General features: G+C 41.5%; 1 pseudogene across 1 annotated transcript; it reads right to left on the bottom strand.

Annotated features, from left to right (window-relative positions):
- Positions 1-20,724: 20,724 nt before the first annotated feature.
- LOC146796834 (metalloproteinase inhibitor 1-like) lies at positions 20,725-59,420 on the bottom strand (annotated as a pseudogene). Its single transcript, XR_014969958.1, has 5 exons — positions 59,255-59,420; positions 48,047-48,135; positions 26,131-26,245; positions 22,624-22,745; positions 20,725-21,336 (listed from the first exon to the last, which is right to left on the bottom strand). The product of XR_014969958.1 is annotated as a metalloproteinase inhibitor 1-like (transcript).
- Between the last annotated feature and the right edge of the window lie 12,669 nt (positions 59,421-72,089).

Raw genomic sequence — 72,089 nt, 5'->3', positions numbered from 1 at the left:
ACTTACTATTCTAAATCCAGGAAGGTGCATCAGTAGGGAAAGTGTGGGATAGTGTAGGGGTATTAATTTACTATTCTCACTCCAGGAAGGTGCATCAGTAGGGAAAGTGTGGGATAGTGTAGGGGTATCAATTTAGTATTCTAACTCCAGGAAGGTGCATCAGTAGGGAAAGTTGTGGATAGTGTAGGTGTATCAATGTACTATTCTAACTCCAGGAAGCTGCAGCAGTTGGGTAAGTGTTGTATAGTGTAGGGGTAACAATGTGCTATTCTTACTCTATGAAGATGCATCAGTAGGCAAAAGAAAGCATTGAGTACATGTTATGTTTTGTATACAACTATTATTAAATATCAAGCTAAATGTTTTTTCTTTTTTTTTTTTTTTCAGATAATGTCTAGCCTTGGAGCAGCCAACTTCATTAAATCTAGGAAGGGAAAAAATCTGTTAAACCATGGTGGATACATATATAGTAAGGAAAGAATAAGTTTAACTAGAAATCATTGGAGGTGCGTGCAATACTACACTACCCATTGCAGTGGCAGAGCGGTTACTGTTGATAATTTGGTTGTGAAAACCACAGAACATAACCACTCTGCCTCTGCAATGGATGTAGAAATCAGAGAGACAATTAATGAAATGAAAGCTATTGCAAGCACCTCCAATGATTCTACAGGATCCATTTTAAGGGAGGTTGCACAGCATGTCCCCAGTCATGTTGCTAGCAACATGCCTATAATACCCAATTTGAGAAGAATTATTCAGAGACAAAAGCAGGCAAGTAATATTCAATTGTCTACACCACATACATTTTCTGACATTAGAATTCCTCATGATCTTTCTATTTCTTTTTCTGATGAACCTTTCCTTCTGCATGACAACGAAAACCCTCAGAAACGTATTTTAATTTTTAGTACCCCCCGTAACCTTGCTAAGTTAGAAAGTAGTGAAATTTGGATGATGGATGGGACGTTTAAAAGTACACCCCATCCTTTCACTCAAATTTACACTATACATGCTAAGATTAACAATAGTGTAATTCCTTTAGTGTATAGTTTGCTACCTGATAAGACTTCTGCAACATACACTGAACTTTTATCAGTGATTAAAAGCAAAACATCTGCAAGTCCTCGAAAAATAATAATCGATTTTGAATTGAGCATGATCAATGTGATCACCAAAACGTACACGGATACCCAAATTCAGGGATGTTTTTTCCATTTTTCGCAGGCATTTTGGCGTAAACTACAAAAAACATCCCTAGTTGCAGAATATTCTCGGGATAGCAAATTACAGTTTGAACTAAAAAAATTAACTGCACTTTGTTTTGTTCCTCCCGAAAGTGTGGACGAGTACTACACTGCAATTATAGAATCTGTTTATTATACGAGTAACGAGGAAAAATTGGCACCCATTCTAAATTATTTTGAGGACACATGGATTGGACACCTAAGCAGATCGGGTCGCAGGAGGAAGCCACGATTCCATGTGGAGTGGTGGAACTGCTACACGAGTTGTTTAGAGGGAGAGGCCAAAACAAACAATGCCATTGAGGGGTGGCATAACTCCTTCAATCATACAATAGGAAAACCTCATCCGAACTTCTACTCATTTTTGGAAACTTTGAAGAAGGAGCAAAGTTTCCAAGAAATGAGATTAGCACAAACACTCGCAGGTAGTCTAAACCCACGAGTTACAGTCAAAACAAGGGAAATGTCAGAGAGACTATTGGCAATTCTACAACAGTTTTCGTTGTGTGTGGCTATAGACTACCTCGAAAATCTTTCTAACATTCTTTCTTTTTAAAACAATGAATTTGCTTACTTTCCTGCTTTGCTAAAAATTACAGTAATTACAATGATTTAATTGGCATACAAAGATTTTTTTTTTAAAAATTTTTTCCAAATTAACAAGTCGGGTTTTTTTTCCATTTTTTCAAACAAATCTTCATTTCATCCAACCTAAACCAATGTTGAAAAATTTACTGTTCCATAGTCTTCGAACCTTTTATCATTATCGGTACGCCATTTTCCAAATTATAGAAAAAATCAAAATTAAATTCCGTCAAAACCAATCTCCAAAACTCAATCCGAACTATAAAATAGAAAATCAACCATATTCCTTAATACACATTGCAGCTGAATTTTCATTTGTATTTCAAACTAAGATTGACAAAATAGTAAAGTACGCACAATTTTTGTAACAAGAAATGAAGATCGACAGTACATCTTTATCTTCGGAACCAGAGAAATCCACTGTCTAAACCGTAACTTTTTATTTAGAATGAGTTACATACTTTTTTAAAATAACTAACTTACTTTCAGCGACCCGACATAGGCATGTATTAATGACATTAATGTGGACATGTTTGACAACTTTTATAACATCTATTAGTTTTCCAGCAACCTCCCCTTATTCTTTCCTTACTATATATGTATCCCTTAAATAGGTTTATTCTATAATATAAACATAAAATATTTCCTACCTGGACGCAGATCAGCTTCCTGCTGCTTCCTCCTCCGATGCTCTGCAAAATGGCGTATTACGTCGACGCACACGTCCTTACGTCATCGCGTGCTTCTGTATTTATGGCGGACTACTTTTTTACATTCAACTGTAAATAAATGTTAATATATGTAAATAAAATATTTATTTTTTGTTTAAAAAATAAAACTTACTTTGAAAAATTTATGAAAAATATGTTTATTTTTTTCATGTTTTTTAAATGTAATAAAAATGTGAAATAAATAATTGTTTCCTGTCATTATTTTTAATTAAGTTTTTAAATCTCCAATATTGTAATTTAATAAAGGTAAAATTACTTAATATGTTCCTTACCTTGGCTCTATTGTCTTTTCCTTTCAAAACTTCCTCTTACTGCACTTTCTGTACTTTCTTTTCTTGTTCCGCGGGCTGTATATGCTGAGGCTGCCAAAATAAATAAAGGACAAACACGCTCATAGACTTCAATGCAAAACCGTGGGAAAGAAATTCAAAAAGTAAGTTATAATTGTTATTTCTGATTTCTAAATTTTCCTTTATGTCCTTTATTAATTTTATAAATGTTAAATTTGTATAATTATTACTATAAATATTTTTAAATATTGATATTAATTTTTTAAATATATTATTAATTTATTTTTATAATAAATTAATCAAAAATACACTTCCATTTATTTTTAAAAGGACACTTTCTTTTAAACATATAAATACTCTTGTATTTTCATATGTGATAAAAATACTCTAGTATTTAAAAATAGGTACTCAATCATTTTTCTTTATTTTTAAATATTATATACTCTTTATTGTTTAAGAAAACTTATTTTTAAGTAGATAAATACTCAACATTTAAAATAAGTTTTTAGTAAGTATCTATTTCTTATATTTTAAAACACTAAACTAAATGTTCAAGTATTAAAATTTAAAATACTCAAGTATTACTCATTTCTACTTAATAAAATACACATGCATTAATATTTTGATTATCTACTCACTTTTTTGAAAATACTAAACTATTATTTTATCACCAAACAAACCAAACTTTTATACCAGTCACAATACTCAAGTATTATTATTTTTATAAACTACTCACTTATTTCAAATAAATATTGCTTTTTTTTTAAATTTTTAAATACTCAAGTATTTTTTTTACTACTAACCAACCAAACTTTTCTACCAGAAAAAAAAAACAAGTATTATTTTATTTATTAACTACTGCCCTTTTTTTAATTAGAAATGCTATATAAAAAAAAAATACTCAAGTATTAATTTTAATTAAACATTTCTACCAGAAAAAATACACAAGTATTATTTTTTTGATTAACTACTGCCCTTTTTTTAATTAGAATTGCTATAATAAAAAAAAACCTCAAGTATTAATTTTAATTTTAATGCTACCCAAGTAATAATATTTAGATAAATATTTTGCAAAAAAAAATGCGTTGTAATAGTATATGCGTTGTAAAAGTACTTACAATATAACATCTTGCGTTGTAAACACATGCATTGTAAATACATGCGTTGTAAAAGCATTTCCACAAAATGCGTTGTAAAGGTATATGCGTTGTAAAGGTACTTACCATATAATAGAACGCGTTGTAAAAGCATGCGTTGTAAAAGTTTTAGCGTTGTAAAAAATGCGTTGTAATAGCACAGCGTTATAAAAGTTGCGTTGTAAAGGTAGTTCCCCACTGTTTACATATGAGGATGCCGAAGGTGAAGACGAAACCCAGCTGCAATACAGGTTTCAGCGTCGTCATCAGGTGTCCCAGCTTTCACTCTGCAGGAACTAATGTTGCATCAGAGCTGGCGCCTGCCTCATTCTGCTTTGTCAGACTACCGCCCCTTAGCATGGTTCCATCCTCCGAGGGCGTTCATTGGTTCTTGTGTGCCCAACAATGGCAGCAAACATGCGTCTTCCACAATTTTGCCTACAGCAGGACTCCACTTCCATTCTGCCAAGACCTGAGTATATATCCACAGACATAACTTAATGCACCCACTTCAGCACCGTCTCTCTTATAGGCAGGGCCACTCGAATTATGCGGCAGAGAAGGACCAAATTATGTTGCAGGGTTAAAGAAATTATACGAGAAGAAAAAGCGAATTATATTGATGGCAGTTTTATTTCATTAGTTTGTCAATTTTACACCTGGTAATAGTGTCTAGAAAAAGAGGACACCATATTAATAACCATTAAACACCCAAATATAGCAATAAGTAACCTAAAGATGGCCAGCCAAACGTTCAGGTGCGCAGCAACCCGACTCTCCATGGGGCTTATTTGCAAGCCCCTCGCGACATCCGAACGTCACTTTTCTCATGTTAAAAGTGACGCAAAAGTGGCGCAATAGGCTTGTAAATAAGCCCAAATATTTTTTGGAACCTTTGATGTGTCTGAGCTAGAAACAAAAGGGCAGATTTACAACCCGCTTGCGCCGCTTTTGCGTCTCTTTTCCCATGTTAAAAGTGACTCAAAAGTGGTGCAAGGGTTTGTAAATCTGCCCCAAACTTTTTTTGTTTAAATCTGCAGAATATGCAGCAGATGATGGATTACCTGGCAAATGCGGCAAATAAATAATTATGCGGTCTGATTGTGAATTTTACGGACGGAATAGAAGACGTCAGGGTGATGGAGGACATTGCCTCCACCCTGGAACACTGCATTCTGCCAAAATTAGGGATGAATGCTGTCCCTGCGGTCATTACTGTGCCTTGAAGGGAAGCGCCATCACAACGGTCCCTTTTAGTGTATATAGGGGCAGATTTACAAGCCGTTTGCGCCACCTTTGCGTCACTGTTCCCATGTTAAAAGTGACGCAAAAAGTGGCGCAAGGGGCTTGTACATCTGCTAGACAGCCGTCGTCGGATTTCACGCCCGTTCACCACCATTTTTGACATTTTCCCGTTTTTCAGAAATAAACTTCGAAACCCGGAGTTCGTTCCGAAAAAAACAAAAAAACTAACGATTCCCACACCTGATTCACCATCACCTTTGTGACGTCCCGCTAGTGAGATAACTGATGGGACTTAAAGGACGCACCCATGTTAGGGTGACCAACTGGCATGGGTGCGAATTCAGGGCAGTGAGTGTAAAAATTCAGGACAGAAGTTCAAAATTCAGGACAAAAAATCAGGACAGAAGTTCAAAATTCAGGACAAAACTTCGGGACAAAAGGTACGTTTTACAGACATATCAGAGGAAGTGGCGCGATAGTATTAAAGTAAGTAAATAGACAATCACCTACATACAAGTCAAATAAGTTTTGGATTAGGTTGAGACAATCGTTTTTCGGAATGCGTGCAGCTTTGAGCAACTGCGCAGGACTTTTTGTGGTATTTCATTTGATAATTATCTATTTATATGGTTACTACACTGGGTTGTCCAGACTGATGAAAGAAGGGGTCAGGAAGATCTGCTCGGATAGACTTACTACTAGCATCTCATATCTGAGTGCCATTGTGAGATGTAAAGCGGCACTCATAGGTGAACTAAATGGAGGATTGCTGTAATGAACCAACTATAGGGAACGCATTATGGGTGTTTCAGCAAGTGGAACTTAAAATATGGAACCTTGCTTTGCCAATGGTGGCTTCGCAGAGAGTTGCACTAGCTGACGGAAGTTACAAAGGTGCTTTTCCCTGCAACTTTCTTAAAGAATCTACTGTCAATACACTATTACATCGTTTATTTTTGACGCCATGCCTATTGCTACAATTACTATATACATGTCAAACACAGCTCATGGCACTATGAAGCTCTCCTTAAAACCTTACACCTCAAACAAAACATGCAAAAATTTACAATTACTAGTGTAACATTCAAGTAGCAGTTGGGTGTCACTCAAAATGCCATATGCATGATGTATAGATCCCACACGTAAGCACACAACAAATACAGAATAGTAACATATAGGCAAGGGAGTAGCCAGAAAATGTAAACACCTCCCACTTTGAACTAAAGCTCTTATGGCAGCAATAAAGCAAAGCAAATCATCACAATCCTCCCCGGAAGAGCTCTGTTGTCCAAGGATCTAGCCATTCATCCTTCCATCAAACCTGTGATGTCCACCATTTCAAATTCACATTCTGTCATCCATTCATTCTTTCATCCATCATTCAGTCTTTCACCATTCATTCTGGCCTTCCATCTGTGTGCCCATCTATATCCAAACCTTTTCAACCATATCAAAACATATCCATTGTCTATCCTTCCATCCATCATTTCACTCATCCATCCACTCATCCATCCTACCATTTCACCCAATCATCCTTTCACTCATCCATCCACTCTTCCACCCATCCTTCCATTCACTCATCCATGCAACCATTTACCCTTTCACCCATCCAGCCTGTAAAACAATAGGAATGTATATTTGTCAGGTTTCAAACTCTGTGAAATGTGCATAATGGGTGCGCGTGTGAACTAGGACGACCCCAGTACATCATTCACTGAAAAAAACATAAACGACATAAAATGCACTTGAAAGCGGACATTCATTCCAAAAGGTTAGTTGGCGCAGTATACCCGTTATGTTAGACTCCTTACACAAATTAATTATCATAAATGTATCGATATAGTGAAGATAGAAGGCTGAAACAGCACAATGAGATTAGGGCACCTAACACTTTTATACGCGTTCCCTGAAAAACGATTGCATCCTGTTATGTTGAATAAACCGAAGTGCACAAACATGCGTAACACTTCAGACACAACTGAAACACATCCGGAGTGTTTGTGGATTCTTGTGCAAGAGCTAGTAATCCCAAAAGTTACAGTGGAGTGGGGCGTCCCTGCATGCTTCACAGCGCCAGTCACCGCACCTTTCAATAACTACAACATTAAATATAAAATGTTCTTGCTGGTTTAGTGACATAGCAACTGGCGCGGGAATCTGCTGCTAGTCTCGAATACAACTGGGGGAATTTCATTGTTTTTTTACGAGTGAAATGTCCAGCTAACTATAACATGTGTGAAACCTATGGTTTTTTTATATATATATATATATATATATATATATTAAGCACAAACACATCTGAGAGCAGTATAAATCCACAGATTCAATAATACACAGATGATTAGTCTTCTTGTTCATTCATGTAATGATGTTTTTATTCTTGTTTCTTTAGAAGTCAGGTTCACAAAAAGTATCACAAAAAGTGCCAACACATGTTTCGCGCCAACTGCGCTTCTTCAGGGCTGTCAAATAAACAGAATAATACACTTAGAATTCATGTATACATACTTATTTCTTTACAAATATACATACATTCTTTAATATTCTTAACTTGAGTTAGTGAACTCTAGCAATATACTCCCCAACAAGTCATAATGTGCTTTAAAAGCAAACAAAAAGGGGGAGAAAAAAGGAAAAATATAATAAAAAATATAAAGAAGGAAATGAAAGAGAAAAGGAAAACTTGGCTGACACACTATTAAACTACCTTCAATCTTTAGTTTACCAATCTATGCATCTAATATCCATATACATTTATAGTAAGATTAGCGCCGGAGCAAAGTTTACCTCATCTTCCATTATTAGTCACTTTTCTAAGAAGCTCGAAAGAATCTTCCATAATGATATGGGCTCCCTATATTTTGAAGCAGTTCCTAAATGAAATTAATTAATTATTTATTACTTTTCAATTTTTAACCCTAATAACTTCAATCTTCTATCTTTATTAGCACCAAAATGCCTAAGAAAGTAATCTCACCTTATTCATGGATCTATTCACACAGAAATCTTGGCATTTAAATCTTGTTTATTGATGAATTTATTAGCGTTCCATGATACGTTCTACAAAAATAACAATTAAAAATCTGCTTAGTCCCACTATGCTCACAGATATAATAGAAATGTATTGCGTTAATCAAATGTCTTACAGAATCCATTTAAGCACTATACTATCTTTTAAACTTAAATGGCAAGATATAATTAAAATGTATTGCGTTAATCAAATGTCTTACAGAATCCATTTAAGCACTATACTATCTTTTAAACTTAAATGGCAAGGTGAGAGAGGGATTAGAATTCTAGGACGAATAATACTCTTAAAATCTTGATATTATTCAAAGCGGTTCGACTAGTATCTAATTCCAGTGTGAGAGCCTCCTTCTTACCGTTAAGTAGAAAAGCGTCCTGTATTCGGAGTGTCCGTCTATTTCTGCGGGTGAAACACCGTTGGTGCCCTTCAGATATATTTACTCCTCCCCTAATTGGCAAATTCAAAAAACGGCGGGAAAATGTGAACGTTAACTACCAACTATGTACTGTTCTTATACTGTCTAATCTGCTGCGACCAACCAAAAACTTATTTGAAAAGAATTAAAAGTCCCAACATTTGTTATAAATTATAAGAACTAACCCGAGTCTTTGTTAGTTACATACAAAAATATATATATATATACTGCCTGTTTAGGTGCAAAATTACCAACATCTCTAAATTGGAATCGAACCCCTGACGCGACCTCCATGAAAGTACTCTATTTTAACATGGTGAGCTATCTTTTTCACTGGTCAGCAAATATAGTCCTACTTAGTAGTTTGCTAGAACGATCTCAAACGTTATTTGTTACTGGATTTATAGATCACGTTATTTAAAGTAAAATACAAAGATATTATTTGCGAGTGAAAATAAAATCACTGTTTGGGTAATCAGTCCCAAAGTCTCATGATTGGAAATGAACCCCAGGCTAACTCAAGATTATAGTATCGAGTTTTAACATAGTGAGCTATCTAGTTTGTCACTCGGGAAACTTCGTTATAATTAGGGCTCCCGGTTTTATGGTATTTATTTTTTTGCCATTTCCATCTGTATTTATCCATATATATTTTTGGGGCATTTTTTCTGTATATATCTACATTTATTTTTGCCACAAGCAAAAGACGACGCTACAGCTAGAAATTTTGTTCGTTTTCTAATACAATATAGGCTATATTTTACTAGAAAACGAATAAAAATAGGGTTTAAAAAAAGGGCAGGAAGTGTAGGGTGGAGAGAGAAGTAGGGCTAGCTGACCCACAACAAGGCTGTAAACACCTGCTCAAACTCTTGTTGCAAAAGGCCAGGAAAAAAAGCGGAAGCTAGTACGTACATGGCAGCTGAAGCTAGAGCACCTAAAAATAAGACTTGCTTGATCACACTTTGCCTTCCAACGCATCTGTGAATTAGGGTCATTCTTGCTCCGTCACCGTTTCCGGAAGGTCCAGCGCCAATGTAAGCGAACAGACTATCTAAGAGGAGCTGCTGGCACGGAAAGGAACACAGCAGTGATGTGCATGCATTTATCGTAACAGGTACACTTTGGTTAAACAGCCATTTGAAGCAGTGTCGTCACTAGGTGGCACAGTGCTCAAGCTGAGAACAGTGCAACACTGGAAGTTCCAAACACTACAAATTTGCAAGTCCTAAAACTGCGCTTGCTGAACTCACATAGTTACCACCACCTTTCTTGGATTTAACTTACATTTTGAATTTCTTAAGTAAAACATGTTGACTTCTGCATTGACCATCATCGCATGAAAAAAAAGAAAGTCGAAAAGCCTGTCCAGATACTAAATTTTAACCACTGTTCTCAGAAAAGGTTTGCTTCACTTATACCAGCAACTATAAAAGATGTGTCGCCGTTGCTGGGTCACAACCAGTGTCGCAAAACAAGTTTGCGAACTCAATGACCTCAGAAACGATGCCCATCTTTTTAATGAGCAGAGCGTACATGATACGTAGTCTCACAACCCATACTGCCGATCGAATGAATACCATTATCCGACTTTACGTGACCAACGAGAGGCAACATTCCAGCGAGGTGGGCAATCAAGCAATGTGTATTTGAAAAGCATACATGTAACTTACTGGAATCATCAGTCCGTCCTTTCAGCATATATAGTACGGAAGAGACGTGCGGGCGAAGCTGATGCATCTGTTAGCGTTCTCTCGCGCTCCTTACAGAAGCGAAGGGCCTCGTAGTTACAAGGAGATGAATGCTGCTAATGGGTGGTGTGGTATTGTGGGCCCGGGGCCCACATGCTGATCACTACAGGTGGTAACCATAGCAACAAGACGACGCCAGTGGAAGTATGGTGAGGACGAGGGAGGTGAGTAGTGAAACAGTCCGCATTTTGAGGGCTTGTTTTGCAAACGTGGCTCCTGTCCCTTTGCCAGCACAAAGGCGATGCGGTACGACGGTTGTCTTTCATTTTGGTTCCATGCCTCTCTTAACCATCTCACAGTCACTGGACGGGCAAAGATCTCTCTTTTAGGCCTTCACTAGCTGTAAAATGTGCCTGTGGGGATCTACGTGTGCGGGGTTGTGTACAATATAGCTTCAGGAGCACTTTCAGCCAAAAAGACACACATTTAACCACATGCCGATAAACGGATCTCAAAGTGTGATTGACCGCCAGCCGCACCCGAGTACTTAACAGGTCTTTAAAAAGACCATTCACTAGTTAACGAGGCTTTGTTGTTTTTTTTCACCCCTTCTTACCAGACTGCGGGCAGTGTCTACAGGACCCCCTGTGCTCAGTAGCTCAAACACCAAAACGAAACGTAAAGAGCTGCCTTTTACACGGGACAGCAGAATTGTTTATTTGGAACTTCGGTAGCAAAATACCTGAGGGCAGCGGGGCAAAATTTGCTAGTATTTTGCCATTTCTAAATATAAATACAGACAAAGGAAATATAGATTTCCGTCTGTATTTATAGGTAAAAATCAGTAAAAACGGAAAACCGGGAGCCCTAGTTATAATCTAATGAAAAACATTAATAGGACGGATTGAGTTAGCATCCGTTTAGCTTTAAACATTCGAAACCCAACGAAATATGTTGTTTTCAGACCAATCTCACAAATTGTAAAGTATAAACGGACTAATTAGATAAATTTGTAAAAATTATCTGATCCAAACAGCATTAAAGCGTGAGCTCTATTTACATACTAGTATAACCGAACCTAGAATTCACCTCCGTGAAGTGTAATAGCATTAGTACGATGCGCTATCATTAAAGGAAGTGATTATTTAAGCAAAATAAAACTTAGGTTGCATAATTAATATGGTGAACCTAAGAAATAATAATCACTATTCCAATTGCACAGTAGGTAAGGGATCTGTAAACAGTTTTAAATAGGATTACCAAATTATATACCAAAGATCTATAGTACATATTATTTGTCAAGAGACGTTAAGAATCTAACTTAACTTAACAAAGTATATATCTCTCGATCTACGTTTAATCCAAACTGTACCGCCTGTAGTTTATTGATCCAATACGTTTCTCTAGATCTTTGTTTCGCTTCTAAGTCACCCCCTCTTCTATCAATGGTAACTTGTTCAATACCCATAAACTGGATATCACCTAATTCGTTCCGTTTATGTTGTTCTTTGAAATGAACTGCCATTGGATATTTAGGGTCACAAATTTTAATTGCTCTAAGATGTTCCATCCATCTTGTTTTGAGCTTTCTCATTGACGAACCAACATATATCTTTTTGCATATACATGTCATTATGTATATGCAGTGACTAGTGTTGCAATTTATAAAGGACTTGATTTTATAAATATTCCTGTTGGTATGGTCACTGAAAATTGTTGTTTTATCTGTAACATGTTTACAACAGATACATTGGCTACATCTATATGATCCTGGTGTTAATAGATTATTAATCCGTATCTGTTTGTCACAATCAGTATTGTGTAAAGGATATGATCGTGTGTCACTAGGACTAAGAATGTTCCTCAGTGTGGGGGCTTTTTTGTACACCATATTGGGTTTGTCAGCCAGAAATTCAGAAATGTCTTTATCGATAGTTAGCACGTCCCAATGTTTACAAAGGGATCTGAAGACCCTATTATTACCTTCGCTATAGGTCGTGATATATCTAATTACTTCTTTTTTGTCTCTTTCTAATCTAGGTCTATCATTTAGTAGTGTATCTCTTTTCACTTTTTGTGCTTTGATTCTGACTTTATCTACAATACTTTTCTCATATCCTCTTTTAAGGAATCTTTCAGTTATATCTTGACTAATGTTTTGGTACTCACTGTCATCACTACAATTTCTTTTGGCTCTCAAAAATTCCCCATATGGGATGTTGTCAATCTGTCTTTTAAGGTGTCCTGATCTAGCATGCAATATAGAGTTTGTCGAAGTAGGTTTCCGATAAAGTCTCGACTCTAAATGTCCCTGAGAAACATACATTTTAACATCTAAAAAAACTATTCTTTCAGTGTTATATTCAAGAGTAACAGTTATGTTGTGATTATTAGTATTCAAATGATTATGGAAAAGTTTCAATTTCTCTTCACTCCCTTTCCAAATCATAAAAATATTGTCTATAAATCTACCCCAGTAGATAATATTGTCATCCAAGGTTGCACTAGATTTCCAAGCAGAGAAACATAAAATTAACATATTATCTCTGGGTTTTTTCAGCCACCCTCTAATGTGAGTCTGAGAAGTAACAGAACTGAAAGAAAACACAACACATAGAATGTTGTGGTGCAAACGGATTGAGTCCCTCCCCACATTGGATGAGGTAGATTGACTAAATAAACATGTCCCACATGAAATAACCAGAATAGTAGAGGATGCAACAATAGTCCCTAACGATACTGGCCTTAACCCTAACCAGGACTCCTCAATGGATAATGGTAGAGGCAAGGACAATAGAGATTGCCCAACAGTAAACATCCCTACTACCATCGAAGTCTTGGGCAGCGCAAGTGAAAAAAGGTATATGGTGCATAGTTTCTTAGTTCTACTTTGGAATGTCGCGGGGCTACGAACTGAACTGACAAATCACCTTTGGCACGAATTTGTTGGGAAATTTAGTATACTTTGTCTCCAAGAAACATGGTTGGTGGATGCTACACATGTTAATGGCTTCAAGACTTTTCATACCCCTGCAGTTCCAGCCATGCATGGGAGGCCCGAAGGTGGTCTTAGCATACATGTGTCAAATATGGTGAATGTAATTAAGATTTCTTTAACGACCACGGAGATTTATTATCGAATTGTGACAATGTACTTGGATAACCGAAACTGTATTGTACTTATCAATTTTTATAATAATGCCCTGAAGGAACAGGTGGTGATAATTTTGAAGCTACTTAAGAGCGATCTGCACAAGATACAGAATGAAAGTGTAGAGGATGTTATCTTCGTTTGGGGCGGGGATTTTAACATTGCCTTGTGCCCATCAACCAGGAGATGTAACTTGTGACCTATTAGACGGTGACAAATGTACTTTCCCTCATTTTTCACATTCAATCTATGGGAACTTTTTAAACGAGATGCTATTTACCTTTGATTTAGGTTTTGCTAATATACTATTTTCCCCGCCAATCCCATTCACTCAGACATTTAATGGGAGAGGCTTGAGTACAATTATTGATTTGATTATTATACATTATTATACCAAATAGATATGAGTCTCGACTGTTAGGTTATAGAAAACACTAGAATGTTATGAGTGGTCATTTTCCCATAAGCGTGACTCTATCCCTCCCTATTAAGGTGCATATATCTCGAAGCAAATATGTGCATGTGGCCCAGAATAGAGAGATGGATAAAGTAAATGGCTATTCCCAAAAGTGGGACAAGGTAGATCCTGCAGAATTGACTAAGAAAGTTGTGGTAAAGAGTTATAAATCACTCGTAACCTTTCTGAACGAGACCACGCCACACGTTGGGATCCTGGAAGCTTTTGCACAAATTACAGGGGAAATAAGAAACACCCTGAAGGTGGTATCAAATAAAGTGCATAGGAAAAATAAGGGGTTGTTTGATTTCAGATGTACAAAGGCTGACGCAAAATTAAAACAGGTGCTACACAAACCAGTAAGGGATAGAACTGAAATAATATAATGCAGAAAGGAATATAATTGCATTCTGAAACAGCGAAAAGGAGAATTAAAAGCTAAACCATGGGCTAACGTACACCAAGCTAGTCTGAATAGAGATAGCATAGCTTTTTGGCGTGCGGTGAAAGCTTCTTTCCTTACAGCTCATGATACCCCAACCATAGAGGTCGCTATAGATGAAGGGCAACGAGTGGAGTATTTCTCTGAAATGTACAGATTAGAACAGGCAGAGGTGGGCACAGATTCCTATTCAACCCCACAGGCTACACCCCTAACTGTAAACTACCCTATAGCCCTAGCCTTCACCTTAGATAAGGTAAACCGTGCAATAAAATCGAGTACGGGTGGCAAGGCTCCGGGCCCCGACATATGGTACCAATAGATCTTTTTAAATTTAACCTAGAAGTAAGGGCTCCACCTTTAACGCAGGTTTTAGCAGCCTGCTGTACAACTGGATTCATAAAGACATGGTCAGATTCCATTGTGGTACCCATTTATAAAAAATGCGACGGCCAAAATCCAGAATGCTACCGCCCACTATCATTGCTGGATTCCCTGGTGAAGGTGGTGGGGCGAATAGTGCTGAACCACCTCCAGGATTGGGCAGAAGACAATAATGTCTTATCACATCTACAGTTTGGATTCCGCAAGGGCCTGGGCACGGTTGAACAAGGACTGAACCGTAACATTTTTTTGGCAAAGTACACACGGTCAAAAAATGGAAGATTATATTTGGCCTCCGTAGACCTTACGGTGGTCTTCGACTGTGTTGTTCACGAGAGACTATGGGCTATTCTAGTCGAAATGGGGGTGGAACTACTATTAATTCACTTTCTAAGACACCTGTACAATGAAACAAAAGCCAGGGTCCGGTTGGGGTCCAAGGGAGAATGCACTGCGCTGTTCAGCGTGGAGAAGGGGATTAGGCAGGGCTGTGTCCTGGAACCCTTTCTTTTCACACTATATACCATTGGTATGGAGCAAACCATGGTAGAGAAATGTCAGGCCCTGCCACAAATATACAATTGTCCTCTGCATGCTCTTCTCTAAGCGGACCATGTAGTACTAATGGCCCGGATGCAATTGGGTGTTCAACGGGCACTCAATAATTACACTGAATTTATGAAAGACTTAAGCCAGAGAGTAAACACAAAAAAACACCTTTATAATGAAATGGGGGCGAGGCAGCGCGGTGTGTAGAGATATTTTTATTGACAGTAAAAAGGTGGAAACCGACACTACAGACCCCTACCTAGGCATAATATTTGAGTGCAGGGGATCATGGTCCCAGGCACTGCCTAATTTCGCAAATAAATTAGGAAGAAGATCCCCAGCTGACATGCTACACATTTACCGGACTAAATGTGTGAGCACAGCCATATACGGTGCCCTAATTTGGGGATTTTGTGATGTAAAACCCATACAGCAGGTCGAGAACACCTTCTTCAGATTTCTTCTGGCAGCTCTGCGCAGTACCTCAATACACACCTGCCATGCCATGCAGAAATGGGGATTCCCTATATCGCGGATGTAATTAAACTTCAGCCTCTTCTTCTATGGCATCGGGTCTGGACTTCAACTGAAACCTTCTTAATCGCGACATTATAAAAGACAGTCTCAATTTAGAGCGAGATTTAGAGACCAGCTGTGTAAAATACACAAAAGTTTCCATGACTGATCTCTGCCATCCGGAATACTATGATGATCCTGTGCCTATGGGTTCTATTGCCAGAAAGGTTTTTAAGACATATTGTAAGGCGCATTTGGAGGCTATTAGATTTGCCGAGGAGGTATCAAGACCATCAGTACAAGCCAATTAACTGATATTAGAACATTGGAATGTTGGGAGCTCCATTGAAAACAATGGAGTGCTCCGGGCTTCTAATGGCTGGTATAAGCCCGGAGCTCCAACATTCCAATGTGTCTTTGTTCACAGCTCTGGCTGTGAACAAAGGGTTCAGGGAGCCTGAGGGGATTTGAATCCCCTCGCGCTCCCTGAAGGCTTTTGTTTTGTTAGAACATTCTGCCCTCTAGTGGCAGAATGTTCTAATAGCCTTATAGCCCTTCGTAGCAGGGCTATACCGGCTTTTAAAGTCCCTCTGCTTTGTTAAAGTCCCTCGCCTTCGGCTCAGGCCTTTAACGCTGCAGCGGGCCTTTAACAGACGGTATAGCCGGCTACGGCGGGCTATAAGGCTATACTAACAACTCCGGGCATGCAGCCCTACCTATTTAACACAGCAAGTGGGTATGACAGATTTGTTCTGACTCGGCTCAGAATTGGCATTCTCCATCGCTTTGTCAGCTTTCCCACAATAAATGATTGGTTGAATATATTAAGTAAATGTGCGTGTGATGAAGTATCTACACAATCGTCAATGCATGTAGTTCTATTCTGTAAATTTTACATTGCACAAGGAAAAGGTGGATCAAACCTATTTTAAAATTGTGGGGTCTGATTAAAATACAAATACTAGAAAGTGAATGTTTTTCAAGACCTTTTGCACTATTTCTTAAAAGCACAATTAAGTGCAGAAAACTAATCGTAAAAGGAACTTGCTCAATGTAACTGATTTGCACAAAGTTTGAATGGATTTTATTATACTACGCTCTGAGGATTATTGTTTTCTTAATCAAATTTTATAATACTTTGCAATATGTGTTTTGCCTTTTAAAACGGTATGCTTTTATGTTTTTTATTGAAAAATCGAATAAACCTATTTGATTTTGATTTTTTTTTACTACAGCAAGTAGTTAAACCTTTCGTGTGCTTGCAGATTGCAAACATGTCAAGGATCACATCAGGTATGAAGTGCTATCTAGTGATGTCTACTTCCCAGCATGTGACAAAGTTGCTGATATGTTGCCTGTAAAACTTCCATCTGTTCCTCAAAAGGTTTTTTCCTGAAAATGAGGAGCAAGGCAACAAAGATATTCACTGACAGCAAAACACATTCTGAATAACAAAGGTTGTGTCTTGCTTGCAGGCTGTGTGTAATTGGTTGATGATTATTGAATGTGGCCCTATTTGCAGGGTGATCCCACACATTTTGCCTTTACCCTCCGCTTTTTGCTGAAATCAGTTTTTGTTGACTCCAGGACCTGCTAACCAGTGCTAAAGTGCTTGTGATCTCTCCTTTAAACATAGAAAAAATTGACTTACACCTGATTGGCATATTTATTTTACTTATAAGTCCCTTGTAGAGTGTTATACCATATACCCAGGGCCTGTAAATAAACTGCTATCAGTGGGCCTGCAGCACTCATTGTGACACCCACTTAAGTAGCCCCTAAAACATGTTCCAGGTTTGCCTTTGCAATCTGAATGAAGCTTTAAACTGTCAGCTCGATTTGGCATTACAACCCCCTTGCCAAGCCCGTAAACGTCCCTTTTATCACTTATAATTCACCCATAAAGTAGGCCCTAGATAGCCCATAGGGCATGGTGCATAGTAACTGAAAGGTTATACATGTGCTTTTAAGACATACCTTGTCCTGGTAGTGAAAAACTATTTTATTTTTCACAACTGTGAGGACTACCTGCTCCATAGGGTTGACATATTAAATGTAATTAGTGCTAACGTTTGATTGGTAACAGCTAAACATTTCATGTTTGGTGCCTGGGAAATTGTAATTAATAATCCTCTTTAATGATAACGTCGGATTCTAAGTTGCCATTTTGAAAATGCTACTTTTAGAACGTTAACACAACAATTGACAGACAGAATGCAGCACCATGTCTAACATTCACCCCAGTACAGCGAACTGGGCCTAAATCCATTGTTCTTTTGCTCCCCATGCCATTTCAGTTCCGACCCAGCCATATGCAAATCAGGCTTGACCCTGCTCCCCATGAGAACAGTCCAGCCCAAACAACCAGCTCAGGTCCTCCCTGGACTGGAAACAAGCATCCTGGGACCGGTTTCAGGGCATCACCCCTCATCAGCCCGGCTAGCTTGACTCAAGTGACATGGAGAGCAGGAGACCCAGTCCAGGCCAAACTTAGAAAGTTGGCATTTCCTTCCCTAAATATTTGATGCTGTTTCTAGGTCACATGACCAGGTGCAGTTGGCAGTTTGACTGTTTATTCCTCCCAGACAGCCACACAATAGAGAGATTGTGTTTGCATGGATGGGCCGTCAACTGTCAGAAAGAGGGGGCAGAACTGCGCAGACTCACTTGCAACTGAACTGGCTGTGCTCTTCCTTCACACAAAGGATTTGTCATCACTGCATTGTTCATGAAGATACTTTAGAGCCAGAGCTTTGGAGGCAGGAAACAACTAAAACTTAAAAGAGAAATCTCTTGAAACTTCTTCTATTTCAAACAAGGCTCCAGGTATAAAAAAGGGTACTTAGACTCAAAATTTAGTTAATTTTCTGGACCTGTAGAAGGGCTGTCAGAGGACCACCTGCCTGCTGCTGTGGCCTGCTGTGTACTCCACAAGACTGCTTTGCTGCACCAGGAAGGACTGTTTTGCTGCCTGGAGTCTGTCTTGAGCCCCCGGTGGCATGGCCCGCTCTTTGATTCCTGTTTCACCACTTGAACCCAAGACTGCCAGAGCGACTCCAAGGGCTAGTTGGCTGGCCTCCTAATCAGAGCCTTGGTGAAAGAAAAGGCCATAACCATCTAAGCCAGCACTTGGACCCAGCCTGAGTGTCTCCAAGTGGTGCCCAATCCTGGGTCAGACAGCCAAAAACCAAAACTTGGGACTTAAAATATTTAGGCTAAAAACTGCTTTGAAAATCCAAGAGGAAGTCAAAACCATCCTGTTTATCTATCCACCCAAGATACATAGCCCGTCTGCCTGACTTTGCCGCAGGTCCCACGTAATTCTTCTCCTTGCAGCAAGTCCTGTTAAGTGGACCTTCACTAAAAGGTGATCCGGCCTGATGGAACTTTCATCAGCTACAGCATCCAGTCTTATCCCGCTGGAGATTTTGACTTCCAAAAAAGTGACTAAGTCCAATCGATGAAATCTTCATTGTGATATCGCTCAACAGCACCCCGACAATGACACTCTCTTCTCAGACAATACCTGCAACCTTGCCCTCCTGAACTTTACCTTCTCAGACCATTTTTCATCAAATTTCTTCCAAGTCTAAATGTAAGCACCGACTTGGCCAAAGCCACTTCTTGTATCCAACAGAAGCTCCATCGCGGTACACCCTATTTTTCGACTTTGACCCGCTCTCATTCAACAAGATGTCTCCAATTGGTGCTTTGATCTTTTAGGTTCTAGTTTTTTACCTTAAACTTTAAAAACTCATAAGTGTGGTTCTGCCAAATAGAGTTTTGTCATTTTGTTTAAATTATTGTTTTTAATTCACTCAGTTTTTCTAAATGGATGTGGGATTTTTCTTGTGTAATGCTCTACACATTGCCTCCCAGTTAAGCCTCATTGCTTTTTTGCCAAGCTACCAAAGGGTTAGGCACAGGTCAATTTAGAGACCTTTGTGGTTCACCTTGACAATGATTGTGCCTGACGCTTAATCAGGGTTAACACCTAACTTAACCACTGCCCCAATTTCTCACATGGATGTATTGGTTTGTTTTGTTATGTAGATTTGTAGAGAGCGCTGTTGGCCAGGAGAGTATCCTGCCTCTGGTTTAAAATGAACTGAACTGTCTCTTAAATTAATTTAGGTATTATGAAACCTTCCTTTGCTTTAATGGGGTACTGTGTATGGCCGCACAAGCCTAAATATTGGCATATGCTGTTACAATGGAGTGCTTGAGGCTGAGCAGGGAATGAGCACCTTCATATTTCTTGCTCTTTCAATTGCTGTAGAGTTATTATATTATCACACATGAACTCATTGTAAAAGGGCAATTCAGTTTGGCAAAAAATAACCAAGACAATGGACTATGCAAAAGACTCAGAGTCAGATGCATGAATGGGTTTCACCTGCTCTGTGCCTATAGGAGAAAGCCTTAGTGCATGTGGCTGTTAGGTTCTTAATAGAGATATGGCAGGCTGTTTGCCATCTGACAGGGGGGCAAATGTTATAGCCTCTCCCACCCTGACAGATTTAGAGGTTAGCCATCAAGTTTCATCCAGACTTCTATTAAAACAAAAATATGTAAATTAATAAAAACCTGTAATGACCGTTATATCCTGGACGTTTTTTCCCAGGGTGTGAAGTCAAATTTCCATTTTTCTGTTTGAGACCACTAGGCTTTTCTTGACAGTCCGGAACAGAACAAGAATACCTTAGAACACCTGCTCAAAATAGGCAGCATGTTTATATGGGCCCCCGTGTAAGTTTTCCGCTAGCAGAGCCAGTAAGGGCTCCACTGATGGAAACATGACGGTCCACCTGACTCTAAGTAGAGTGGGCGGACCGTCGGTTTGGCACACAGGGTAGTCCACTACCTTTGTGTCGGTCTATCCTGTTTGCCAAACTCTAAATGAGGCTCATCAGTCCTATGTTGATTAATTATAACGAGTGACTCTTGTGTTGGTTCCAAAAGACTGTTTTATTTTACTGGAGCATTTATGGAGTGTCGACCAGGCCCCAAAGTGCTTTATGGAACAAGATACATAGATAAAAAGTGAGACTGTGGTAACATGCAATGTGAACTGTGGACAGTAAATGTGTGCAGGTCCTTCAAGGATCAGAAAAGTAGCAAACAATCTGCAAAGTACAAAGGTATATTACTTAGGGCTTCCTGAAGAGTATTTTGTCCAATTTCTAGTGACTACTTTGCTCAGATGTAAGAGCTCTGCTTTTTTTCCTGACTATTAGTCATCTACAAGAGGGATGGTGTAAAAGGGCTTCAACCATCTATGGGTTGTTGAACATCGAGATGGCTTCTTTGGTCAGCTTCCTATTCAATATCCTTCCATACGCATTCAGCACTGGTCTTCGGGACGCAGACCTGGTTCTTTATCTGGTTCTCAGCATCGCCGCCTTCATACCGTTCAAGTATGCATGTCTTTGGTGCTGGTGTGCAGGGTTGCGAATTGCATATCACGATCTGTTGAAGATATAAAAAACAAAAGCCTGGTCACCAAACAAGCACAAAAGTAGCCACCAGCAGTGTTCAGATTTTAAAATGTACTTTATAGCAGATTGAAGAAAAAACTTCAAGCATAGTTAATACCAAAGTTGGCTTTAATTAGAATATTAAAAAATAAATCTTTTGTCTCATTAGAACATGTAACAAAATGTGTCTTCACTCTACAAAATGAGGTGATCAAAAGAGCAGGAGCTGATATTTAGTACAAGTGCCCACAAATAAAGGTATCAAGACATGACTGTTGAGATAATTTACCTAATAATCCACCTGAAAAAAAGAGCTAATTAAGTTCAAAAACTAAGACAAGTGCAATGGAGTTCTGGCTCTGAAATAATGTGATTCATTTTCAGAGTGCCAGGAGATCATGTACAGCTATGAACAATTGTTGAAAAGCTCTAGCCCATTTTTGCATGTATTCTCACTTGGAGATGAGCATTAATTCCATTCTTTCCTGTGTCTTCCTGGGCAGTTACCCACTAGATTTTCATTGTGATACCTACTGGTGGAAAGCACTGTGAGGCAGTGTTTATATATCCAATGGATGCAAAAGTTGTCATTTTTTACTCCCAGGTGTAAATGTGCTGCAAACAACAGGTACCTCCCATCACGAATATTATTTCCTCTATGGAGTTTTTTGCAGCCGTAATTTACTCCCAAGTGTAAATATTGGACAAAGAGGCACACAGTTGTGATTATGACACAGAGTTCTGTGGTGATTAAGATATTGCAGGAATATTATTCATACAGACATCAAAGCTTTGCTTTCCTCTACTAAAGCTGCATGAGGTATTACTGTGAGATTGTCCAAGTATTACAGTATCCTCTGGAAACCATATAGATACTTGACTCCTCTTGTATATACTCTTAGGGATATTCTGTAAAGTGCAGACAAATTCAGCTGACTAAAATGGATCCAGAGCCAGATTCCAGCAATGATTAAAATATTAAAAGATCCTATAGGAAAATTGTTTTGGTCAAGGGAAGAGAACCACCCTATTGATATTCGAAAAATTGTGGTAAAGAGATATGCATTTTATTCAGAACATTCTCTCGAGTGTCCCAGATCTTGTCCTCCTAGTCCATTCTCTTTCCCTGATTAGCTCTCAATCCAGGTGTTCTGTTCCCCCTCCATATTCCTTTTGCTATTCACTTTTTGTCCCCTGGTCCCTTCTCGGGTAAGACTCCATTATGCTATGCTACTTATTTTGTAGCCTGGTTAGGACCCATGACCCAGAGCACACTTACGTTACAGTTACATCCTTTGAGGTAGGCTCCATTTACACCTTGGATTTGCTTGGAAGACAGCGCACTCCAGCGCATACTGTCACTGCAGCTACTCACTGTGAGGAGGCCATTGCTGTTCTAAGCTGGTCAGAGAGAGCGGAAAAAAAACAAAAAACTACCATTAGCATTTGTTACAGTAAACCCTCTTACTAACAGTGTGTCCCCACTTGAAATCACAGTTTCTTCAATGCATTTAATTGCAGGTGGAATTCAATGTATTAAGACTACTTCAATTGAAATACCATAAAACATTGCTTCCACTGGTTAGCACAGGGCTTCTCCACTCATTGCGAACACATGACGTTTCCTACACGTGAGCAGTTGGACATCTGGATCCATGGTGCAGCTACTAACATCCTGCAGGGACGTGCACGCAGTTGCTGGCCAACATTAGCTGTGAAGAGCAATCTGGTATATTTGCCACGTTAGTAATTCATTCGCGCTCTTGTGAGGACCAATACAACCAGGGGAAAGGATTTGAATGAAATCCGGCTGTGGGCTCTACTGCTTAAGGTGAGAGGGTAAACTCCACTCCACAAGCATACAGACACTGAGCACACCAACAACAGTACCGAGCAGTCTTTTTTAAAAGGGAAGAGGTGTGGCACAGTGGCCAGGGCAGCTGACTCTGGAATCTGGGGGTTCACAGTTCGATCCCCGGCACTGGCGGCAGATCAGCCCAGCACCATGTGACTCTGGGCAATAGCTTGCTTAATCTTCCACACGGCCCACAGTGCCTTGACACCCTTGGGTAATTGTTTGCGCTTTACAAATACTGGACTTATACAAAAACAACTCATATGACAGCAGAACAATATAACTACTTCAGTTCAGTCTCCCTGTTTTTTTACCTGTAACCTCAGAAATGCTACTTGGGCGCCAACTCTAGCAATGAGGATTACATAGCTATGCGTCCAGCTGATGTCTTATATTACATCTAGTCATGTACCAGCGACACCCAATCCCCCGCCCTCCCTACCTATGATTATCAGCAGAAATAGGAACAAGTCCATGGTTATTCTGCAGATCTGATGATTTCTCCAACTAACTCCTGAACTCAGGTGAAGTTCATACCATGAGACAGACTTTTGGAAAGACATCGTAATGAATTTGCATCTCTTGTTGGCACTTTCTGCCAGCTGGCCTTTAACATTACTGGCAACACAATGCCTAACATGAGAGGGAGTAAACCCCTGGGGATTGTCACCTATGTGAGTGAACTGATTCTGTGGCCCCTTCCTAATCCAGTGAATGGGTTTTCAGAAGACTCAGATAAGACAGCCTGTGCAGGTGGCCTGAGCCAACTCATGGCTCAGAGGTGGAGATCTCATCTGTATTTCAGTGGGGTGCAGAGCTGAGGAAGAAACTCTCAATGATGGATTATGGGTGCATGCAACTCTGAAATTATTGATGCCATGATGTGGGAACTCAGAAAATGAAGTGCCATTCTCTGCCAAAAAACTGGAACTGGCATGTCTGGGAATGAATTTGGGATTAGCTAGGTCTCACTAGCAAAGACTGACTGCTTCATCACTTAATACCCAGTCCTGCGCTCCCTGAAAAGAGATAACTGGCTTCAGGACTGGTGGCACCAGTCTTCTGCTGTTGTGCGTGGCTCTACTAAATGGGGTTTAGGGATTGCAAGATACGTTTGAATGTCAATAGGGAACTTTCCTCCAGGAGCCGGTATGTATAGATCGTCCTGAGGAAGAGCATGCTACCTTCAGAGGAAGAATTCCAGTGGCTCCGTTAGAAATGGGATTTTGGACTTTTGGGAAAATGAAAGCCGAGTTGGGGGAACTCTTAAAACTGTAAGCGGTTACCAGTCCTGGACATGGAGGGCTCTTCTTCGAGAAGGCAGTGCTGCAGAACTTGGGATAAAACTATAGACGTGTTACTCCTGGAAGACTGGGTCAACCTACCAAACCTCCTGGGAAAAAATGCCCATTCGACAGCTTCAATTTGAATTTTTCCTTCTCTGATCTTTTCTGGTGGGAAACATGTGCTTCTGGGCTGCCTGGCAAATAGCCGCTTTTGCAGAGTGTTTTCACATGACAACTTGCCATGCTTAAAAAATATGACCAAGTTGAATGGTAAAACCTTCCAATGGGACCTCCCGCCAGCTCCTCCCTGACCCTGTTCACTAGCGGGTCAGTCGCAGTGGGTGTCTAGCGGGTCAGTCGCAGTGGGTGTCATGTTTTCAAAATATCCTTCATTTCCAATTTGATAACGTTGAGGGACTTTTTTCTATGTGTTCCTTTGTAGTACTTTTTTGCAATTTTTTATATATGACATCCAATTCTCTATATTTTGTGACTTTTTTCTAATTTGTTGTTGGTGTTTTTATCTAATGAGGTTTAGGTCTCTTAAGTTCTCTATTAAAGGTATCAGCATTAGGCCAATTTCCGTATTTGATTTGATTTGATTTGTACATGTACCAGTTTTAGGAATGCATTTTCTCTGGAAAAGGCATTTTCTTCCAAGCTTCCAAGGATGATTCTGGTGTTTCTCAGAGGAACCAGTTTGCAATTGTGGGTCAACATGTTTGGTCCTTGTAGAATCCTAGTCACACCACAAGTCAAGAGTTCATACTCTAGGCTCTAGCTGAGCACTGTATTGTTCCTTTGTGGCCCAGAAGGACAGGGTTAGAGCAGTCTACAGTATAAGTAAGGACTAGAAATGCAACAGCACCTTTCCCTTTGCAATAGAAGAGTTTTCTTACACACTTGAGGAGGAGGAACACATTGAAAGCCTCTGTAAATGATGCTGTTACATGAATATTGTGCCAAACATAGCCTTTGTTGGGAATATTGGGATTTGTGAATTTCGGAACAAGACTGAAATTTAAATGCAGAGATTTCAGCTTCTGCTTTTTTGCAAGCATTAGAGCACTTGCCATTTAATGCAGGCGGGGACTGAAAGTGGGCTATTTCATGTGTTCAATTCTGTGATTTTTCTCACACTAATCTTCTGAAGTTCTGACATATAGCTGTAAATAAGACGTTTACAATGCTAATATCTTAATAAAGCTGTGGATGGTGGCTAGATCCATTATTTAGCTGCAGCGACAAAGCAGTTATCTTTCCTCCCTTGTAACATAAAGCGGGAATTATCTAAATTAATGATGCACATGAGACAACTCTTGGACCACATGCCCTCTAGACTAGAGAACTGTATTGCAGCAAGACCCCTTGTGTCTCCAAATCATACACTGGTTGTCATTCAGTCCACTAATAACACTTTAGCAAGCTCTGTGTTACACATATGTTATTAGTGGTGCTGGCAAACCTTTATGCATGTTGGGTGAACGTGAGAGGTGTGTGGTCAGGGATGCACAGGGGTGTACCTGATGGGTGCAGAGGTTTCAGAGTGGCTTCTGGGGAACAACCCAATAGAACAGTTGCAGTAAGTAAAATGTACCCTGTTAAAAACGCTACATTCTTCAGCGCCCCACCAGAGATGTCTGACCTGTAATCAAGTAGTCAACGTTGAACCCCTCAGGATTGTGATAGTATTTGCAGGTGCTCCTGCTCATCGAATCCATAAACGTCTCTTTCTTCCATGCCTGATCGCCTCTCAGTACCTAGCATGAGAATTGAATAATAAGGTTGGGGTTATCTGCACATTAACTGAATACATTAACACATTGTTTGCAGACAATAAAGTCATAAATGTCTTTTGCCCAGTTTTAATGACCTTTATTCGATTATTGTGATATATGCGTTGTTCCAGTGGTTTGAGGGCAAAAGTAGTAGAACAGACAGCAACACTGACTCCTTCCTCTGGACACACCTCAACATGTCTCAATATAATTTCATAAACCCTTGCCCTGGCTATAGAGACTTAGTAGTCAACCACTCACCATCTCCAAACGTCTCCCTCAATACTCACACCTCCAAAGTGCCCCCTCCATGAGTCTCCTGTCTACCTGACATAAGTCTCCTGTCTACCTGACATAAGTCTCCTGTCTACCTGACATAAGTCTCCTGTCTACCTGACATAAGTCTCCTGTCTACCTGATTCAATTCTTGTTGCATCCAAAGCCTGATGTTCACTTCTTTCAATTGTTCATGTCATTCTCCACCAGAAGTAGGATTTATGTGGTTTTATCAATCAATCAATCTTTATCTTTATTTGGTTTCTTGCTCAAAAACCATAAATGCACACACATTAAATACAAATAAGAACTTGCTGGGATAAAACACGTGCCAATTAAAATAGTAACCAAGATCGTGTATAGAGGCCAAGATACAATGAACACCAGTCTCACACAGGCAAAGCCAGGAAAGTAAAAATAACTGAATAAACATATATTTGCAATGCAATAGGTCTCACATTTATGTGAGTTTAAGCTATGGGCATTGTAAATGACAATGCCTTTTATTTACATTTTAAAAACCAAAACATAAATACAAATCATTGTCATTTACCATGCCAACAGCTCAAACTCACATAAATACGAGTCCTGTTGCATTGCAAAAGCTTGTTATAAGTGGTTAGGTTGTTCTTGCCGATGACAGAACAATGCCAAAGTAGTTACGCATTCCATTGGTTAGTACTTGCGCTCTTTTCCCGGTAAACATAGGATGTAGCAAGTGCACTTCTGGTTGCCTTAACAGCCTATTATTGCATTTTCAGGCTGCTTGGGTTCGCGTTCCGATTTCGGTCTTAATGTGTACTGTTGTAATGCAGGGTAGTTTAGCAAAAAAACTGAATAATTATATGGCCGTCTTTCACTAACTTTAGATCCACCTAGTATAATTTCAATTACAGAATGTTTGCTGCCTCGGATCACGAGAATTAAATGGATACTCTTTTCAAGGAGGTGCACTTCAAACTCCACTCACCAAACATGGCAGCAAAGGTTTACTTTTGTGGCAAGTAGAAAATAAAGTTGTGAATCACTTCTCATCAGCATCACACAAGCTGAGTTGCACAGTATGTTAATACCGACGTAGCCAAAAAGAAAGGGGCAGATTTATGTTCCCTGGCGCATCCCTTCAAATCAGCATGGATGCGCCAGGGAAGATGCGTGACGCAAGTTTGCCCTTGTGCCACCGCAGATGCGCTGCATTTACAATGCGGTGCATCCTGGCACAAGGACAAGCAGATGCATGACGCATGTGCCAGCGTAAGGTTGGCGCAGTGCTGAAGTTGTGTCGCAGGCACGACGCAACTCCAGCACTGTTCCAACCTGCCCTATCTGTAACGTGGTGCGTCAAGCCTTACGCCTGCTTCAAGCAGGCGCAGGGTTTTGACGCATCAGCGTTGGAAAAGTGACTCAGTCAAATCTTATAGATTTCACTGAGTCACTTTTCAGGGGTGTTCCTGCGACGGAACGCCCCCCCTGCGTTGAAACGTCCACATGAAACCTGACGCAGGTTTCATGTGGTGCAGGGCTTTACACCGTGACGCATCTCCATAGATGCGTCACAATGTAAATAGGGCGCAACATGGCGCAGGGTTTACGCCGCCACTGCGTCACAAAAGTGATGCAACGGCGGCGTAAAAGGGGCGCAAGTCCGATATAAATCTGCCCCTAAGTATTCCCTTTTTGCAGCAGAGAGCCATTGGCAACACTGTACTGAAAACTCTTCTACAGACCTGGTTGGTGCCCAGCAGACATTCCTGCATGAACATGCACGATAAGAGGGATGAATAGGGCAATCACTTCCCTAAACATACCAACTCCTGACCCTCTTCAAATCAGCTAATGCAGACAAAGAACACAATTGCCTGAACACAGCAGTGATTTCCGATTAACACATTTCACAGACACAACAGACCCTGGCTCCAAAGGCCAGCCTTTTGTTCAGTGAAGCTCCGTGCACCACCTCCAACCCCCAACGGCCCTATGGTGGGATCCATCTTGGCATAAAGGATGTTGGGGCATATCATCAAGAGCATTATCGCCGCTTTGCGGCACTTTTTGCCGCTAAAGCGGCAATATTCCTATTGCCCTATAAACAAGGCGGCGCTAACATGCATTAGCGCATGTTAGCTGCCGAATTCCCAATGCCTGGCATCTCAGCGATAAACATCGCTAATGAGATGCAAAGTAGGCGTGGCTGGGAAAACAACATGGGAAATTATCGCTAAGGCAGCTTCGCGATATCAGCAAAGAGCATTAGCGATAATAATCATCACGTTAACTATGCCTTAACGCAGGAATTTAACGTCTGTTAAATTCCTGACTAATCTGTGTAAAGAGGTTGAGCAGTTCCTAATTAGCTAAGACTAAGGGGGAAGAGGAGGAAGGGAAAGGGGAAGACAGGTCTTTCTTCGTAATGCCCTCACACACCCCAAGGGATGTCATGCTTCATCATTTGGGCATTTGCCCCTCGTCAAGCCGGTGCTGCAATGCCTGACGGGCTCCCGGAACCGGGGCTCTTTGTCGGGGATCTTTTGAAGAAGCCGTAGGGTGCGTGCGGGTGTGAGGGCTGGGTAGTGCACAAGGCGTCAGGTGAATAAAATAGGTATAGAGCAGTCCTACTTAGGTCAAGTGTTTATTATTGAGGTAGCTCTAGCCTAGTTTAAAACTGTGTAGAAGCCTTTGTTTTGGAGTGATGTTCCTAAAGGGCTAATGTAGTGAAAGTGGTCAACATGTTTCGTGCCCAGACTGCCCCCAAGGGGTCAATGGCACTTCGTCAGGACCGATGAGATAATTGTGTATTGAGTGCACTACCGTCTAGCTCAATGAAGTCAAATGTGCTAGCGGCGGTAGGGAGTATACTAAGGGACTGGTACTGGGGTATACTATAGACCTGTGGGAGAAGGGAGAGATAAAAAACAAGGGACAAACAACCAAGAGTTAAACCAACGAAAAGACGCATGAATAATGTGCTGAGCTTATTAAGTGCAGATCGTGTGAACACACGTGTTGTGTTTAGTGCCTTCACTGGGGGTGAACTAACCCTCAATTTTGGAGCATGAACAATCAACGGAACAAAAACAAAGTTATTGCAGGCTAATTGCGTTGATGGTAATACATATTGCAATGTAAACAATAGTTGTTACATGTACGTAGTGAATAAGTAAACGTGAGGGTGCCTTAAGAGTTGTGTAACACCAACAACCCGTAAACAAAGTGCTAATAGTCGTGCTAGATCTCATGACTCAGGAGTCGAGTCGTGGTGAACTCCAGTGACGCTTTAACGGATGAGAGCAAGTAGATCTATTCGAAAAATTACATGCGGGAAACACCGTTACTAGGAGTGGCGCGGCCAGGGTAACACGCTGCTATAAAGGCTCCGTCCGAGCGGTAGCTACGGAAAGGGTTCCGAAATTATGACTAAGTTGGAATACTGCAAGATGCGTGCGTCAGGTGAAAAGGGAGAAGGCATGCGAAGGTAGTGTGTACAACCGGCACCCTAATTGAATCAATAAAGGTAGCGGGAAACGCCCGGTGTCACCGGGGGTAGGTGCAGGACATACATGCGCGATTAAAACACTAGTGACAGATACGAAAGTAGTACAAAGGCGGGGAGATTCACCCCTCGTAACCCAGTTCAAGCTGACGGGGATGGACCAGAGCACTTTAGTTACTCCGATCGCTGGGGAAACAAAGACAGAACGCCCACGATATAAACAAGGATAATTCTAGTGAATGGCACCAAGGGCTTACCGTGGAGGCAGGAGTAGCAGGTGTATACTCACAGGTGTAGGCAGGCAACTAGCGATCGTCCTACCCTCGCTCTGGGCCCCGTGAGGAGTACTTACGGCGGGCCACTATAAATAGCGATGTCTGTAACGTAGGTAGGCGTGGCGGCCATATTGGGTGAGGATGTATTGAAACTTTATTGACTAATGACGTCAAGGTATTGAAAATAGTAACCTAGACAATTGACATCCATATAGGGGTAAGTAGGCGTGGACTGATCATGTAACAGATCTACCTGTATCGTCTTCAGTTAAAAAACGCAGGTAGAGGACTCTAAGTGGGAAGTTAGGACAACAGGTCGGAGGTCAAAGTTATACTAGGACAGTATAGGCAGGGCGAGTTAACGGTGCAGTTCAGCCCAAGGTATGTCATCGTTCAACCCCCTTGTGTGTCCCCCCAATTTGAACACCCAACATTGTTCCTTCCTAACTAAGGCTTCTCTGGTGATGGTAGGGAAGGCTTCTAGAATTGTCCACTCTAAATCGTTTGGGGTGTGATTGTGTTCCATGTAGTGTGAGCAAATTTTGGTGTTGTTTTTTTTGAAACGTACATTACTCCTATGTTCAGTTATTCTTGTTTTTACTGTACGTGTGGTCATCCCTATGTGTTGGAGGTGGCATGGACACGTAATGAGATAGATGCAATTACGTGTATTACAGTTTGTGTGTTTTTTTTGGGTCCAGGTCCAATTAGGGGTGAGTTGAACAGTTTTTGTTGCTCGAGTTAGCGGACAGGCTACACATTGGCCGCAGGGATGATGTCCGGTAACTGGGGGTAGATTCCATAGGGTGGTGGGAGCTGTTGGGGCTTATTTTTATGGTCTGGTGTTGATGAGTAGGTCCTTGATATTGGCTGTGCGTCTGAAAGCAAACCTTGGCTTGTCAAGGGTTAGGTCGCCATATTCAAGTATTCTCCAATGTTTGTTGATGACCCTTTTTAACATGTTGGACTCAGAGGTGAAGGTGGTCACACATGTTATGAGGTCTGTTTCTGGTTTGGTCTGTGATTCAAGGAGACTACATCTGTTTGTGTTACGTGCTCGTTTTTGTGCATTAGTGATAATGCGGACAGGATATTGTCTCTGAGCCAAGTTGACACTAAGCTCGGATGCTTGTCTTTTGTAGTCTTCTATGTTACTTCAGTTTCTACGAATGCGTAAGAATTGGCCGTATGGAAGGTTCTCCCTAAGGGCCTTTGGATGGAAACTATGATACTGCAAGGGACAATGGCTGTCGGTTGGTTTTTTGTAGGTTATGGTTTCCAATTTTCCCATTTTTTTGATGATTGTCAGGTCGGGAAATGGCAGTTCCTGTTCTGAACAATTTGCAGTGAATTTTTAGTAGGGGTTAAAGTTATTGATCCATGATAGGAAGTTTAGGATCATATCTTTATTGCCCTTCCAGAAGATTAAAATGTTGTCGATATAACGTCTCCAAATGAGAATGTTAATCGAGAAAGGGTTGGTATTCGTGAGCACATACCTCGCCTCAAAGTCTGACATGTAGAGGCATGCCACACTCGGGTCGAAGGTACTGCCCATCGAAGTACCCTGTGTCTGATGAAACAACTGATCCTCAAACTGAAAGAAGTTTTCTGTGAGAGCGATGTTAGCACACTCCATGATAAAGCTCACGGGAGTTGGTGAGTCCCAGTTGGTGTTGAGCAATATTGTCTCCACTACCTCAAGAGTGTTAAGCTGAGGAATGTTAGTATAGAGGGCCTCCACGTCCAGTGTAAGAAGTACATCTGGTAGCGGACCCTCTGTGTTGGTTGTTTCGATGAGTCTCAAGACATCTCTGGTGTCTTGGAGGAATGTTGGAGTCGCCCGGACTAGTGGGCATAGAAAGTGATCACAGAATTTGGATATTGGTTCCAAGAGGGACCCTATGCCAGAGACGATGGGTCTCCCAGGTGGAGGGGAGACCACTTTGTGAATTTTTGGCAGTGTGTAGAAGTAGGGTAGTCTGGGGTTTGGATTTATGAGGATCTCTGCTTCATTTTTGGAGATCCATCCTTGGTTGAGTGCCGCTGTGACCATTGAGCCTATTTTGGTTGAAAGGCGTGGGGTTGGGTCTATGGTAAGGGGTGTGTAATAGTTGGTATTCTGTAACTGGCGTAGGCATTCCGTCCGGTAGTCCGCCTTTGTCTGCTTCCTTGATGGTTCCTTGATGGTTATGGAAGCGTCGTTAGATAATGTTTTTATGGCTGTGATTTCAGCATTGGTAGTGTTGGAGAAATTAGTTATAAGGCGCTTCTCAGTTATTTCTTTGAGCACAGCTTTTTCGAAGATTAGTACTTCTGGTGGTACCATGCTGGTTGTTGGTGTGAAAGTGGAGGGTTTTCGTAAGCCAATGCCTGTTGAAGGTAAATCCAGTCGATTGCCGAAATAAGCCTTCAGGCGGATCTTCCTGAAAAGATTTTGGATTTCACAGTTGGTCCGAAAAAGGTCCGCTTTTGGGGTAGGGACAAACCCTAGGCCTTTTTTTAGGAAATTGGTTTCTGTGACTGTGAGGGGTCGTTCCCATAAATTTACGATCAGTTTTTCTTCTCCTGGTAACTCCGCAGTTCCATGTACAGTGGTTGTTGTTGCAACTGATCCTGCCATTGTACTTGTTTCGGTTGGTTCTGTACGCCTCTTCTTCTTCTGCCTTGCCCTTTGCCCCAGCCTCTGCCTAAAAAAGGTTGTGGTTGAAAGGGGGCAAAGTGTGGTGGTGGTCCATGTGGGTATTGCCATAGCGGTGGTCCATGGAATGGGACTGGTCCTTGGAATGGGGTGGGTCCCTGGAAGGGCATGGGCCCTTGGTAGGGTGGTTGGCCATAACCATACATGGCGTTCGCTGGTCTTCTGTGTTGTAGGTTGTATTGGTAAGTGCCTTGTGTATCGGAGCTGGAATTACTTCCTGAGGAGTTAGTTCTCCGGCGTGAGTTTGTGCTATCATCTGAGGAGTAATCGTCTCCTGAAGGTATGTAGTAATCTTTGAGATACGGATATATTTTTTCTTTGCTGAATCGCGTGATGTCCTTCTGGAGCTTCGTTACTTTTTGTCGCATCAAATAATCTTTGTTGTCATTAATTTGTTTGGTAATTTCTGCCAATTTGGCCTTGAAAGCGGCGTTGGCAATATTTGCCTTCATGGTGCCTTCTGCTATGGTGATTTTGAGAATAAGTTCGTCGGCCAGTCTTTTGGCAGTCTTGATAATGAGTACCAGAAGATCCCTGGTACATTTCCATGCCACCAGCGACCATTCTTCCTTGAATTGTTTGTCCTCAAGGAAGATCCTGGGGGTGTTGGTGACGATCAATCCATTGGGTGCTATATTAGCACGCAAGTATTCTGTCTTGATGGCACCATGCATGATTATTTTCATGAGTTGCCTTTTCATGTTGGTAATGGTTGTCCAATCGCTGGAAGAGCAGCTGGTCGATGCTCCTCCATCTGGGTCCAATATTGAGGGTCCACTCAGTATTTCTGAGACGCAGTCCTCACCAAAGGAGAGGCCTTAGTTATTTTCCATGGTTGCGGCTGGACAGCGGGACAATGGCGTAGTAAAATAAGAAAGTCCCACGGCTGAGCCGCAGCGCTAAACTTTATAATCGAAGGAGGGACACGGAGCCGAGTTTATGAGGTCCTGCTAATACCTAACATGGGAGGTGGATTATGGTTATACGATTACAGGTTCGTATCACCAAGGCTATCACCATTTTGAGCACAACATTGCTGGTTTTCCAGCGATGTTGGCCCATTTCCCTGGATATCTCTGGAATATTATCGCCCTGAACTAACGCGTTGTTCATAACGAGCTAACCGGGCGATAAATTCCAGCGCTAGACGGCGATGAATATAAAAGCGCTAAGCGCACTTTGCGATATTTATCGCCGTCTGTTGCTGATATGCCCTGTGGTGTTTGTGAAAACTCTCCAGAGCACAGGGAAGTGCAGCAGCACTGAGGTGTTTCCAGGGAGCAAATGGACTCTGCACATGCACACGCCACTCTGGCTTTATACAGCCGGTTGGAGTGGAAAAGAGTAAACTCTTCCTTGTTTCGTCATGGCTGGTATTTTATAGAAGGGGAAATACATTTTGGTGCAATTTTTTTTTTAAAGCACCTGATGCTTTCAGACAGGTAACGTTTCCGGGGCGTTAACCAACACAACTGAGCTGGCATTTTATACCAGTATGTTCAAAGAGGAAAGCACATTTCCACAACCAGAGACACTGCTCAAACGTACAGCATTTAAAAGGCAGGAATGTAAAAGTACCGGAAGCGGAGCCAATATTGTACAGGTACAAAGAAATGCAGGCAATGAAAAACAAGAACAAAAAAAGTGTTCACACGAGTCCTAGCTAAACAAGCATAGGCAGGTCTCGCCTTTGGGACCTTATAAGTGTTTAGCCATGCAACAGTTGATGTTGTTGCAGGAAGGATATTGTGCTGCATAACTAAATACTTATAAGGCCCCAAAGGTGAGACCTATTGGCTATGCCAATGCTTGTTCATGTTGAAGGGAAGGGTGCCATGCACCGCTGCTTTGCCTGCGTGGGTAAAGAGAACCATGGAAAAAAGGTTTGACATAAAGGCGCTCAGAGAAAGAAAGGAGTGATATCAGAGTCAGTATGCCCATCGTCACAATCATGGTTTAGGAAAAAAAGAAATTCTTGCAAGGCGAATGGGTGGGAGCACGTGTAATGGGGGCATGTCAAGAGAGGTTGTTGGAATTAACCAAGTCTCTCCCAACTATGGCGGGGAGCCGGGGGACAGGCGTGAGTGAGGCCACATCACTCACCCTGGGCCAGGGGTTGACCTTGGGCGAGAGTTAGCCGCCTAGGCAATGCCCCGGAAGCACTTAATTGCTTACAGTGTCACGGGGTGATGTACGTGCCCCTTGAAAGGAGCTGTGACGTGGCGGGCTGGTCTCTTCGTTCCTGCACGCCGCACAGGACTCCGCGCTTGGATCTTAGCTCCTCCCAGCACCCCTGAAGCACAGACGCCCCACCCTGACAAGGAGGCCACCGCCTGGCTGGCTGTTGACTGTCCAGAACACCCAGCCCTTTGTGAGGTGCATAGGCTAAGAGTTGTTTTCTTGCCCGACTCAGGAGTGTTGTTTGAGTCGCAATGGCGGCTCTCGAAGTCATTTGGTGCTGAGGTGCAGTTAGGCCTGGGGTTTTTTGGTACTGGTTGATTGGATGTAGGGCAGTGGGGTGTGTTGGGGTTGAGGGGGTCTGAAGGAATGCTTTGTGTAGTAAAGACCTAATGGCAATACCCTCGGGCAGCAGTGGGTACAGTAAATCTAGTTAAAATTTTAATCTACTGTTTTTTAACCTTTATAGTAAGAAAGACTGCTAGCTCTCCTGATTGGAGCATATTTGTGATGTCTTGTGTATTTTTCCTAATCCTGATTTCACCTAGATTATGGATGATGGATAATGACAAGATTGTTATTTTAGTATTCCCAAGCGCCCCTCTCTGTGCTGAGTGCAGTGAGAGGTCATAATCTCAGAGTGTCCAGTCAGGGGAGGTATAATCGAATGTAGGACATGCTTCACCAACATGAAGGAGCTTCTTTCAACTTAGACTGTCTAAGCTATGGGTTCCAAAAAATTCTGCAGTAACTTTTCCAAGGATCTCATAATAGAAAAGCGTAACTTTTGGAAGTTATAAAAACATGGGGGCAGATTTATGAGCCCCTTGCGCCACTTTTGAGTCACTTTTCCCATGTTAAAAGTGACGCAAAAGTGGCGCAAGGGGCTCATAAATCTGCCCCATGATAAAGAGAAAGTGCACGCCCTCACCGGGACTGTCCCCCGTTGGTCCGCAAAAGGCGGAGCCACGCCGGAGTTTCAGGCTATTCATATGAGATACATGTACAATGAATCCTAAAACAGAATGATTCACATAGAGGAAATCCGAGAAAATTGCCATCCCTAGGCCTCTTGTTAGCCAACATCAGACACCCCTAACTGTAAGAGTATTAAAGTATGCTTTAGTGCCTGCTACTGTACGAAGCATATGCAAGCACAAATACATGCAGCAATGTAGCATATCATGTTTCAATGGCAGCATAGCCTGACTGGATAGGGTGTGGCGCTCTAAGGTGGGCTGTAAAGGACAGATTTTTGCACATTTCAGTGTACTCTTCTGGTAAGAGCTAGGATATTGTTTAGCAATAAGATGTAAATGAAAAATAATGACGTGCTTATTAAAATACTAGGGGGCATATGTATCAAGCGATTTTTTACTCGCAAATGCTGCGATTCGCAAAAAACAGCGTTTGCGAATAAAAAATCGCTAAACGGTATGTATGAGCCATTTTTCTGCACAAATTTAAGGAATCGCTAATATTGCGATTTCCTAACTTTTCGGAAGCAAATTGCGATTTCTTAAATGAAATGTAACAGGCAACAAAGTTTTGCGAAAAATCCGTAAGAAATCGCAAATTACCACCAACTTCTAGTTGGAGGTAATTTGCGAAATCTTTTAAAAATGCACTATTTTAAATTTTAATAAGTGCCACGTGGCGCACATACATGCCCTTAGGGCATGTATGTGCGCCATATGTCCACACATGCTGATTTCAGGGGTGCATCAGGGTGTCATCTTGACACCCTTGCACCTTTGAAATTATTCTCAAATTGCGATTCGCAAATTGCGAATCGCAATTTGAGAATTACTTCCCATTCATTCCTATGGGTCTCCTGGCCCATAGAAATGAATAGGCAGGTATTCCTTAATTGCGATTTTGCAATTTGCTAATCGCAATTAAGGAATTTTAAGAAATCGTTAAATATTAGCGATATTTTAAATATATCCCATTTTGCGATTCTCAAATAGCGATTCTCAAAAAATCGCTATTTGAGATTCGCAAATTCGGGTTTTGATATGCCCCTAGGTCTCGTAAAGAAAAATGTGGAAAATAACCCAATATTTGGTGGATAGTGAGTGCATGACAAAAATGTTTATACTACGTCAAAAACTGTAAAAATTCTCCCCAGTGGATTTCTGCAGGTTCTAACCTTTCCTATCTTCACTCTGCTTTAGTGCCCTTTCCTTAAAGTAGTGCTACCTCTTAGGCACAAGAACACGGATCCATAGTAGCAGGTCATTTTGGCGGAGGATTTGTGCTAATTTCGATCGTTCCCCAATTTTTAAAGATAGCCATTGAGCTTTTTTTGCAGTTTTATATAGCACGAACTCGACCACTAGGTATTAAAGTGCTTTACATGAGCACCAGTTGCATTACAGTCTGACACATACATGTATCATTGTTTTTAGGCAGGGGGAGATTAAGTAATTTGCCCAGAATCACAAGATGTTTGGGCCTCCCGCCAGACTCGAACCTGGTTCCCCTGCTTCATAATCGGCTGCTCTAGCCATTAAGCCACATACACACATAACAATAAAATACGGGCAGCGGCAGAAAACAATATCCTCTGAAGCTTGCTAAATAAAGGTGTTAATGTGTGTCACTGCATAATAAGCTTTGTCTTTATTATAACATTATAGCTCGCCATAGCGGGCATACCGGCTACTAAAGGCCCGCTGCAGCGTTAAAGGCCCGAGCCGAAGGCGAGGGACGTTAACAAAGCAGAGGGACTTTAAAAGCCGGTATAGCCCTGCTACGAAGGGCTATAAGGCTATTAGAACATTCTGCCACTAGAGGGCAGAATGTTCTAACAAATAAAACAAAGCCTTCAGGGAGCGCGAGGGGATTAAAATCCCCTCAGGCTCCCTGAAGCCTTTGTTCACAGCCAGAGCTGTGAACAAAGACACATTGGCATGTTGGAGCTCCGGGCTTATAACAGCCATTATAAGCCCGGAGCACTCCATTTTTTTCAATGGAGCTACCAACATTCCAATGTTCTAATATAGCCTTATAGCCCGCCGTAGCGGGCTATACCGGCTATTAAAGGCCCGCTGCAGCGTTAATGGCCCGAGCCGAAGGCGAGGGACTTTAACAAAAGAAGCGGGACTTTAATAGCGGTATAGCCCTGCTACGAAGGGCTATAAGGCTATTAGAACATTCTGCCACTAGAGGGCAGAATGTTCTAATAAATTAAACAAAAACTTCTCGAAGCTCGAGGGGATTTAAATCCCCTCGAGCTTCAAGAGGCTTTTGTAAAACATTGGAATGTTGCTCTGCGGGCCTTTTTCCGGCCCGTAGAAGCATGGAGCACTCCATTGTCTACAATGGAGTGCTCCACATTCCAATGTTCTAATAAGGAATACAAATTGTTAAGCAAACTGCCTGCGAAAAAAACTGCCTTGTATCGGTCGGGAAAGAGCGCGCAGAGACTAGTCATCTCTCTAGGAATATTGGAGGACTCACATCATTTACATGATTGAACCAGCACGATGCAATGTTGATAAAAGCACTTGCCATATCAGCGAGGCCCTGCTTGTTATAGTTAAATGACACCATTATTCAGGCATTGGCAGGCTCCGGCCGTGTCACGGTTCTCTGAAATAACACTGTTATGAATGGCGCTACTTCCGGGAAGAGTTACAGCGACGTGAATTTCTCACGACTCTCCGTGGTAGGCCCGGGGCTGGAAGTAATGCAGCTCGCAATTGAAATGCGTCTGAGTCTCAACACTCCGCCACTTGATTCCACTTCAAGGTGACATTCAGACTTAGTTTTTTGCAAGCTTCCTCCTTTCACAGAAGTGCCTGGTGCCACGGGTCTGGGTGAATTAGTGGGTACCGGTAGATGCTTTCTGTCAGGAGGGAGGAGGCCAGCGAATGCAAGCTCGGCACGCAAACATTCAAGTCCACGGATTTCTAAAAAAACCATTTAAAGACCTGGCTTTTTTTGTCTTTGCAATATCACGGTGTCCGTTTTTCCTCACAAAGTTGAAGCAACGGAACATGGCTGCCAAGGCATCAGACTGCTTATGTGCGCCAATTTCAGAATTTCGGTGTACTTATGAGTGACATTTCAACCACTATCAATGAGTGACTTTCTCGCGAGCAAAATTGAACTGCTGTGACCAGGGCACAAGTCCTAAACAAGCTGGAGTCTCCAATACCAAAAAACCAAGTGGGGGGAGTGCGGCCGAGAGCAGGGTCGCGCAGCTTTTCCCTTGCGGGAGCGAGCGCGATAATTGCTACCATATGGCTCCTCTCGCTCCTGCAAGGGAATCACCAAACTTGCACGCGTTGCCATTCAAAGCATTCCAAAGCATGCAGGTTTTTAGGGCAAAAACAGAATCGATTACATGAGGTCCATGCGCTGCTTAGGCGAGATCTAATAAGAACCAAAGCAATCATTTCCGAATGGCGGGCTGGGCAGAAAGCAACTAAAATTTACCCCCTCTAAAGCGTGGTGTGTGGATGTTGTGAGGGCTGGCAGGAAGGGGCTCTGGAAGAGAGAATCGATGTGAGGCTCTTTAAAATTTAAAGTGAAAGTGAAAGCGTTTGTTGTACACATTTGTGTAATGAAGGGAGGGAGGCCACTTCCCATGCACTCCTGGGGGAGCTCAGGGAAGCAAAAGGGAGGAAGGGGTTAAGGGTGAGTGCATGATGGGAGGGTGACTTAGTGAGGGAAACCAAGATAAACCCTCTGAAAAAAGCACAATGCCTTCTACCGAGGAGGTGGCTTCCCATCCAAGACTGCTAATTTAGGAGCTGGAGAACAGGGTTTGAGCCTAGGTGTGGGCGGTAATTTTTATCTCCTGCCTGGATCTCTTTATTAAAAATAAATAGATAGCATCTTGGAAAAATGCAAGCAGCCATCAGTTGTGCTTGATTTGCCTAACGGACCACTTTTCTTGTACAGGGGGCGTGAGACAAGGCTGCATCTTGGCGCCTTTCTTGTTTACATTATACATAAACGGTTTGGATAAGGCCCTGTGCACATTGGGAGTGGACTGCCCGAGAGTCGCAAGTAGAAGTATCCCGGTCTTATTGTACGCAGATGATGCAGTACTCCTCTCGCGTACAGGGAGGGGTCTGCAATCTCTTATAGATGGCTTCTGCGATTTTATGGCAAACTTAGATCTATCCCCTAACCTCACAAAATCCTACATCATGGAAGTAGGAAAAAGACCAACCAAGAATTTTATTTGTAAAATTGGGGGACACAAACTAGAGAAGGTCGAGGTTTTCAATTATTTAGGGATTACCTTCGACAAACATCTTAATTTTAGAGCACTAGCGACTGATAAATGCAAACAGCACGCGAGCATCACGGGCTCAATCATGAATCGTGCTACAAGACTAGGTAGATGGTCAGTGCTGGAAATATTGAACTTATATAACTCAATTTGTTGTTCTAAAATTATTTATGGGAGTGAGGTCTGGGGATTTAGAAATGTGGACTCTATACAACTAGAGGAAAACAAGTTCCTTAGGAGGATCTTGCAGGTTCCCCAAAGCACACCAGCCCATATTATTCACGAGGAGCTAGGGATCCCGTATATCTCTGACAGATTAAGCTTTAGGCCGTTACTGTGCTGGATCAAAATTTGGACCAACCCCGAAGCAAGCCTAAGCAGAGAAATAATAACAGACTGCATTAACAGGGAAAAAGGTCATAAAATTCCATGGCTTAAATATGTTCAGGATAAACTGGAGTGGCTGGGATGTGCAAAATATTTCAGGGAACCGTCAACATTAACACCTCAGTTAAAGGGCATTTTAAAGGCAGAATATATGAGGCGGATAGCCTGTGCCAGGGAAGATAGCGAAATTCTGAAAGGGTCAGTGAGGTCTCATATATTAACTAAATCTGTTGAAGGTCTCGAACCCTACCTGGCACTAATCCATAACAAAAATGATAGATTTTTAATGACCAGATTTAGACTGGATCTTTTACATCACATTTTAGCAGTTCCCGCGGGGTACACGAAAGAAATTGGTACAAAGGGTCCCTGTGGCTGCGATCTAGGATCTCCACAGGATACCCTACATTTTGTATTCTTTTGCCCTTTTTATGAATATCCGCGGGCTCTTTTTTTAAAATCCATCCTAAGGGCGAATAAATTTACCCAGGTTAGAGTAGCCCTTTTATACTTAAAACTGGCTGTGGAACCCTTCACACTGTTCTGTATCGTAAATTTTTTAAGACTAGCCGCGAAACTGAGGAAATCTAGAGGGGAGATGTAAGTGAGTTTATTTGCCGGGCGCTGTAGGCATCCGGATTAAAAGGCCCCCCGCACGATAGTCTTACATTGTACACAGAACAGGAGATGATTTATGGAGATTACACAAAGGATGAACTGTAATGTTTACAGTACCTGGGACGTTATAAGATGTTTGTTTTAATTAGGCTACGGCTTATTTTTAATGTGATTGATCTTATATGAACTACGATCCTGTATTTTATTCACTGTCATAAGTTTGGTATTCCCTACCTGTACAGATGTCCTCGCACTGCACTTTATAACTTTTAACATGAAATTTAGTCTTAATTCTGAGCCTAACTGATATCCTGGAATGGTCCATCAGATATGTTTTCTTTTTTAACTTTTTTAGATGAAATGTTCAGATTACTATATGTGAAATGTGTAAATACATTGTTCTTGTATGGATGTTTTAATATCCGAATAAAGATACTTTTGAAGAGCCTAGGTGTGGGCGGTAATTTTTATCTCCTGCCTGGATCTCTTTATTAAAAATAAATAGATAGCATCTTGGAAAAATGCAAGCAGCCATCAGTTGTGCTTGATTTGCTTATCGGAGAAAGCAATACGCGTGCAAACTGTGTTAGGAAGCAGCTGCCATTGCTGAGGCTGGCATCATTTAAGTTCGGTGTAAAATAATAAAGGGAATAATTGATTGATTGAATTTTTATTTGTTGATTAATTAAAACCATTACAAACAAAGACAAAAGAAAAAAAAAATACAAACCAAACAATTTACCTAATTAAACATTCCAGGATACAATGCATAAAATTGACCACAATCAATTAACTTTTTCCAGTTAGGGATAATTCAAAGTTATTATTTCATTTTTTTAAATAGTTTACAGTATGTGACAATTTTCAGGGATAAAGTGCACGTGTGCCATTCGTTAAAAATAATAAACATTATAAATTGAACATTATCTAAGAATAGTACTCTAAAAACAAACAATTAGTACATTATTTTAAAGTAGTACTATAAAAGCAATCAATTAAAAAGTGCCATAAAAATAATTCATCGTCACCTTAAAAACAGCAACATCAACAAATCACAGTCTTAACAAATTTAACATATACTTTGGGAGTCGACCTTACATAATTTCTTTTCTACTATAAGCATACATTTTACAAATTGGTGTATAATATAAACGTTGACACCACTTAGGCAAAATATTAATGCCGATTTACAAGTCCTAAGTCCCATTTCTTTAAAAATAGGTTTTAAAATTATTTTCCGTTCCTTCATCATTTTTGGGCATAGTGTTACCATATGCAACAAGGTTTCGTCATACTGCCCACAAAGCCGACAAATATTTGATGCCCATTTGGACTCCCATTTAGGGGTTCCATCTTTGGTTGGATAAATTCCAAACCTTAATAACATAAATTTCTTCTTAATTAAGGGTTTTTGATGATAAAAAAGTAAATAAGGTTGGGCCATCATTTTGTCGAAGCAATTGGCAATAGACCAAAAGTGTTTTTTTTTTCTCAACTCATATTTATCCATCAATTCTGACAGCAAGGCGATGGTTGAATTAATTATTTTTTTATAATCCATTTTACTCCTTGTTTCGTCTTCCAATTTGGGACAATCAAATTTTAGGAGGCACTCAGCTAAATAATCCTGCCAGCTTCTAGAGTATTCACTGGTCGAAATCTCGCTCCAACACATATTGGCCAACGTACCCTCCTTGGCTCAAGATAATGCCAATAGTGTTTTTACAAATGCTGCTTTACGCACCAAGAGCTGATTCCGTAAGCCAAATTCCAGTCTTAAATTGGCACATGAAATCTGCCTAGGAATCCTAAAGACTGATTTATATGTCCTTGCAACTATGGCCTCCAATACTTTTACGTCTCTACCCTTAAAAATAAGAGACCTATAGTCCAGGGAGGGGATAAGTTTTGCTTTCATGACTTTAAGTAAATGATCATAATTGGGGCATACTAATTTATCTCTTAATTTTCGAAATGCAAAGGCAAGTGAGGTACCTTTAGCCTCTAAGTTATTGAAGTGCTGTCTGAAAGATAGTCGATCATCAAATGTAATTCCCAAATATTTATAAGTTTTTACACAGTCCACAGACAAACCATTGAAACGCAAGTCCTTTACCACAAGTTTGCCTTTTCCTATTAACATTATTTTTGTTTTTTTTATATTAATTGTTAACCCATTTTGGGTTACATATATATTAAAAGAATGTATTAATCTTTTTAGTCCTATCATAGTTTGGCTAAGTAAAATAGTATCATCAGCATACTGTAAGTATTTAATTTCTTTACCCATTACAGAAGGGGAATGTGAAAATATGTCATTAAAATGGGTTGGGAGATCAGACATAAATAAATTAAAAAGACAAGGAGCGAGCACACATCCTTGTTTTAAGCCAAGATTTGTTTTGAGGCGGCGGGTAGTATGTCTACCATTGCCAATTTTGACCTGCACCCAAGTATTTCAGTATAATAATTTGATCATTTTTAAAAGAGTTTCTGATATACCCCAATTCATTAGCTTTTTCAAAGAATATTTCTGGGTACAGAGTCAAATGCGGCTTTTAAGTCAATAAAACAAATATACAATTTTTGTTTCCTACATATGGCTCTTTCTCCTAGGAAAGACAATAAAATCAAATTAGTAAGGGTCGATTCTCCCTTCCTAAATCCTGTCTGAAAGATTGGAATCAATTCTTCTCTTTCCGCCCAAAACTCCAACTCCTCTAACAGACAACTTGCAAATATTTTAGCATCTACGTCTGTGAGGGTAATTAAACGATAATTTGCAGGATTCTCCTGGGGCCCACTTTTGTAGATCGGTTGTATTATACTTCCCCTCCATGAATCCGGGATACAGCCTGTCTTACGAATTTCATTGAAGAGGACCGTTAATAACTCTGGCCAATAATCAGATTTGACTTTAAAAATAGCGCTCGGCATTCCATTAGGGCCAGGTGCTCCATTTGAACTAATTTTAAGTAAAACTTTTTAAACTTTGTCTACCGACCATAACTTAGTATTGGTAGAGCCCGGTGTATCCCTTACACCAAAAGGGTCACACCCTTCAACTGGCTCCAAATTACATTTGGGGTCAAGACATTCAAGCTCCTCTATCAGTTGGCTTCGGAATAAAGGGAATAGTTCTTGGGATTGCTAAAGAAAGCACCCGATTTAGGACACCTGTAAAAGGGCCATTCCTCATGGAAGGCAACAACAGAAAGCAGGGTGGTACTCAGGAGGGACTAACAAGCCTAATAACGAATGGGAAGCCAGCCTTTATATATGTCTATATAGATATATATAGAATATGTCTTATTAGATTTTAGCAAGAGAGTCATCATGCTTTAAAATGATACACTTGTTTTTCAAAGAGATTTAATTCATCTGCTCTAATTGCAGAATTTTTTCTGCTCATTTCATTATTGAGATCGAAATAGAATTATGTAGATTTTGACCCTCCGTTGCCAGATAGATATTTGAGAAAAGCTTACCACAGGGTCAGGAGCGGGTAGATTCCACTTGTATTTTTGTAAGGAGTCTTTCCTATTAAATTTCGGAGCAACAGGTCTATTTATTGTATCATTTAAACTCGCCTAGCGGGGGTGAATTATCTCTGACATTGAAGAGAAAAAAGAAAATTAAAATTACCTTTCCTAATTGGCTCTTGTCAGACACTGTGAGTGATGATATTTGTCACTGTCACTCGCACACATGTGTGTGTACATTCACCCAAAAGAAATGCGTTTCAGTGGCAGTGCTGGCGGGCCAATACTTAATTTTTAAATTTTTTAATTCTTTCCATTTGTTTGCCATAGTTTGAATTATGTTGTCATCCATGTGTGTTTAAACGATGCCGTCATGTTAACCTAATTCTAAACCAATAACATATTTTCTCTAAACCAATAAGAACCATATTTTCTTCTGACATTCATTAAAATGGTAAATTTTTATTTCTAATTTTATAGGAAGTATTTCCCTGCCATGTCTTTTATTCTCTTTGTATTGCTCTGCCATAAACTTGCAATGCAAAATGTAGGAAAATAAGTAACCATTGCAACTGCTTGCCAAGGCCAGACCAATTAGTTTTGCCAATGGTGTTAATAGAAATTGTGGTAAAGGTAATTCAGAGGCTCGCTAGTAGGCAGCAACCTATATTCTACCAGCACGCTTAGGATCTACATTAATTCTCAAACATCCTGTTTCAATTCCTTTCTCGGCTTTATTTTCCTTCTCTTTTAGAAATCCATCTTTCCTGTTTGCATTCTTTCTCCTCTCCACAATTTACATAAATCTCAATCTTCTTCTTTTTAAGGATACTTCGCTTTACTTCATATTCCCTTCCGTCATTACATGTTCTGTCTTGTTTACTCCCTATTAATTTTTCACTTACTCTCAGGAGGGCATATCAGTAACAACCTTAGCGCTAAGATAATTATCGCCGGCTAGCGTGGATTTTTATCGCTGAGATAGCGTGCTATTAGCAACGCTTACCTCAAAAGCGATAAAAATCATAGCCCTAACTGCCAAATGTGAGATTATCGCTGGAAACCCAGCGATAATCCCACGAAGTTTGGCGATAGCTTGCTGATAGGGCCTCACATACTTAGCTATGATATCCACCTTCCATAGGATATCATGGCTAAGTCAGTTTCAAAGCAGGCGTAAGGAACGTAGCGATAACAGAGGTTATTGCTACTTTTCTTGTCGCTATGCTGCTTTGCGTGAGGCTTGATAATAGGAGAAATGTCGCTTAGCGACATTTCTCCCGTTATCCTGGGGAGGAACGCCCACTTTGCATCTCATTAGAGATGCAAAGATGGCCGTTAGGAATTCAGGCGCTAAGGCAAGGTTTCACTCGATAGCGTGACCTTGCTGATATAGCGATAAAATTATCGCCGCTTTTCGGCTGAAAACGGCCGCAAAAGCGGCGATAATTTTATATCGCCGCCTTGTAGATATGCCTCAGGGTTCTTTCAATTCTGTACTTTTCAATGTATACCTTTCTGGTTGGCTCTTTTCTTCTTATGCTTTTCATTTTCTCCCTGCTCTTTTTTGACTTTCTTTCTCTCTGCCTCTTCTCTACTCATCTTCTTTCGCTTTCCTCTACTTTATCTCATTTCAACTTTGTTCAATTTCTTTCCCTTCTTTTTTCTTTTTCTCCCCTTCCCCTTTTCCCCTTGCTTGCTTCCACTTTTTACTTTCTCTCACTATCCCCTTTCTCTTTCATTCTCTTCTCCCTTCCCATTACCCTTTTTTTCCGTTTGTCTCTAATGCGATCTCTCATGCAGTAACGTCATTTGGTCTTGTCTTTTATCTCAAACATTAAAAGTCAAAAGATGGCGGTCACACCTCAAAAGAAACTCTGTGTTCACTGTCTTTAACACCTTTAAGGTGGAAATAATACAAAGCTATCCAGTTATGGCCAAATGTAGTGTCTTCACCAGTGTTTATTTATTAAGCAGCACTCCATTGGAGAACATATGTTTTCCTACATTCTCCCCTGCGTTTTCCTCTACCTCAACACCCTACCAGTTCCTCTCCTTTCTGTCCCCCCATCGCAGCTTCTCGGACCACAACCTCACTGCCACCCCTTCCCTCCATCCCACTTTTCAAGTGAAATTTGGAATTTTTTTGTTTACATTTTTTATTTTACATAAAGACTAAGAAACTGCAAAGTGCCGCCATACATACTTGTTTTTTTTAGTTTTTTCTGTACTGTACTAAAGTTGCCACATTACATCAATGCATTAAAAATGTCAACCATGCATCACACTCCATGTGTATGCAATCTTCAAGCCCCATGTTTGTGCATGTGTCTACACAGGCATGTGCATCAGTATCCGTCTCAGAATGAGTTTTCTTTATGAGAAACCCATTGCAAGATCGCCAGTCTAGAGTGTGCATGCATCTAGCGATTGGCACAAATCACTTCCAAAGTCAATAACTTGGCCTTTTAAAGCCAAGATGTATTGTTTCTGCTAAAGCCTGTTTTATGTGCTGTTAATGACAGAATAAAATGGCCTTCATGCGGTGCTTTACATCCCAATGTTCCACTCCAAAATAAGACCCTGATTTAAATGTTGGGTCTTTTTTACTGTCCATCACCACCAGGCAAACCCTTTATCCCTAAGGAGCTCATTGTTTGCCGTAGGACAAAGTTCCAATGCTTTTACAGAAAACTCCTTGGCAGATGGTCCTGGGAATGACAGAAACATCTGTCGGTCAGATCAGCATTTCTAAGTTTGGCAGTCAGGTCCTCCGCCAGGGCGATGGAGTAGTTTACTTTGTTGCCATGGCGCAGGACAACCGGATTGACAAAATTTAAATTGAGCCCTTAGTTTTCCATTCTATGTGTACCCCAGTCAAATACAGGGCTTCCTTCTTCTAACTAAGATATTTAGTCAGATATATTCTTCAAATTCATCCAAGTGGGAGATTAGTGAAGATGTTTAGTTGGAGGTTAATGGTGGTGTTTGGGTTTGTGATCAGCCTGTGGCTGCTACTGGTCCCCGGCTCAAACAACAGGGAAATGGTCTGCTTTTGTTTTGTTTTCCCTCTACTAATGAAAGCCATACTATCAAAATAATGTGAAAAAGAAAAAACATATTACCTTTTCGATTTGAACTTTAAAGCCCTCCACCACATCCGTCGGGCTGGATCCGTTCTTCTGGGAGGCTTCCAAGACTTTAAGTTGGAGAACTGTCAGACAAAAAAAAAGAGACAATCAGCCCCCAACTACCATCCCATAATCTATTAAGTAAGGAAGTATTACCGTCCCAAGGAAGATTTCTATTACTACCTGAAAGACTAGGGGAAAAACGATGCCAATTTCATCTAACTTTCTGGCTTTGTTCTGTACTGGCTTTGGGAAGAACTACTAGAACCTGGCCTGATTGTGTGGAAGTGTGAGAGGCAAGAGTCCTCTTTGTCCAGTCCTCCATCTTTCAAACATTCACCACGATAAGCATTCTAGAATGTTATCTTGTTTGATGATGTCATCTTGGGGTTTGAGATTTATTGTGACATTGTTCACTGGATGGCCATCTTTCAAATTCTCTCCCCTTGATCATGTGAAATTTCAAAACATTGGAAGATGACTGTATACAACATGAATGCTTCTCAAAAATTGGTTTGGTAGGAGATGTGTTTTCAAATATATCCAGGAAGGCTAGATTCTTGCTTGGAAAAGCCTTGTGATCCTGCCCCGAAAAAAAGCACAAATGGCCACCAAACCCTGAAAAACAATATCGGAAGGTGTCGGATGTATTAGTGTTTTTATTTGCACACCTTTCGAAGTTTGTTTTTGAAAAACAAATGTTATTGAGGGGCTGAACTGCAGGACAGAGGGCACCTGGCGAGTTGCATGGTTGCCAGCATTTGGGCCTACCCCCTTTTGACATAGTAAAATATATATTTATTTTGTCATCAGAGAGCACAGTCCCCTGAAAAATGGTTGTTGGATCACCACCGGCAGAGCTGCAAAAAAAAATATAACAGGAAGAATGAACATCTTGGCGATATCGACTCTACCCATTGGTGATAGAGGCAGGGAGTGCCAGAAGGGAGTTGAGCATCACATTGTCACCAATGCCCTGTCCAGATTACCATCAAGTAGGTCGCACTCCCCGTGGTAACTCCCAGCTATTTAAATGTGTCAAATCACCATTGCACTCTACCATTGGTATAGAGCACATTTGCATTTCCATCAGAGTTGGGATCTGGAATAAGCATAATTTCCCTCAGTTCATAGGAAGGCCTGATAGTTCTCCAAACTCATTCATGGAGGCCATCAAGAGTAGTAAATTGTGGTGTTCACTGTGGAGGCACACTAGAGAATTGTTGACATACAGTGAGATTACATTCCATTGATTCACAATTTACAGACCCCAATCCAGATTCTAGCTCTGTAGCAGGCGTGCTAGGACTCCATTGCTGGAGGAGAAACAAACTGCGAGAGCCAACAACCCTGTATATTCCCCCTTCAATAGGGATATTTTCAGAGACCACTTACCCTGTGCTGATCCGTGTCAATGGCTGCGCATAGAAGAGACACATCCAACCCCTGGCCTACCCCTTTTCTGGAAGTACCTGCATCAGGAAAGGCCAGATATGCGTATCAAAGGCCTTAGTTGTGTCTAAGGAGAGCACCCAGTGGTCTTGGTTCTCCACCTTGGCTCAGTCTATGAATATCAAGAGCATTTATAAGTTAAATGATTCGTGCCCCATGTGAAGCCGTTCTGACCATTTTGCACCAAGACGTATATGATAGGCATGAACCGGTTTGCCAGAAACTTTCCCAATGTCTTGCACTCTAGGTTTAGTAAAGACAGTGGGCGGTAGTATCTGACCTATAGAGGAGTCCCTTTAAGATTTGAGAGGACTACTAGCAAGGCCTCTCTCATACAGTAGGGCAGGCAGGAGACGTCTAAGTGTTGACTGTTCTAGTACTAATAGCAACTAATAGCAACAGCTGTGCTATATGTGAGGCGTATGGCACATGGAATTCAACAAGTAAGCTGTCGTTGCCCAGAGTCTTACCTCTGGTCATTTGTTTAAGCAACTGTTTATTTTCCTCTAGGAAGGTTGGTTTCTCGAGAACAAAGCCCTGCATTTTGGGAGCCAGGGCAGTAATTCTCTAAAACGTCTTGGTGTCTTCCTGGGGCAGAGTTCAGGGCACTATAAAGATTGCATTAATACCCTCTTGGGTGCTGTCTTGATCTCCCTGGTGTGTGTGGATGACTCTGATGGGAATTTAGTTTGTTCCAAGTCGAGTAGCCAAGCCAATAGTCTGCCTGCTCTGTCGCCCTCCCTGTTTTAACATAATATATATTCCATATAGACGATATGGCTTAGTTTGTGAGGAAGTTCCCTGTAAGACCTTCTACAGTCCCTAACTTGCCCAAATGTGGCCTTGAGGCATGGGCCTCTGACAACCGCCATGAAGGCGTCCCATTCCACTGTGGCGTCTGAGGCAGTGCCCTCATTCTTAGCAAAGTTTTGAGCATTGTGTATCCCCACTACCTCCTGAAAACCTTGATCTTTCAGTGCCTCTGGATTTTGGTGCACTTGGGTGTATGTGAGCATGGTGGGACCCCAAAAGAATGAAAGTTTCAGGGGATTTTGACCATCACTCTCCACCCTGCCTCCATTTTGCATTAGAATAAATCAATACTGTTATGCAGGTCATGTAAGTCTGATTAGAAAAAGAAGGCTCTATTCTCTAGGTGGTGTGCCCGCCACTGCTCAACTTCTTGAGTATGCGTGGCCCATTTTTACTGGTTTCTGGAGGCCTATATCGCATAGGTGTCCCATAAAGGGGGAGTCAATCGGTCTAATGCACCTTGAAGAAGTCCCCTACTCATAGGGAGGGTGCTGTGTTGGGCTGTAAAGCACTACCAGCCAGAGCACATAACAGTAAAGGGTAACCAAGGCACTATCCAAATCAGGAAACCATAGCATATTTTGAGTAAGAAGTACGCAAAACTTTACCTCCCCTCCTCTTCTTGTCCATCACCATTGGGTGTGTTAGCGGCGAGGAGTACTTCTCAGAACGGTGGGGAAGGGGTCTGCTGTGTTACCCCATGATATCATGATATTCCTCTTAAGTACATATATAAACAAAGGGATCCATCCTTATAAACAAGAAAAGTATGGTTCCTCCAGATATGTGTGTCTCCTACGATGGTGGAAAGCACACAGCTTTGTTAAAATACCCCTCACCCACCAAAAGGACCCTTGGTAGCATGCTTCATCATCAGGGTCTTCCCTCTCTGCTGCGGGGCGTGCTGCAACCTACGACTATGTGGGAGCACTGGTTTTGTAACAATACTATGTGTGGTGTAGGAGTGTGAATGGGAGGGTCAGAAGTATGTGACAGTGGTGTACGATTAAACAATACCTGGCTCTGCGGAAACCAAAAAAATGTAATACTCCTTCGAGCTGATTTTGTTAAAAGTGGGGAATAGGACAGAAGTACTTATCTTTAATGGGAAGTGCTTCCTGTGTCAACATGTTTTGAAGCCCTCCCCTGGATTTTCATCAGGAGCTAAAGGAGATCCCTTCTACACTCTAAATTGTAAGATTAATGTGTGAAAACTCAAAGTAAGTACTAAGTGATGCATATAACAATCTACATGCACTGTATACCAGACCCCAATAGGTATTTTGACTGGTATGGCTTTTTTATTTGCTCGTTAAATGCCTCATGAGCCTGAAAAACGAGAGTTAAGGAGCACCTATTGTCAGACAGTTATCAAGGTTACCTCCTCACCTGGCAACTACCTCCTTGCAGCTCTGTGAAGCCGTGAGGAGGTAGTTGCCAGGCGAGGAGGTAACCTTGATAACTGTCTGACTATAGACCCTGATGATGAAGCATGCCACCAAGGGTCCTTTTGATGGGTGAGGGGTATTCTAACAAAGCTGTGTGCTTTCCACCATCGTAGGAGACACACATATCTGGAGGAATACTACTTTTCCTGTTTATAAGGGTGGATCCCTTTGTTTATATATGTACTGATCAGAGGAGGACAAATCCACCTCTTATGCTCGTTTGAGCACTACCTTTTCACTCCCCCTTTGTTTCTTTGATTCCTGCTTAAGTGCTCATTGTCTGCTGACCAAGACACAAGATAAACAGTAAACCCTGATAAACAAAGAACCAACCCCCACCCAGGCTACTAGGGCAATGGGTTTGCAGCTGCCAATTAAAAATTCAAAACATGAGGGAATGCCTCTCCAGTGCAACAGTCAGGGCTGGTGGGTAAACCCCTACGTAGGTAGTCTGTATGGTGCCTGCATCCTCAATTATATGTTCTTTGAGCCTCTCCTGAGATGTATCAAGCCTGATGACATGCTCTCATATCATACGATGGCCTCAGCAGTCATTTGAGTAACATCTGGTCCCTCCTGTAGTTCTGATGTTATGTAAGCCAACAAACTGACCTTTGAGACATCAAGACATCAGTTAGCTCACGAGCCAGCATGAAGTTCCATCTCCGTAACTACCACTGCTCGTTTCATGGCTACATGTTCCCTTGTTGAAAAATGGCCCTCTTTGAATGGCCACCCCAAACTTTTTGCCTTCCTTCTCCTCTTTTTTTAAACTCGTTTTTGATGACTTTAGGACTCTGAGCACTTTACCATTGCTAACCAGTGCTAAAGTGCATGTTCTCTCTTCTCTAAACATAGCAACATTGGTGCATCCCAAAATGGCATATTCAATGTGCATATAAGTTCCTACTAAAGTTCACTACATATGCTCAGGGCCTGCAAGTTAAATGCTGCTAGTGGACCTGCAGCACTGATTGTGCCACCCACTTAAGTGGGCCCTAATCATGTCTCAGGCCTGCCACTGCAGAGGTTGTGTGGCATTTTTAAAGTGCCATCTCAACCTGGCAAGCTCAACCCCTTGCCAGGCCTAAACCTTCATTTTTAATAAATATATGTCACCCATAAGAAAGACCCTGGATAGCCCCAAGAGCAAAGTGCAGCATATTTAAAAAGTAGGACATATACTTTTGAGTTTTACATGTCCTGGTAGTGAAAAATTCCAAAATTCATTTTTCACTTCTGCAATGCCTATCTATCCCATAGCATAACATTGGAATTACCCTATTATATTTTATACATCACAGACCCGGCGCTTTGTCTTCGGAACCGGCGCATCACCATCATTGCATTGAGAACATTGACACATCACCTTGACTGTGACATCAACACCAATGCATTGCCCTGCTGCACCCCACATCTTGTTGGTGCGACTGGGATCAAGGTACTTTTGTTCAGCAGGCCTTGCATGGCTCCTATATCTGGCCCTTGCTCCATTGCATTCAGCCTGAACTGACTTAAAACGTTTTAAGATGTCTATACCTTTGGAGAGGGGTTTCTTTATCTTGATTCTGGTGGGTCTTGAGAATTAGGACAGGACTATCTATGGTTATAATGGCATTACACATATGTATTCGTTTTGGAATGTTCTCATTGTTAGTCTCTATCGATGCTCACATATGAAGATCGCAGGCTATTAAATATATGTAATTTGTCTATTATCAAAAGCCATACTGGCCCCTTAGTTCGCATCTCTTGTGCAGGAAGCCATACTTGGACTTATCCAGAGTAAGCTTTAAAGAGACATGTGAACTGACCCAGTAAGCTTACTTTGTTTTGCAAGTGCATAGTGTGTGAAGCACTGTTGGACTTGGCCCTCTCTGCAGGACCATCCCCAAAATGTTGCCTTTACCCCTCCTATTTTGCTGAATTTGTTTTTGTTGGCTTTAGGACTCTGTGCACTTTACCACTGCCAACCAGTGCTAACATTTTTATGCTCTCTCATTTGAGCATGGGAAAATTGGCTTACACATGAATGACATATTTAATTTACTTATAAGACCTTTGTAGGATTGTATGACATACACCCAGGACTTGTAAATTAAATGCTACTAGTGGGGCTGAAACACATATTGTGCCACCCACTTAAATAGCTCCTTAAAATATGTTCCAGATCTGCCATTGGAGCCTGAATGCAATTTTCAACTGCAAATTTGACTTGGTAACATAACCCCATTGCCAAGCCTTAAATTCCCCTTTTATTGGATATGTCACCCTTAAGGTAGGCCATAGGACAGGGTGCATTATAATTAAAAGGTTGGAGATGCACTTTTAAGTTTCACATGCTCTGGTCGTGAAAAACACCTACATTAGTTTTTAACTACTGTGAGGCCTACCTCTCTCATAGGATAACATTTGGTTGCCTTATTATATTTAATAACTGCAATTTTTTGATTGGGAACAGGTGAACTTTACATGTTTGGTGTTTGAGAAATTGCAACAAAAAATCCTCTTTAATGGTAAAATAGGATTTTAAGTTACAAGTTTTACAAGACACTTTTAGAAAGTTGGCATTTTCCTGCCCTAACTAGTTGGGGCCTGCAGCCTGTTACTGGGTCACTTGACTAGTTGTAGATGGCAGTTGAACTTTGTTTATTCGTCCGAGACAGTTACAAAATAGAGGGATTTGGTCTGCCTGGATGGGCTATCAACTGGCAGGGTGGTGGGACAGAGCTGGGTGCAGCCCCACTTGTAACTAAATAACTAAATAGGCTGTGCTTTGCCTTCACCCGAAGGACTTGTCACCCCTGCATTGTTCAGGCAGGCAGCTTTAAAAATTTATAGCTCTGGTTTTACTAATTGAATTTTTATCGTTTTGTTGTCAAGAAAATTATTTAAATTTACTCTAGTTTTTTAATTGCTGTGGGATTTTTCTTGTGTTGTGTTTTTACTTTATTACTATTCAAGTGCTGCATAATACTTTGCACATTTCCACTAAGATAAGCGTGACTGCTTTTGTGCCAAGCTAACAGAGGGTTAAGCACAAGTTAATTTATTGATTTTTGTGGTTCACCCTGGCAGGGATTGTGGTGGTTGCTTAGGGGGTTAACACCCTACTCAGTAAGTCAAACAAGTCTTTATGCGGTGGGAGCCATAAAAGCATAGCAAAAGAAATAAAATACATTTAAAAATGTCAGCATTAAAACCCATATATTAAAATTGATTTATGATGCACTTTTAAAAATAATTTTCCCAGCAGTTTGAAAACAAGCCCTTCTTTGATTGCACTAAGATCCAAGACCATTGTCATTTTAACAATAAAAGAAAGTTAAGAAGATACATATCTGTCAATTGAGTCATTCCATCAAATTATGTGTTATTGTGGTCTATATCGTTTACTAATGCAAAATGCAAATTTGATAAAATTTAATAACGCATAACAAATTTCTGGGGATCCTAAAGACTGACATATTAATCCTTCCTTTATGTGTCTCAGGTTTCATTCATGCAAAAGCGGAGCCAGGAAAGAGTGTCTCATGCCCTGTGTTCAAAGTACAGAACAAAGTTAAGTGACTAGTGTAGTGCTGTGAGGCATAATCGTATACAGAAGGTGGTAAATCTTGCTTCCATGACCCCGACATGGAAAAGGCAAATTTAAAGTGGAATATGCGCAGTCTAAAAAGAGTTAGCCAATAGCAATATGTAGGGTTTTAATCCACCCTAAATAACGCTCTTTACTGTGTGTTGCTGAGACTTGGGAATATTTGACAATTGTTTCTTTAGTCTGAGCCTTTCTAGATGAATATTCATAGGGTGTTCCAAGAGGCATTCATTGATGCATAGCTTATGTTCTGGCCCAATTATACAGGGATTTTCTTATAGTTTAAGTAAACCTAGTTTTTTTTAAATTATTCTTTCAATTATAAGAGCCATGAAATTTGATCTGCCCTTTCAAGTGACAGTCAGTCAGTAATGCATGCATGTGCTAGTTAGGCGGGCCTCGGGTGACCCCCACATTTTGACCCGGAGTAGTAAAGGGGCCAAATCAATCAGATCCTCCACGTATGTTATCCTGAGTTCCTTCTAGCATATTTAACCACCTGTGCCATCCGGTACTTACAATAGCGAGTAAAATGAGTTTCTACTCTTAGAAGAATACCAGTTTTACTGTAGCCCCATAGCCCGGCACCATATGTTCTCACCATCATATGTTGCTCCTATACAAACTCAGAATTTCTATGATTGGTTTGCTTTTGACTTTTGAGCAAATCTAAATATGGCCTCAATGTTCCTACTGAAGGACTGAAGTCTTAATCTTAAAAGTGATGTCCAACTAAGTGATTGAATAAAAAGAATCCCTAAATAATTAAAATCTTTCACCTTTACTAAGTTGTAATCTCCCATTTTAAAAAGCTTGGGCTTAGAGCATGGGTGACCACAAGTCATAATATAGGATTTTGAATAATTTAATTGGATGTCTAGGTCATTCATATATGCAAGGAATAAATCTAAAATGGTTGCATCCTGGCTTTCACCAACATAAAAGCAATCACTGGCAAACCCAGTAGGTCTCACCTTTGGGACCTGTGGGCTTTGTCAATGTTTTTAGCTATGCCGTATAGCATCACTGATAATGTGCAGCATACCTAAAAATAGGTGTGATCATATAACTGCAGTGGATGTGTTATTTTGTAGGTACATTTGCCTTTACTTTTATTTTTATTTAACAAAACATAGGCCTTTACTTTTCTTTTTATTTACCAATTCACAATGGATCAGCAAAATAAAAAACAAATAGCGCAAAGGCTTCTTTTCAAGGAGGAGCGATTGGGGTAGCAACACGTGGTAATGTAGCATGGAGCAAGATACACAGGGGAAGCAATATGGAGGGTGGGGAAAGTAACACAGAGAGCTAGGGTCGTAGAAGCACAAGGAGGGTGGGCAGAGAAGCAACCAGAGAACAGTGGAAAAGTGGAATGCTGGGGAAGGTGGGGGAGAAATATTTGGGCAGTGCTTAACTTGAGGTGCAGGTTGCAGGTGGGGCCCACTGGCACTTATTTTTTCCTTATAAAACCTTGATCCAGAGCGGAGCAGGAAATACAAAATACAAAAGGATGAAAAAAGAAGGTAGAGAAAGATGGAAAAATTGAGACAATGGGAGAATTGAGGAGTAAAAAAGAACCCTCAAGACTGAGATAAAGGTCAGGCATTGCCCGTCCAATTGCCTCTCTCATGCCTCAGAATAAAGAGGCATGAGGGGTTATCAATACTCCACAGTCTTTGTATTTGGCACCGCAACCTTTAATAGTGTCAGCTCCAGTATTTACAAGTCCATAACTTAGGCATTGTATACAGGCAAGAGAAAGCAACATAAGTGGGGGTGGAGGAAGAGAAGCAGATGAGACAGATGAAAAAGACACTCACACTCATGAAGTAATTAAGATAAAAGAAAAAAACGGTCTCTAAAAGTCAGCAGTGGAATTTATAAATCGCTTTTGGTTCACCTAATGATCCATGCCCTCCATGGGTTTTAATTGCTAGCTTGAAGATGACCAATCTGCTTCTGAATCAATTATTCAATAGTTTCATCCAATCAGCCACTGTCAACTTGCTGGAAACCGGCCAAACTAATTCATTTACTAAAAAAACACTGTTGGCAGACAGTACAGTGCTTGGTAATTTCAGGCAGATTTCCCTTTTACCTGCGGTGTCAAATATATTGGAGAAGCTCATGAATGGGCAGCTCTCCGAAAGCTTTGAACAGGGGCAGCTGTTACACTACTCACAGTCAAGATTTAGACCGAATCAGTACTAGTGGAGTTAACAGGTTCCATCAAGTTGGTACTTGATCATGCAAAACAGGCTGAAAGAAAGACATCGGAGTCAGAGGTTCTGTTCTGGCATGGTTTGGCTCTTTTCTCACCAATAGAAACCAGTGTTTCTGGATGGCTCTGTATGCTTCCAACCGTAAAGTAACCAATTTTGGGGTCCCACAAGGATCTGCTCTAAGCCCAACTCTGTTTAACATGTATATGGCTCCTTTGGCCTCCTTAGTTGAGTTCTTTGGGGTCCGGATAGTGTCATCTGCTGATGACACATTACTTTTTCTTTCCATAGAAACAACTGTCCTGAAGGACCGAAGACATTTAAGAACTGTCTGGTGGCTGTTTTCAGTGGATGTGGGCTAGTAATTTACAATTTAATGCCAGAATACAGAGATCTTGTTGTTTGGCTCCCTTCCCACATATTGGAACATGTAGTGCTAGTCAGAAAAAAATGTGTTTTTTCATCTTTCTCCCAACTTGCTGCACTGGAGTGGAATGCCCTTCATCCAAATGTGAGTGCATCGAGGGAGGAAAATTGCTTAACCTCCTCTGTGCCCATGACGAGATAGTCTTGTCATGGAGCACGGTCGCGCAGTGCCCATTACGAGACTATCTCGTCATGAACCCCACCCGCGTATGCAACGCCCGGCACAGGAGGGGGAAAGGGCGTGGCACCGAAGGGGTTAAGGCATCATTCAAAACCTGCTTTTTCAATGCAGCTTTTCAGTGAGGACACTAGTGTGAGAGGGTTCAGTTGAACATAATCCTTTTTAGCACCAGTACACTCTGTGAGTAGCCTTGCACTCTATAAATCCCCGATAGATAGATAGATAGATTGATTGATTGATTGATTTATTGATTGATTGATTGATTGATTGATAACATGCCAGTCACTCAGACAGTTGCTTGAGATGCTATGCTCCAGTGGAGTGAGAAACACAAGATTGAAAAGCTACAATACGGAAAGCCATTGAATAAGAAGTAAGCAATATGAGTGGCATTAAAGCTAACCAGTGGTAAGCAATGAGCAGGCTAAAACCACAGATGGGCTCTTGGTAAGCTTGGAACAGCTGTGCTGTCCGATTAGCTCTACCTAAACAAAACAGTGGTGAACAGCAAAAATATATTGTTGGGGTCTCAAAATGCACACACTTTAACATAGTGGTCCCTGGCACTGAAAGGAACTACTTTGTGTATGGATGTGCTCCTTGTGAAAGAGCCAGCTGCTGTCACTCACTGTGATGTTAATCAGTGAATGAAGTCGGCTGACCCATTGCACTGTGCTGCATGCTGTAGTTAAAAGAAGAAACATGTGAATGACACAACAGCAGATGAATGGATGAAGAGTTCTGTCTGAGAACCCCTATATAGAAGTATATTAAATATATAAGAAACATGTGAAGGACACAACAGCAGATGAATGGGTGAAGAGTTCTGTCTGAGAACCCCTATATAGAAGTATATTAAATATATAAGAAACATGTGAATGACACAACAGCAGATGAATGGGTGAAGAGCTCTGGCTGAGAACCCCTAAGTAGAAGTATATTAAATATATAATTTTAGTAAAATCAAAGGGTCTTGCCTAATGCCAGACATTAAAAAGCAACGATTTCTTAAAAAACAGAAGTAAAGAATATCATTTTCTTTTATTTTTTTCAACTCACCAATAGCATCTGTATAGCAGTAACTGTTCTGTAGAACTGAAGGGATACATGTGCAAGCCTCCACAGGGCTAGAGATCTCCAGGAACAGAAGACCTGCCACAAGCAAGATACACTTTCTGGGATCCATGGATTTCCTGGAGGTCAGCTGTTGTACCTCTGCTGGGATTGTTCTAAGGGAGACAGGAAAATAGGAGAGCAAAGCTGTATATTTTAAACAGTTGAGGTTGGGTACAGGTGGCAAGATGGTACCCTTCACTGCACTGTCACAGAAATACCCAGCATTCTAGGGAATATTCTAACTGTCCTAATGTTCTCGTATGATGTGGGCTTGCACTGCAGGGGTAATTAAGATGGCCAGATTCACTGGAGTCTTTGATGTCCTCGACAGTGGTCATTTGTGTTGACAGCTGTTTGTAATATCCTCAGGCTGCACAGACTAAAGTACACCTTCAGGGACAGCCTGCCTTTCTGTGAGGAGACTAGGAGGTATGCAGCTTGATTCTGAAAACTACTGAGAGGTCGGAGGCCCTGATTCATGAGTCTATGGCCAGTGGTTTGCAGCAGGGGCCACTTAGTCCATTGCTAAGGTTCAGCTGAAGTTTCAGAGGCAACAGGCCCTACTTCTCGAAGGGGACCTGCGGGTAGAAGAAGGGTCAGGGAGCGAGTGCCTATTGCACCCAATGTCCAGCAATGCACCAGTTCTGGTGAGGAGGGCTACCGACGCCGCCAGATGTACCCCAATATCCACATCTGGGAACTGCACTGAAATGTAAAGGTCTTTAGGGCCCCATATATGTCAAAGATTAGATACACATTTCTAACACTTTAGGAGATGTTGGAATGTGAATCTATAGGCCATTGTTCATATATAGCATAGAAATGGAGCATGAGACTGCAATGCAGGCCGGGGGCACTTCTGTTTCCTGCCAGCATGACGTCATCCGGAATCGCAGCCCTTTGGCAGCTAGGAGCTGCTGTAGGAGTACGAGGGTGGATTAGGAGAACATTTAAAGGCATATCTACATATTGATGGACGCCCTGCAATCTGCGCTACCATCACCACCTACACTAATACAGAGGCTGGGGTTATTTCTCATACATGTACCGAATCCTCCACACAGTAGAGTGAAATAATAAAGACACACATTCCCTTGTCCTGATTATAGAAGAACTTCTGCATGATGTTACTAAATATTATTCCACACAGAATTGCATATGTGTAGGAGCCACGTGTTACAAAGACAAACAATCAAAGATATACTTTTTACTGATAACAGAGTGGCACACAAGAGCTTCCTTTGAAAATGAGATGTATTTGTGTCATACCTAATGTTATGATGTAAGAGGCTTCCTAACATACCATGCCCATGTGTTACAAGGAGGAGAAATCTTAGTCAAACAGATGTATTAATACCAGGATGACATACACATCAGCGTCCTATACACACCCACGATTTGCATATGTGGATGTCAAGGGTGAAGACGAAACCCAGCTGCAATAAATGTTCCAGAGTCGTCATCAGGTGGCCCAGCGTTCACTCTGCAGGAACTAATGTTGCATCAGAGCTGGCGCCTGCCTCATTCTCATACCTGCCAACTTGCAGAAAAATCTCACTGTTTGAGGAGGGGATGGAACCTTGAAAGGGGCTAAGATATACCTGTGAGGTACCCCACCCCATCGCCAAGCCCCCTCCTCTGAAAAAAAAAAAATGCTTGCTGAGGCTGGTGCCAGTGTCCTGGGTTTTTGTTCCACACCTTCATGGACATCAGCAGTTCAAAGCCTCGGAAAATGAGCTGCAAAACCACTATTTAAAGTAGTTTTCAGCTTGTTCCTGCTACCTTGTGATATCGGCTCCTCACTGCGGGACCGTGTGATGGGAGCCAATGTCGTGTGACACACGGCGGCACCATGTGTGTTGGCAGGTATGCATTCACATTCTGCCAAGCCATAATTTTAACCACTGGCATACCTTAACGCACCCACTTCTGCACCTTTTCTTTATAGGCAGGGACACTCGAATTATGCGGCAGAGGAGGACCAAATTATGTGGCAGGGTCAAACAAATTATGCAACAAGAAACAGATAGTTATACAACATAATGCCGCACATTTTTGTAGTAGTATTAGTTCATTATTTTGGCATAATGCCTAGGAAAAGAGTTCACCATATTAGTAAAAATTAAACTCCCAAGCAATAAGTAAACTCAAGATGACCAGCCAACCTTTGTGAGAAAGGTTCCGGTGTGCAGGAACCCAACTCTCCGTAATGTTTGTAATTATTTATGTGTTTGCGCTTGAAACAAAACATTTTTTGCTAAACTCTGCAGATTATGTTTTCGATGATGGATTACGTGGCAAATGCTACAAATACATAATCATGCGAAACCCACTGCAACTCCACGGGCCCTGTAAAGGCCCCTCGAAGGGTCTGATTGTGAGTTTTACGGATGAAAGATAACACGTCAGGGTGCCTCCCACTCTGATGAACTGCCTTCTGCCAAATTTAGAGGTGAATGCTGTCCCTGCGGCCATTACCGTACAATGGTTCCTTTTAGTTTGCAGGTGTTTGCTAGACAGCCCTCATCAGATTTCCCGTCACTTCACAAACATTTTATTTTGTTTTTCAAAAACAAACTCACAAACCTGCAATTTGTTTATGAAAAACAAAACACGAACAATCCCCACACCTGATTCACCATCCCTTTTGTAATGTTCCGCTAGTGAGATAACTGGTAGAATGGAGTCAAAGGACGCACCCGTGTGCAGCAGGTGTGTCCTCAATATGTTACCCGGTCTCGCGTACCACGTGGGTCACAAGTAATACATGTGGGCGCGGGCAAGTGGGGCCAGTTTAGAACTACCTGCACCACCACTGCTAAAAACCAAGGGGCATATTTACAAGGGCCATATCTCCGCTTTTTTGGCTTTTAAAGCCAAAAAAGCGGAGATAAAAATATCGCCCTATTTACAAGAGGGTGATAACATGCATTAGCGCATGTTAGCACCCTTTTACCCGACGCCTCCCTTTGCATCTCTAATGAGATGCAAAGTGGGCGTCACTCGGCAGTACAACCTTCTAAATATCGCTGATGTACACATCGCGATATTCACAAGGCTGCCCACGCGTTTTAGCAGACGTTAGTTTTTGGAGAACACAGCTGTTTTCTCCCAAAACTAACATCTCTAAAATGCAGACTTAGCTATACTTACCATTGGGGGTGGATTATGCTGATACGACCACAGGGTCGTATCAGCAAGGTTATTGCCGCTTTCCATGGAACGTCGCTGGAAAACCAGCGATGTTCTATGGAAAACATCGCTATCGCTGGGAAATTATCGCTATGCGCTGTTAATACAACGCTAGCATGGCGATAATTTCCTGCGATAGCAGGTGATAAAATTACTCACGCTAAGAGCGGCCAGCGATACTTATCGCTGCCACTTGTTAATATGCCCCTAAGCCACTTGTCCTGAGTGCTTTATTCCTAGGCCTGCCGGCCACACCTTCCCTGCAGCGCAGCAGCCGACTGCTGCTCCCCGGTCATCGCAGCGCCAGTCAAAACACATTTCAATAACTACAACATTTAATTTAAAATGTTCTTGCCAGTTTCGTAAAATAGCTAGCGGTGCGGAAATGTGCTGCTAAACTTGGATACGGCTGTACAAGTTTGACCCACTTTCAGGAGCATCACAACATCTTGACTGGCTGAACTGAGTCCTAGTGCTCAAGCGGGAAGCAGTACACAGCCGACTGTTATGGCCTATAGGACTTTAGTTTATATATTTACTTTCTCATATATATATATATATATATATATATATATATATATAGAGAGAGAGAGAGAGAGAGAGAGAGAGAGGGAGAGGGAGAATAATCTCCTTCAGAATTATTGCCCTCTGCTCAGAGCGTTAAAAGCTGTTATGTTTCCATTACGCAGTCGGGGGTAAAGTTGAAGCCAAATTGATCTCCTCATAGGCAGCACGTTCTAAATGCAAAGTACTTCGGGGCATATTTACAATAACTGGCGCATCCCTGCATATCAGCAGGGATGCGCCAGTTATTGTGCGCCACAGCTCCGCCACCATGGATGCGCCGCATTTATAATGCGGCGCACCATGGGCAAAAACGGCACAGATGCGTCACGCATCTGTGCTGTAAAAGTGGCGCATTGCTGGAGTTGCGTCGCAAGCACGACGCAGCTCCAGCAATGATCTGGGGGGCCCTATCTTGCTAATGCTGCATCAATCCTTACGCCTGCTTCAGGCAGGTGCAGGGTTTTGACGCAGCATGGGCCTAAAAGTGACTGAGTGAAATCTTGTAGATTTCACTCAGCCACTTTTAGGAGGCGTTCCTGCGCCGGAACGCCCTCCCTGCGCAGGAACGCCTACATGTGGCACAGGGCTTTACAACGTGACGCATCTCCCAGATGCGTCACGTTGTAAGTACCCCGCACCATGGCACAGGATTTGCGCCGCCGCTGCGTGAAGTGTTGGCAGGCATCTTGGGAGTCAGCTTGAAAAAGAAAAGGGGCCAGAGTAGGGCACCCTGATCCCCTGGCCGTGGTGCAGGGGTCCCCCAGAGACCCTACTACTGCTAAAAAGCATTTTTTTTAAACGTATAAAAATTAGCTGCCATATTCTAACATTTCCAGAAATTTAAGAAAACAAAAACACGGTTTCCTGCACTTTCAATTTATTGTGCCTCCAGGGGCACCGGGGGTTGGAAAAAGATGGGGTCACATGGGGCCCCCGCCTAGGGCTTATAGTAGTCCCTGGAACCACCACTTTCCCTGGGATTTAATACAAATGAGTGTGGGGGACCCCCCGCAACTCCGGGGACCACCACCTCCCTGGGGTTAGAGGAAACATTCTAGAGGGGCCCCCCTCCTGGAGCCATTCATGGCCCTGGGGACTACCGTCCCCCGGTACCTGCTCCTGCATTGTCTCAGGGGTGCCCAGCCCTGGTACATTGCAGTTTTCCTTGGCTTGCTGAGAGCTTCCCTCTTTTGGCAAGTGAGTGCTCACAAATGCTCTCACTTGCTGAAAGCAGAGTATTTGTCCCTCCCCTAATCTTTAAATTAAAGTACAAAAAGCAGACCGGCAAGTCACCGGAGACCCGACCCTTGCACCATCACTCTGCAAACACAACTCCTGGTGAACTACTGGTTTGGGGATGAAATCCCCTAGTCAGCTGAAGGTCCTTGGGGGCCAACTACCTCTCCTGTTACCTCCAATAGGTCTCTTTTAGCCGGATTGCTGAGAGGTTGTCGGAGGCCATCACCCTTTCTACACAACACTGCAAACAAGCCTGCTTGCACACAACTAGTTTGAGGATGATGTCCCCTTGGCTATTAAGAGTCCTTGGGGGACAACTACACCTCCTGTTACCTCCAGTAAGTCCACACAGCAGGATTGGTGTGAGGTAGTTGGAGGCCAGCCCCCTTTCTCCACCACACTGCAAACGGGCCTCCTGATGCACTACTAGTTGGGGGTGAAGTCCCCTTGGCCCGTGAGGATCCTTAGGGGTCAACTACACCTCCTATTACATACAGTAATTCCCACACAGCAGGATTGCTGAGAGGTCTTCATGGGCCCGTTCCTTTTCTCTACCACTCAGCAAACACGACTACTAGTTAAAAAAAAACATAGAAATTCACTTAAAATAACAAACGTTACAGGGATATTATAGTTAAGAAATAGAATTTGTAAAACCTTAGAAAGTCAATTAAAAAATATAGGTTATAGGGATGTTATAGTTGGGAAATTGAATTTAAAAGCCTTAGAAATTCACTTGCAAAACCCAAAGGTTACAGGAGGTTATAGTTGGGTTCAGATTTCAGTCATACAAAACCAATGAAATTCAGGTTATAGTTACCTGAGCTAACTATAACCTACGTTCCTGAAATGCACTAGTTATGATATCACATATTACATCACTCAAGGTATGGTCAGTGACATCACTGATGACATCATCTAGTGTGTGTAAGCATTTTCTAAAGAGTTTACGATTGTTAAACATATATGCTAACCTACTATGAAAGTTAAATTAGTATACTAGGTCCACTATTACTGAGTGATACTACTCACATATTATGTGAATGGCTGTGTGACTGTATTCTTGTGTGTAGGTGTGCAAGTGGCTGTATGTGTATATATGGTTTTTTTTCAGTGTATATATATGTATACGTATATGTTATGTTATTAAGATTTCTAAAGCGCGGCTGTTAACCTAAGGTGTCCTGGCGCTGAGTGCTGCCTAAAAGGTTCCCGCGAAGTGAGGCATCTATACTGTGAAAAGCCACGTTTTCAGATCCCTTCTGAAGGAGAGGAGCCCGGTTGCATTTCTGAGGTGAAACGGTAGGTTATTCCAGGCCTTAGAGGCAAAGATAATGAAACTCCTGCCACCCATGAGGCTCTTTTAACTAAGAAAATCATCACTTGTTTTGCTGTCAGAGAGCGCAAGGTTCTACTCGGGACATACCATTGAAACCGTTGTTTCAGATAGTCAGGACCATTACCATTTAGGGCCTTGAAATCTGTACAAAGGGCTTTGAACTGAGCTCGCTGTTTCACAGGAAGCCAATGAAGCTGTCTTAGTTCCCTCTTGACTGAGACGAACCTAGGTGTACCTGTCAATAGCCTGGCTGCTGTGTTCTGCACTACTTGGAGTTTGCTCATGAGTCTATTTTGAATGTTCAAATAGAGAACATTACAATAGTCCAAGCATGCCATAATAAGTGCAGCTGTAACTGCAGCTCTCAGGCTATCATCAGAAAGAAGAAACTTTATTTTCCTCAGAATTCTGTTGAGAAAAAAACATGAGGAGACAACCCCATTGATCTGGTCTTCAAAAGTGAGTTTCTTATCAACAATCACCCCCAAGTTCTTCACATTTTCAGATTGTTCTGGAAGCGTTCCCAGTTCACTTGGCCACCATTCCGGTGTCCAGATATTAATGTTATTCCTGAAAATGATGACTTCAGTTTTCCCGGAATTCAGTCTCAGGCAGTTGGACGCCATCCAATACGAGATAGCTTTCATACAGTCGTGACATTTCCTACCAGTTTCCGATTCCTCGCCACGCTGAAGAGACAGTACTATTTGCGTGTCATCTGCATAAGACGTCAGTTGGAACCCGAATGTTCTTATCAGGGCTCCCAGCGGTGACACGTATACATTGAAACGTGTGGGACTCAGGGAGGACCCCTGAGGTACCACACACGGCAAGGAGAAGGGTTTGGACCTAGCCTTGTCCAAATCCACTGATTGTAGTCTGTCGGAAAGGAATGATTTAAGGAGGTTCCAGGCCATGCCTTGAACTCCATTTTCTGATAACCGGTCTATGAAAGCATTATGATAGACAGTGTTGAAGGCCGCCGAGAGATCTAACATGATCAGAATTGCGGTGCCTCCTTGGTCCAAGGCCTCTCTAACCTACTCGGTGGACTTGATTAAAGCCAGTTCGGTGCTGTGTTCCGATCTGAATACAAACTGCATTGGGTCGAAGATGTTATTGGTCTGCAAGAACCGACTGAGTTCACGTTCAAAGCTGGAGAAGTGTGGCTCAATGATTAGAGCGGCAGACCCTGATGCAGAGGTCTAGCCCGGGACCAGGGTTCAATTCCCCGCCTCGGTGGGTCTTGGGCTCAAAAATTCCACGGACCTGATAATTCTCGCCTCGGTGCCATTCCAATCATGGAGTCCCACTCTGCAACTCTGGGAAATAGCTTGCTTAATCTCCACAACGGCCCCCACAACGCTAAGGATGTCTGGCCCCCACCTTGGGGGTTCCCAGGAGTGGACGCCTCACAGGGAAAGCCAGGATGGGTTCCACAGCGGTATTCGTACAAGTGCCGAGAGACCTCCGGGTAGTCGTGCGCTATACAAGTATCCATACATTTACATTTACAGTTTTCTCGATCATTTTCGCAGGTAGTGGGAGGCAGGAAATAGGTCTGTAGTTGTTCGGGATTTGGGGTTGAGGTTCTTTTTTAAGCAGGGGCAGGATGGATGCCATTTCCCATTTTTGGGGGAAATGTCCCACCTTAAAAATATGATTGAACAGGGAAGGAAGAGCTTCCACAATGGTTTCTGGAATTAGCTTCATCACGTCAGCTAGGCATAGATCCAACAGAGGACCTGATTGAGTAGACATCAGGAGTTTAATCAAATCTTGTGTCTCCAGGGGAGAGAAGCTGTCTAGCGTTAATGTTGCCCCTCACCCATTGGGCTCCATTATGGTGGAGTCTCCATCATCATTAGCTTGTGTGAGGCCAAAAGATGAAAATATGGCTTCCACCTTTAACTGAAAAGCGGAAGCAAGATTTTCGTACAGTTCAGAGCTGCTCTGAATTGTAGGCATTTAGGGGACTGTGAGTTTAACAATAGTTCTGAAGAGTTCTTTGGAGGAGGATTTTGCCAAATTTATCTGTTCCGAAAAGAAACTCTTTATTGTCCTGAAGTAGTTTCTTGTAGAGAGAGAGAGACTTTCTTTATTGGCCTCTTTATCGGTCTTGCAGTAGTCACTTCTCCAGAGTCGCTCTAGCCATTTACAGGCTTGTTTTTGTACTTTTAATTCTTCTGAGTACCAGGGAGCTGATGGATTGATCCGTTTGGGAGTCCACTATTTTACCGGGGCAAGTTTATTGCAAGCTGCCTCTACCCATTCCGTGTAGGCGGCAGTTGCATCATCACATTTGCCAAGATGTTCGATACTATGAGAAGGCCAAAAGTACAAGATGTGAACAAAACATATCAGGATATAACACACAGTGATTTGAGCTCAGATCCTGGCTCAGAATTGGAGGAAGGAACAGGCAAGGAAATAGCTAATGTCGCACCACAATAGCAGATGAATTTCCTTTTTTAAGGTGGGACCAAAAAACAGAGTATTAGCCCAAAAGGGGCAGGGAAGACCAAAAGGAGGAGGAGGAAACAAAGAAGAGTCAGGCCAGCAAAAATAAGAAAAGGTAGAAACCTGTGGGAGGAATATGAGGAGCCTTTGGAAATAACAGAACAATCACAGACTATATCAAATCTAAATGATATGAAGTTATCAGAAAATGATAAAAGAAATGTAGTGGTGCGCCTCTCCTTTTGTCAAGAAGCTGAATTTGATTATTCACAAACGAGAATAGATCTGTTCAAATTTACGAGAAAATTGTAACTGGCAAAATTACATGAAAGCAAAATAAAAAAGAGACTGTAAGTACAGTGAGAGAGGAATAACAACCACAAACAAAATATTGTCTTCTGATCATGAACTTTTAATGGAACTATTAGAAACAGAAGTAGAAACAACAAATATGAATATGTCTATAGAAAATCTAATGGACAAGACATTCCCATATTAATGTACGTGAAGGAGGAGATACTACATTCAGGGCAAAATCTAGATATATCCCGCAAATGGGGAGAGATAACATCAACACATTCTTAGAAAACATGATAAATGAGATACAAGATATACAATCATCTAAGAACAAGAGATTTGTAAAGAAAGAAACACTGAATAGGGAAGTCAAACAAACAATGGAAGAATTACTAGCAATGATAACTTCAAATCGAAGCCCTCAGACAAGGAGGGAGTATTGTTTTATAGAAAAGAGACTCATCTGGAAAAGCCTACAAGCATTTCAATGATAAGGACTGGTATTGTAGAATAACAGAGATGGAAAACACACGGGCCAATGAGGTATTGTCCATCTTATTAACAGACTAGGCTGAACAAGGTCTCCTGAGTTGGGATGAATTGAGCTATTTAAACAACCTCATCCTAAGATACCTGTGTTTTACATTATTCCAAAAGTGCACCAAAATACCAATGTACCACCTGGTTGGCGGATCATCCCAGCACAAGTCTGCACTTTACAAAATGTGTCTAAATACAAAGATCACTTTCTGAATCCTTTAGTGAGAACATCACCATCATACATGCAGGACACAGCAGAATTCCTGGGCAGAATATTTGATATCAAATTGGAAAGTGACGTACTTATTGAACTTAGATGCTTTGGCACTATATCAGTATAAAACACAGTGATGGTTTCAAAGCAGTTAAACATTATTTTACAATGAGACCTATTACGTTTGTGGAACACAACAAAATGCTGATATTTATGATGGAGTAGTGTCTTACCAAGAATATGTTTATGTTTAAAGATGCCCTTTTAAAAGTGAACAGAGGAACAGCTTTGGGTACCCGCTTCACACCCGGTAATGCAAATTTACATACAGCCTGGAGGAAGGAGCAGGTGCTCGGGCCATGGAGCAGTAGATGGATCACATTATACTTCAAGTCAGATACATAGGTGATCTGTTTTTGCTATGCACTGTAACACAAGAAGAGAAATGTGTAGAATGTCTCAATCAAAATTAATTAAATTTGAGTCTCACTAGTAAGATCAGTAAAACTGAAAATTAACTTCTGGATGTGTTAGTGAAGGTAGAGGAAGAGAGATGGGTAACCAAAGTGTACAGGAGAACAGTGGCAGAAAATACCACCCTTCGCACCCATAGCTTTCATCTTACCCCCCGATTAAAAGGATCTCCTTTGGGTAATTTTTAGAGCAAGACGCCTATGCAGTACTGAAAAATAGTATGACAACATAGAAAGAGAAATCATTACTTGTTTCAGAGCTAGAGGATGCGCCACAAGTATCTTGAATGCAGCTCCCAAAATGGCAGGATTAAACAAAAGAGATAAAACACTGTTTATGCCAAAAGTAAAACATAAAACTAATAAACAGACATTTATAACATCATACAGTGTGGACCCTAATAGATTGTGCAGAGCTCTGCACAAGCACTGGCACTTGATCAAAAATGATCTAGTAATTGGACAGGACATACCCAATAACCCACAAATTTGTTTTAGAAGAGCTAGGTCCCTACGAGACCAACTGGTCAGGAGTGAACTGAATGCTAGAACACCTAAGCAAACATGGCTTACACGCAAGGAGGGCTTTCTCAAATGTAATCGCAGTGAAGCCTGTCAACATAGGAAAAACCTAGCACAGTTAGTTACACCATTCAACCAAGTGATAAGGGTGAAGTGGCATCTAACCTGTAACAGCGAATTTGTCATCTATATGTTAAAGTGCCCATGCCCTAAAATCTATGTAGGGAGCACAGCATTACCTGCACATAGGGGTATACTGCAACATCTTAGCGCCATAATCAGTAAAGGTAGAAATTATCCTGTCACCCGGCATTTTGAGGAAGTACACAATGGGGATGCACACTTAATGAAATACACTTGTTTAGCCCTGGTCCCAAAAGATAAAAGAGGTGGAGACCCTGATGCCAAACTCAGACAGTTGGAGCAAAAATATATATTGAATATCAATAATAAGAAACCACAGGACCTCAATATTGATGTGGAATTATATGCATTTTTTAGATAATCCGAAGATGTGTGCCCGGTCTCAGATACGCATTCAGTTCCAGGATGGATTTTAATCAAAACTGTATGAATTATAATTTCTGTTTTAGTTGGCCAACAGGGGCATGTTAAATTAATTTATGTATGGAATGGAGGACACAGGTGATTATGCTAAACTTTGTTGGTGGCCTTAATATGCTTAGTGTTTATATAAAATATTAGGATTAGTAACCTATTGTTTAAATTGTCTTTTCCATTATTGGAGCCATTTAAATATGTGGAAAAGGAAAAATGGAGCATAGGCCCACTTACATGTATAAGTAAAAAATTGGGTATGTGGCATGAAATAAGATTTCTTTGACCCTGACAGGCCCACTAGGGCATTATGAGAATGTTTTAATGTACCTGAATATAGGTCTAACAAATTTGGTGATACATTTATAGACATCACCGTATAATTGAAATATGAACTCTGTTAGAATATTTTAAAGGGTCAATCGAATTATAATAATTGTTAAGAGAAGCCGAATATACAAACAATCAATTTGCTGTGTAAAGATATATACGTTATAACTCATGCAATGTTTGTGAAAGCTTAAAGAAATTGAATCATGTGTTATGACCCCATTGGGAATGATCGTTTATTCCTTATATAATGTTATTTTTCAGTGTATATGCATATATGAAAAGTTACGAGAACTTAACCACTCTATAATGGCCACCACATCAAGCATCAGTGGAATAGATGTAAAACACTGCTTGTGCCTTGTTTTTGTTGACACACTTGGGTCAGATGTATTTAAAGAAAATGAATCCAATATGGTGCTAGTTGGCCCCCAGGGACCCTCTCTAGCAATGGGGACTTAATCCCCCAATGCAGAGCATGCCAGGAGGCGCTTTTGCAGAGTCATGCAGGGAGGGGGCAGGGCCTTCAGCGAGTTTCTGTTTAAAGAAAAAAAGAAAAAAAAATGTAAGAAGGGGGGCTGTGTGGGGAACCCATCCATTTAATTGGAGTCCCGAGGAGCTGGCAGTCCCTGGGGGTTGGTGGGCCAGTGAGGCCCCACGCCACTATTAAACTAAAGCCGGGGATGTGGCAGTGCCTGGGGCAGGGTGAGGGGGAAGAGCCCACATGCACATTACTTGTTGATGAGCCCCAGGGAGGTGGCGGTCCCTTGGGCTGCTGGGGGGGCCCGAGCCCCCCGTGCATAATAAATAAAGTCCCAGGGAGGTGGCAGTTCCTGGGGCTGCGGGGGCCCCCGTGGGCCCCTGCATATAATTTTCTCATTGCCCCCAGGAACTTGCCCACCCCGGGGCTCAACAGAACAAAGCGCAGGAGTTGGTGCTTCGTTTTTATTTTTTATCATCCGGATTTGCTTACCCAGTGCGAATTTGGCAGATTTTAAAAAAATATATATGCTTTTTTTGGCCCTGAACGTCCTTGTGGGACCCCCT

Source organism: Triturus cristatus, chromosome 10 (assembly GCF_964204655.1).
Source record: "Triturus cristatus chromosome 10, aTriCri1.1, whole genome shotgun sequence".
Taxonomy (NCBI): Eukaryota; Metazoa; Chordata; class Amphibia; order Caudata; family Salamandridae; genus Triturus; species Triturus cristatus.
This window is presented reverse-complemented; position numbering and strand designations above follow the sequence as displayed.